Below are 72,089 nucleotides of genomic sequence, written 5' to 3' on the forward strand. Positions count from 1 at the left end.
ACTTGTAAGACTGTAAAAGTGTAGCCTATTAACCTCATATTAGCCCATAAATCTATCAAACATCAATGGAAATACTCAACATTACTCTCTAAATGGACGATTTCGCATTGTTCCCTTGCGTTTACATATTCTTATCCCATAGTCTATTTAACGCAAGACAACAGTAATCTGTCTTGGACATCCAAAAATCTATTGAATTTTACAATATTCCCAGATGGTTTTGTGTTTTCAATAATTAGAGCTGCGTTTACACCAAAGTCATTAACAAAATGTTAATAACTTAATTCTTATAGATTCCATTAGATTGAACAGAACTTGACAAACGCATCATGTGTATGTGTATGATAAGTTAAGTTCAATGTAACAGAATCTATAAGGATTAAGTTATTAACATTTTGTTGATAACAATTATAACATTTGTACTATAACATTAACAATAACAATTATTAACATTTTCTTAATAAGTTTGGTGTGAACGCAGCTTAAGTCTGCTAACTAAGCCTGAAATTTTCGTTCACTTATCTGAAACTATAAAGTATTGGAATGCAACTGATAATAATAGTTGAAACATAAAAAGGCGAGAGAAGTATACTTGCCGGCTTGTATGAGATTATCTTATTGTATGAATAAAGATAAATAAACGGCAGACTCTGGTATTATATTTACGCATCATTCATTGTAAGACAATTGACGGATATGCTACAAAGAATTGGAATGTAACTGATAATAATAGTTGAAACATAAAAAGGCGAGAGAAGTAAACATGCCGGCTTATATGAGATTATCTTATTGTACGAATAAAGATAAATAAACGGCAGACTCTGGTATTATATTTACGCATTATTTATTGTAAGGCAAATTGACGGTTGCCTTGTCAGAAATGATATGCTACAAACCTTTGGTAGTCTGATCTGGCACAGTCATTAGCTTGCACCTCCCCAAGCAGATATGATCATTTAGGCCTAGAGTTTGGACTATCATCATCATATCTCATGACATAACCATGTCAAATACGAAAATATTTCTGCTTTCATTTTGGCATGCCTATTGTTTTTCAATGGCAACCATTCAATAAATACAAAGATCCAGGATCTTGAAGAAGTAGGTGTGGAAGAAAGCTGAGCTCTCTGCTGCAGAAAACAGCACAGTTGGGGCGAGCGAGGTATTCAAATGTGCCAGTGCACTGGCTGCTTGCTTCTTTTCTCTGCTCTGCTCGACTCCTGTACTTCGACGACCCTTCCTCACCACCCTCCCGTCGTCGTGAGGTATTATTCTCACCTCACCTCTATTTCATTTCGCGCAGCCTTTTGTCCGGCCAGCTCGACCCTCCCCCTCCTCACACTCGCCTCCTCCAAAGCTAATCCTCTGAAGAACATGAATAGGACGGTCTTTTGTATAGCCACATATACTATTTATACGTATTCTATTGTGCTAGGTGTCGCTTTGAATGGGTTTCCTTATTTCAGGCTTAAATATTTCATTCGTCCCTTGCAAACGTCCCTCGCTACTCCCGCGCCCTTTCTGCTATTATCAAGGAGGGGAATCCACAGGATGCTTCATAAACGCGTGTCAAATTCGAGCCTCCCACCCTCTTCTCACCTCAGCTTTCTTCTTTCTCTACTTATCCTGTCCTCTGGGAAACAACTAGTCACCTGGCTTCGACGCACTCAGCACCCCTTCTATCGAATATTTCGTAACACTAAACAATACTCTCCTTCCTCTTCAATTATAATCTCCCGGCGAGGCGAGGAGCTTTTCTATAGAGCCAAAAGCAGGTTAATAACTATGTGGTAGGGAAAATACAGCTAGGAAAAAATACGCTCACAATGGAAGTACAACAAAAAGGGTATTGATTGAGGTACCTCAAGCGATTTATAACTGGAAGTAAGTGATATTTCAAAAACACTGAATATCTATGGAGCTTCAAAAGATCTTTGCTAGAACTTTATGAAAAATGATCGAGGTTTATGGGAATCGTTGAAGTTGTTGATATCGATTAGATAATAATGTAGCCTACTCTGCTTGATAAAAATATATAGATTATGGTGAGAAAGATTTGAGGATTATGAAGTAATGAAACTCAAGTTCTCAAGAAATGAAAGAGATGAGATGATCAAAAGTATGATTATATCCTCCGGGCCGAATACGAGCCAGGACCAGCTGCGGAGCTAAATATTCATTTTTTTCAGATCACTCAGCTGCTCTGGCTAGTTTAGCCAATCTCTTGTGGAAATTTGATACATGTGCACCATCGCAAAATTTGATGTTGATATTTGACATCCACTTTTACAATAACTGAATTCTCTCTTCAATTCATGATTTTTGTAGATTACAAAAAATGTAATTGTCATTGTTTCCAATTTTTTATTATCACATCGATAATTAGGGTAGCTTCGCTTGCCTTATCCGTCAAGAACTTTGTCAGACGGAATCAGCCAGTAATATGATACCAGTAGGCTTTCTTCGCTCGCCTGCACGGACTGCGTCAAACTGGGGTGGGGACAAAGTGGTTTTCCAACCCAGTTTGTCGTTGCATGCACCGCCAAACTTGCTCTCTAAGGAATGCAGCTCAGTTTGATGCCGTGCAACTTTGTCGCCTGGTGACAAAATCTGAGGAGTGCCAGTTTGTCGTTACATGCACCGCCAAACTTGCACTCTAAGGAATGCAGCTCACTTTGACGGCGTGCAACTTTGGCGGTAGCCCAGTTTGTCGTCAGCCCAAGCTGTCGTCAGCCCAGTTTGTCATCGTCCCCGCCTGCATACTTGAATTTTCGTCAATACTCACTTCAATCACCTTTTGATTTGAGAGTTCAAATGATTTATATTTAATAAAAAGACTAAATACAGAATCCGTTCAAAAGTGTCTGAACCAACATATTTTGGGTAACTAAGTACTGTGGATAACCAGATACTCTGGTAAACAAAACTGATAAACGGACTGAGCAATAATTGATCTGATTCATAATTAATCTGATATATTAATATATAACTAATCTGAGTTGGTTTGAATCTGTGATAATTTTGAATCTGTAAATTTTTGTGATCTTTATAAAAGTGTTTTCATAACCTCATTTAGACTATTTTTATCAAAATTAGGGAGAGGAACAGTTTTGGGTTTATCGTGTTGATTCTCTCCCAATCATTAATTTGATGTTGTGATTAAGGAATGTAATAAATGTAATAATGCAATAAATGTAATAATGTAATAAATGTAATTCTCGTATTTGTAAACATGCTCGTGAGAGCATAAGAGCATCAGTTTTGAATGAGCCTCCAAGTCTGACAAATCTGCAATGGGTGTCAGAATGAAATCATTTTTCTCCATTCAAGTACAGTAGCTAATTCACAATTCATATAATTAACAATTTTTAGACACTGATTATGAATTGTGCTCTGAACAAGAAAAACTTTGTACTTGGGTCGTTGAAAAAATGTAATAAATGTTGGGAGGGATGTTGGCGTCAAGACAGCAGCATCTGAAGCAAAAGTAGGAGAGTGAGAGTGACGTTGAGTGATAATGGCGGTTGCTGAGTAGACCGACGACCAGGCAATGCAACGCATCATGAGCAGCAAGCAAGGGCTCTACTTGACATCTTGTAATAATAATGGCATTGTAAGCGGCTTTCTACTCAGTCTCTGCGCTGCTGCTTACAAAGCGCACGTCCCTTCAGCTCGTTAGCGGCGGTAGAGGTCCCTCCTCTCGCTCGCTGGCTGATGTCACCAAAAACGTATGCTACATGATGCTAAGCGACGCGGGCAAATATTCGGTAATGGGAGCTTGCTTTCATTTGACATCAGCCACCCTCCTCCCCCACACACACACAACTTTTTAACCTCTTCTTGTCTTCTCTTCATCCAGACTCCCCTCACTCTTAGAAAAAGGACACTCGACTTCTTGCTCGACGCCAAAAAGGCGAAGATTATTCCATTCATTGGTTTCTGAGCTGCAAACACTCCTACACAGATCTCGGCTCTAATTGGTGTACCCAATTATTTTTATACTTCTGCAGCAGTCTTCGAGTCACCGATCTCAAGTTTGTTAGCTTTTGCATCTTGACAAAATGCTCGACTTGAAAAAATTGAGCCTTTTCAGCTGGCGCGTAGAAGAAATTACTTCCAGTCCTAATTACTTTTGAAAGTTTCAAAAAGATTCCTCCTTCTCCTTTCCTCGTCATAATTCAATAAGAGGTAAGCTGAAAGTTTCTCGTGCACGCCGTTTTGTCTCTATTAATTCAAAACGGATAAAGAGAAGATTAATGACAAATTTTCGTGCCCTACTTCAATTCGAAAACGTCTGACGTCACCCACTTCTCATCCATGCTCAGCTGCACTCAAGTTGCAATCAGCAATGACTTCAAAGTGATCGGATTCATTTCTGTCTGCGAAAGAATAGATCAAGGGAGCTGAAGATGAAAGATTAGAAGTCACTAAATAACTCTTTATTGAGTATCATTGATGGAATGAGAACTTACAGGTTCTCGAAAGAGCTTAGAATACGTATTTGTCAAAGTTGAAAATTAATTGAAATTATTAGATACTCTGTTCATCTGTATGGGATGTATAATCATTAGATTCAATCATTCAATGATCATATTTTGGGAAGACCATTTCATGTCTCATCAATAAGGGATCGAAGCCGTGCAGAATGAATCCTTCTGCACCCTAATTCTTGAACATTTATTAGTTTATGAGTTTTAAATGATAAAGAATAAGTAGACAAGCAATTCATTTATTTATATTAGCAATGGAAAATAACTATGTCAATATAATGAATTCCGGAGCAATCAATAATTTGATTCAGTTATCAAGGGTTCCCCCCTCATGCCAATGGACGCACCCCTCCCATGAAATTTTAATACGAAACTCCAGCTTCTAACCCCCTCCCCCCCCCACTATTGAAATGTTGGAACCCAGAATAATGTCATCAATAGTGATTCTAAGACTGCTGCACTGCTGCTGATATTTTTTGGAAACCTTCAAGATTTGATTTTGACACCCCCCCCCCAAGAATATCAAGGACGCAATCGTCCAAGCCCTCTTAGTGGGAACTCCTGGGTTATTTGTATAGATCCAAGTGATTAATTTCAGAAGAGATTCTCATCAATTAAGTTTCCTCTATTGTCGGATAATGTGTATTTTCTTCCAACTAATCTAACTAACTCATCAACTAAAATTACTTCAAAGTATGAGTGGTTTCCTGAAGTTTAAAACCAAGTACCAAAATATATAAAATCAACGATTCTCAGAAGGAACTGTGTGGGACTCTGGGATGTGGGACTATCCAGATCCAAGAATTAATCTCAGTGCACAATTTATTATATTGAGCATCAGAAAACTTTCTCCACAGCAGCCTGCATTATCCATGATATTTACAACAAACAGCAGATCACAGGCACTCGTTCTGTGCTGACAATGGAGCTACCGATGTCATCACCAGCAGAATCTCCAATTTCTATGAAACACAGCATTGAAAATAGGTGAAACAAACCTTGTTGGATTGTTCTATTATCCAGATAACAGCAGAGCGGGCGACAAGTGGGGTGGTGAGTTGAAATCAATTCACCGTCTATTTATCCGGCCGATGATTGGCTTACATCCTGTGTTGGTGGGGGAAGGGGGTTTCTGTGAGCCCTGTAATCACAGCGATGGAAAAATGATGTGCATCGCCCGAGAGCGTCCCTCTAGCAATTTCCTATGAATCGAAGCTGTCGCCCGGCGGCCGGCTGGCATTTTTCATAGCTTCCATTTGCAGGACGAGCGTGCATTTTCCTGTAGCTTTTCACGCGGCTTTTCAGCGTCGACCGGCCGATAGAAAGCGGCCTTTGTAGTCTGTAGTGCTTTGTTCGAGTTCACAGTTGCACTGTCCACTGTGAAGAATAGATGTTGACTGCTTGTAATAGGTCTCGCCTTCTGTTATGTGCCTGGCTATCACCAGTATAGGATGCATCCGTTTATCATGCAATAACTCACTTTTTTGAAAATTGAAACAAAACAGTTCTATTGTCCCAGTTATCTTGGGATTTCATCATGAATAGCAGCTTCTATATCTGAGAATCCTTGGTAATGCTCCTATCTTTGTCAATGATTTTTTTAAAGAAAAGAATATGTTTCAATTTCACAGAAAGACAAATTAAATACAACAATAATAAATAGTACTTATTCATAAAACTCAGCATATAATGAAATAAAGTTCAACTAATAGACTTCCTAGCCTCTTGTGCGATATTGGTATTGTAGGGTTGCATCATCAACTGTCTTGAATCAACCTAGTAAGCAATAAGTTTATCCCAGATTAAGATGGAACTCAATTATTATTGAATAGTAAAATGACAAAATAGTGGATTATTCAACTATAGCTACTATGTCCATGGTACAACTCAGCAGTAAAGCATTAAATTTCTTCACAAGAAGTGATTCAGCATCAATAATGAAAAATGGGCCTTATCATCAATATACATATTCATAACTCGAGCCTCGATAACAATTGGTTGTAAACATAATGCTTTATGCAAGGTTGTTAACATAATGCTAATGCAAGCATTAACATGATTTTTACTTGTCATCAAAAGAGAAGAAGTTCTCATATTACAATAAAATTAAATGAGGCCACTGATCATTTTGATTGCATTGACAGAAATGTTGAGAAGATGAAAACTATCCAATCTCGTGTGTAGCAGCAAAGACATTTTGGATGGATCTTGGTATGTTTTCCTAATTGGACTGTATTTCTAATTATCCTAGTTCTATTCATCCTAACTGTTCCTCCTGATCTCCCATCTTCTTATATCAATGACAATAGGCCCTCACGAAACTACTGTATCTCATTATTTTTTACGGGGCGTGAATGAATCCCATTTTCCCAAATACAAAATCATCTCTTTAGTAGCGTTTTCTTTATCAAGCACAGATGAGGAATGACAAAATAAATCATCCAAAAATGATGCAACAACCTTATAAGACTGATTGAATGATAAAACTTATCTAAACCATTCTGTAGGCTCATGTCCAATGTACCAATTACTGAAAATTTAATGAGATCCTAACAAGAAGATACTTTCTCTTCCATGGCCAAATATTCCAGAAGGACTGATCAATCAATAATACTCTTCACTCCTCAATTTTCTACGAATGATGATTGTGATCCGTTAAGCAATCTTCTCAACCAAATTCGTTCCTAATGATTAGACACACAAGGCGGCTATACCGGGAGTTCAACACGATATTATCTCGTCTGCTGTGAGGTGATGATGGCTCAATAAAGGAGCTAGCTCTGACAAAAGGTATAATTTATTTCTGTTAAACTTGCGGGCCTCGTTTCTTAGCGCAGCGCTTTCTTTCTTTCAATCCTATTATCGAAATTGAAATAAGGAACAAATTGTTACGCGCATAAAGGAGCCTTTCTGCGGGATTGTTAAGTAAATGACACCCTTTGCAAGTGGCTCGACAGTGGTTTGACGTCCAAATTACGGGTCCCACACACGTTTCGACAGTAAATTGCCGACGTACCTGCGCACAAGCACAATTCTGCCAACATAACAAGACAATGGGCCGCGCCACAGCCAACAAAGGGGCGGCGCTGCCCCATCGCGATATACAATTATCGCACCCCGTGGGGCGGCCCCACCCCCGGCCCCGACTCCCGCTCAACAATAACACTTTTTGCCGCTAGAAACTACTTGTCATCGGACTCCACTCACTACTGTTGCCAACCGACCGACTAAACACCGTCTCAAGCTCCAATCATCCCACTACATTTCAAAAGATTCTCTATCGGCATTGTTCTTTGAACAGGAAAAGGGTGGAAACTGGAGAGACTTTCTTATGGCATCAGGAGCTGGGTAATTGGCATGGTGTTTGATGAGGGTATGGAGATGTAATTGTTTCCTGTTTGTGAGTAAACTTCGTGATTCTCAGCCAGCAACTGGTGTGAATAAAGTACACCAAGATGATCAAATGGAGTTTCCTATGTTTGAAGAAATGAGAGGGTGTAACCGACCTCTGGATAGAATTAGTCAATGAAGACCTAAATAGGAGTAATCATCTCCCTCGTGATAAAAATATGAGTTGATTATTCCCATTTAAGTTGACTGAAATTTATTGAGAGTTAGAATGGAGCTAGCTCGCATATAAAATATCTTATTTGTAGAACAAATATGATAACCCTATTGAATTAATTGACAAACGAGCCAAAGCTGACTATTTTTTATTTATTTTCTTATTTTTTTCTATTGCAATTTAGTGAATAAAGACAAATGAACAATTTTTTCTAAAAAAATAATGTGTTGAATATTAATGAGATAGGTAGCCTAGTTCTCACCATGACTACTACTTCTAGCAACTAACTTGGAATTAACATATAATATTAAAAGATAGCAATAATAATATATAGATTAACAAGGTTAACTATTTGAATAGAAACTTTTCCATCACAGCCTTATAATCTGTAGGTGCAAGATAAGGAAGATTAAGTCTCAGCACTTTCCATTTCGGCTATTCAAGTGGAAATGAAAATAAAAAGAGACAAAAAAGTATTGAGAATATGTAGTAATGACAGTGATAAAATCATTGAATTTGAGAGTGATAAATAATAGAGTAGGTATCTAATTCAACCTCTTTCTCAGTTGCTTTCTCAGTTAATCATTGTTATGCAGACCAAACAAGAACATTATTTCTGTAACATGTGGAAAAACTTTGGTTACTGATTCCTTCCAAACAAGTTGAAAAAAAGGAGAAAAGAGGATTGTGAGTGATAGGAAGTAGGAGTGGGGGGTGGGGGATTAGAGGCATTGAAGCGAAAGGTGTACCGCTCCGCTCACCGCGCCGCGTCGCGCGTCTGAATGCGAGCAGATTTCCATATAGATTAGCATTGTGCACCAAGACGTGGGTAGAGGTCATTACAATACAGAAACTGGAGAATATCGTTGGATACAGAAGAATAAAATGCGCAAGCCAGAATGGAAGTTTGACGTCTGAATGGTTTCTGCAGGAAGTTACTGAATAGCAAAAGCAGCGCTAACAAGCTCCTTCCTTATTCTGCTTTGTGGAGATAAGGAATATGATTGGTTTCGGCATGTTGTTTAGACAACGTGTTTCACTTGTCAACAAACTGCTGCTTTTGTGATTCTTGCACCCTTTGCCAATACAATTCCAAAGGCTATTTCAAGTTTCCGATTCTGACAACTTATGTACCCTTCCAACAACTATAACACAACTCAATTCATCTACCGAACTGAACACCGGCTTGTTTGAACTCCTTGAAGATGCCTTTGTTTCAGTACGGTCGCTGCCGCTAAAACAGAGACGTGAATCTGGAAGAGATTGTTGAATTTCTCTCAGCATCCAAACTTAGTTGATACAGTCAAAGAGTGGAGCTTTGAAAGACGTACTCAACTGATAATACTGTACTATATACTGACTGCTTCTAAATGTATACACACTGCACAGCATTCACTTGCTCTGATTCAACATGCTCATTCTGATCCCAGTTTCCATGCATTGTGTTTGGCGTTAATACTGATCAATGGAAGCTACCATACAGTACAAACAACAAAAGCTTAACAAGGACTTAATCTTGAATTTTGCTATTTTCTCTGCAAAAGTTTGAATCGTGATGGAGGGAGTAGAGATAATAAATATAATGTTATTACACGATAAATGGTTGTCAACTTTTTCTTTTGAATCAATCAAAAATTGTATTTACCTGGCAAAGTATTATAATTTCTGATAAAAAATCAATCAATAAATCACTTATAGCTTATGCTCTATATAGAGGGAGTAGAGATAATAAAAATAATGTTATTATACGATAAATGGTTGTCAACTTTTTCTTTTGAATCAATCAAGAATACTGTATTTACCTGGCAATACATTGTCATTTGTGATAAAGAATCAATCATTAAATCACTTATAGCTTATGTTCTATATAGAGGGAGTAGAGATAATGAAAATAATGTTATTATACGATAAATGGTTGTCAACTTTTTCTTTTGAATCAATCGAAAATACTGTATTTACCTGGCAATGCATTGTCATTTGTGATAAAGAGTCAATCAATAAATCACTTATAGCTTGTTTTTTAGAACTTCTTCATAATCTACATCTACTCTACACGAGAAGGAATAGGACTGGGAAAGGATGGGAGATTCTAAAGGCTACTCTAGGAGATATCTAAAGGATAGGAGATTCTCTCATTGTTCGGCTCAATTTCAACAAGAGAATAAGTAATGGGAGCTTTTGTGTATAAAGGCTATGATCATTTAACATCATCCAGTGATGTATTTTGTTATACAGTGATCAAATATTGTGGCTCAGATACCTCAATTATTTATAATATTGTGAGAATTGAAAAAAAAACATGTGTGTCCACATCTTGAAAATCCTGAGGCTTCTGATGGTGATTAACTCTCCTAGGAGATCCTCATAGTGGAACAATGGTTTTATATATAGGAAATACTAAGATTCAATACGATCAATAATTTCTCCTGTAAATTCAGATAAATAACATAAATCTACTCCATTACTAAATAGCGATACACGACTATTTTTGTGTGAGGATGTATTACTTGTTGGAAGGCTAGTACCTTAGAGAAAAGTATACTAATATAACCTCTAGTAATACCTAGTAATTTAAATATACAACATAAATCTACTCCATTACTAAATGGCGATACACGACTATTTTTGTGTGAGGATGTATTACTTGTTGGAAGGCTAGTACCTTAGAGAAAAGTACACTAATATAACCTCTAGTAATACCTAGTAATATAATAATCTCTGCTAGTATTAGCTGAGATATTAAGAAGGTGCGTCATTGGTACTTGGGGAGGAGGCTGATCTCTCACGTCGACATGTGGACCTGAGATACTGATATAAAGATAAATGTGAGTTGTTTGAAGTTAAAGATTTAGTAGTACAAAAATTTAAGTTAATCACTTTTTGTGTAGTTGAGAAGTTGATGTTGTGCTAATTATTCATATTGAATGAAAAAGACTAAGAAATTGTCAAAAAAACACAGATTTATTGATACTTAGAAAGACCGGTTTCGGTTATCACACCATTGTCAATCTCTGATAAAACTATCTAGTTTCATCTAGTTTTATCAGAGATTGACAATGGTGTAATAACCGAAACCGGTCTTTCCAAGTATCAATAAATCTATGGTTTTTTTGACAATTTCTTAGTCTTTTTCATTTAATATTTAAGTTAATCATCAACGTCTGGCTAATAACAAGCAAATACCTGAATTTACTATATCCGTTAAGAAGAGGTTCTCACTACACTCTACAAAAAACTGTGAACCTAATATTGCTATTTAGCCTGCAAAATTGAGGATAGATGCTACCAAAAACTTCGATTCTAATACAGAAGTTATTCCAGTTTTTACATGGTAAATGAACTATCTGATCCTCAATGTGAGACTAACACTAATAGTTTTCTTGTTTACTTGGAAAATCATCAATATTAACTGAGAAAAAATGTGTAAAATTGAAGTATTTCTCATTATGATTTGACAAGACTTGAAAATAATCATCAACTTGTGTCAAATTACTAGCCTTGAGTTGTCTGTTCCAAACAGTTGACTTGAAGACAACGACAAACGTCAGCTAGAAGTCGAAATGTAGGCTAGCTTGCATTTTATCCATTTCTTATCTTTGTTACTAAATTGGTTGAGAATGGATGAAATAGTGTAGAATTTTTCTGTATAATAACACAGTTGTCACTGTGAAACAGCTCCTGTGTTAATTACTGTAAATAGCATTTTCCATCTCTATCAATAGGATATTGAATTCCATAGATAAATAGATTCATTATAGAATTCCTGTTTATAACAGAGGTTGAGAAAATTGAGTTTGAAAAAATGGATAATGATTCAATCTATAAAATCAAATAACTTAGACTTTCTTTAGTCTCCATTTCATAGAATGATAGTCTACAAAATGATAGGAAAATTATTATTTTGGGTGTAAACTCATGAATTGACTGAATAATTTTGCTATTCCATTGGTGCCTCTCAATCTATCTTCTCAAAAAATATGTTTTGATTAGGTAGCTACATCTTATCCTCTCAAAAAATATGTTTTGATTAGGTAGCTACATCTTATCCTCTTTCTTTAAAAAATTTTTCCTATTTAAAATCTTCTCATTTGCTATCTGATTTTCCCCACTTTTCTTTATTCTCTTTCCCAGGTATTGAATACTGTTAGGCCTACACAGGTTCTTTTTCCTCATATCCATATCCACTATTCATAAAATAAACAAATTTCATCTTTGATTCCAATTCTTACTGTATTAATTCTCTCCAGTAGCTTGTCTTTTATTTTTTTAAATTTATTTTTTGCTTTTTCTTTCAGCAGTGAAGTGATTGAGTTTATTGGAAAACACTTATTTTCTAAAATACTTTTATTATTCAATATTGATCTCTCATATTTATTACATTTTATTGTCATTTCTTGCTTCAATTTTTTTTTTGTTATCTCTGCATATTTTGTATTGTATTGTTTGCTAACGACGTGGTTAAGTGGTAGAGTGGACAATATTGTCCAAATTTCGCCACGTCAACATGAATAGAAAAGTCATTCTATTCTATTCTAATCTACGGTTGCTTAATATGTAGAACAGTTTGAAAACCTCCAAAATACAATCAAGAATCGGAAGTATCAATCCCTTGAGGATCAGATCACTGAATGCTTTTTACCACTTTCTCATCTTTTGTCAAAATATCAATGTTACTGTATCCTTATGAAGTGACTTTTGTCAAAGCAATTATTTTGTTTATGACAGTAAAACATTCTTGATTCTTGTCACTTGATTGGGAGAAATAATTTTGGAATCAACGAATTCGCACACCTGCTTCCAAGGGTAGTTGGAAATCCAGCAGCTATACTAGTAGATCCATCAATAATTTGCTTGAAATGTTTAAATCCATCAAAATGTTTATATAAATCCATTAAATGCTTATATATATTTTTGGAGGAAAATTGAACTTGAACGTTTTACAGTAGAAACATTACCTATTTTTTGGACATTTCATTCATTTATCAAAATTTGGGAATGGAATAGATTTGGGCCAAGCCTGCTGTTCCTTCCTAATCATATTTATATGATTTGTGATTCTGTCCACGAATAGATAAATAAATAAATATCCTCCGGCGTGGAAAAGAAAAATGTCCAATTAATAAATTTTCAAGGTGGTCGTAATTAAGGTTTATTCTGGTGCTGATGTGATACTTTTATGAATCATGATGTAGTTGCAGGTGTGTCTGTTAAATTTAACCGGGATTAAACGCTTATTAATGATGTCATCACAATGTCACCGGCTTCTTTCATCGGTTATCATAGCATTGGTCTTGTTAGACGACATCGTTACTCACTCACAGTTCGATGCCCACGGATCTGTTAGCTAATTTTTTAATTATTGATCTTCAGTTCTTCAACTTGTTGAAAAACATGTCTATAGTGATGTGTTGTGATAGCTATAGAGATGTGTTTACTCTTCTTGAAACCTTCTTGTTATATTTGACAACGGATAATATCCTTACTGCATTGAATAAGTACTCAATAAAACAGCATGAATAAGAAAACAAGTATTTCAGAATCTCAAAATTCCATGAGGAATAATTGTAGCATGAGGAATCATGTAATAGCAGCTCGTGATCATTTATTGATTTACTGTATTCTACAACTTCCCAACCTGTGCAAAGCACGAAGGATGATAATATAAGAGGAGAATATTGAATAATCAACCATTAAATTTCATATTATTTTTATTTATTATATTCCAGTAACTTGAATTATCGAAAAGGTACAGAAAAAGTAACGACCCAGTTGAGAAAAACAGCTTCCAAGACCAATATCAATGTGTACATCCTAGAGCAAAACAAATTTTTCAGTAATACATCAATTTTAGTGTGAATAAGTCATAAACTCTGACTTTACAGTAGTTCTGCATTAATTTGGGATGAACATAATATTACATGTTTGGAAGATTTTTCATCTTCAGTAAATTACAAGAGCAATGAACAAATCATTGGTAATTTATCCATTTGTGTTTTTTGTTACACCAGTCATGAAATTAGTAATACCTAATATCGATTCTAATGTGAATAAGTCATAAACTCTGACTTTACAGTAGTTCTGCATTAATTTGGGATGAACATGATATTACATGTTTTGAAGATTTTTCATCTTCAATTGCAATGGAAAACCATCCGTTTGTGTCTTTGTTACACCATTCATGAAAATCAATGACATTATCAACGAGGAATATAAGAACAAATTATCACATTTCATTCGTTATCAACCCAATATAATCACTAGTATTTATGTACATTTTCCATCCTCTCATAAAATCTTAGACGAATCGAGTTAATATACATCCAGCTTACATAGATAATATTCTAATCTAATAATATAGTATATATTATATTACACTTAGAAAATACTCCCTATCGTCTATTTGTGGCTATTATTCGAAATAACCGTTATTCAAAATGTACAGTATCATGGGATTCAGGAATCTTATTTTCAAAATTATTTGTAAGATAACCATTATACTCAACATAGTGATTATAGTGATTTTAAGTATCATACATATAAATTCTCATTCGAATTCAAAAATGGGAATTTCGAGTGCAGTACATAAAAATTCTGTATGCATTTATTACTGAGTAGATATTTCGAAAAAATTGGGAGTCATTCTAAGTCTGCCATGAGATACAGTTCAGACAATTTGAAGTTCTAAAAAAAGTAGAGACTTCTTTTGAAATTTCATCAAATAGTTCAGACCAAAAGATTTCCTATTCCAGCTTACTGGGTACATATCACAAAACAAGAACTAATTTTCTAATAAAGAAAAGAATGCTATTCTAATGATAGAGCTTAGGAATTGTAAATACAATTGAAAAATCGCTTAGAGAAGGCAACGTCCTGTCAAATGTAAACAATTAATTGTCAAAATTATAAATTAAAGCCTCAACGTGAATATATAGACCGTTTATTAACGTTAAAGCCGTTATAAACGTTTGATATAGACCTAGATATGGATAATTGAAAAATCGCTTAGAGAAGGCAACGTCCTGTCAAATGTAAACAATTAATTGTCAAAATTATAAAATTACAGCCTCAACGTGAATATATAGACCGTTTATTAACGTTAAAGCCGTTATAAACGTTTGATATAGACCTAGATGTGGATAGTCAATTACTTAGAACATTGAATAAAATTTTTGTGTTTGGAAATCATGATTTTCTGCATGTAACTAGTTCTCCACAATTCGCAATTCTAATACAGTAGACAACAATATGGTTGTCATGTTACCCAGTACATCAGTTCTATCATGATTTGAAAATGTTGAATGAAGTTGGTGATTTCTATACACATGCATCTAAAAAAATGAATGATTTGATAGATTACACAAAAAATCTCAAAGTAGTCCTCATAAAGTCTGTGTCATAAATTTATGTTTCTCTGTACAATATGTTGTAAGGTATCAATATACAGAGGAAAACGATGTAGCTAGTTGTAAATTGTTTTATTTCGTTTTCAGTTGAAACGGTTACGATAGTTCAGAGTGAGTTTGATAATATTAGCACGTTTTTCAGTTGAAACGATCACGGTAGTTGAGGGTGCTAACTGTAACTGGAGAATATCAGCACTTTTTCACTTGAATTAATCACGGTTACTTTAGTTAAGAGTCGTATGTAGTATGCCTTTGACGGCTATTGCACATTCAGATCACAACACTGCAATTGTCACTAATGTTCACTCGTCTTGCAGTGAATCGCTGTCGTCATTAGTGCAGGAGGAGCGGTGCTAGGCCTGCTTGTCTGGTCAGAAGATGACGGTGAGAGGCCGCCGGAACTCGGGGGCGACGGGAGCCGAAACGGGGCTCGGGGAGGTCTGGTGGTGGTATTGCTGATAGGCTTGATGATGGACGGCAGGGAGCAGACCGGAGGGACTCTGGTAGTAGCAGGGAAGAGGCGCGCCGGGAGAGGACGCCTGGGCCGTGGATGGAGTCGGTGAGGAGGCTGATGATGGCTCTACCTTGATGCCTTGCTCGGGAGACTGAGATGTCGCCCTGGCTGTGCCCTGGTCTCCCGCGTACAGCTTCCCCAGGTCCAGCGGCGAGTACCTATCGCCTCCCGCCGCGTACGCTTTGCTCGACTCCATGTACAGCTTGGAGCTCTCAAAGTAGGCCTTGGTGAATGCCGGGTCCAGGTAGCCGTAGTTCTTTGGCTGGGTGTCCAGGTATTTGGCATCCGGAGAGTACATGGGCATGGTGAGTGAGGTGGGGGGCATGTAGGGCCTGTACTTGTCTGCTGCCTCCATTGAGTACTTCATTGCGTCCATCGATGACACCACCTGTTTCAACAATAACAATACCGTCAACTAATTTGTCTATTTGCATTTGAAAGTTGATACTTTGAAAATAATTGATTCACACTATCAACATTAAAATGAAATATAAATAAATTATTATAGAACCGTTCGCAGAGACATGCATGCACTTACTCACTCTCTTATCAATTCTCAATTCAATATATTTATCGAAATAATTATTATATCATCACACAATAAGAATAAAAATAAAAAACAGGTTTGATTGTGGAGTTTGCTGGAAGAAGGAATAATAGTATCACCATTAGTATCTCTTGTATGAGAGTATTTATTGTCAAATGAATAAATTGTATATAATATTCATAATTTTATTATTATTCATTATTATTAGTTCAAGCACTAGATGATTGAGTACTATTTTGTAAGCATTGTTTTTTGGCAATATAGTTTATTATTATTATTAGTGGAAAAAATTGTCAGAAAAAAGCTTGTATTTCAAAAAAATCAATGAAAAGTACTCACTCACTCTTATCTCAATTAACCTTCTATTATTATGAGAGACATTTCATACTTCACTAGAAATAAAACCAAGAATATCAAGCAGAGAGAAAAGAATACCTCCTTTTCGAAGATATTCGTTTGTCTCTAGTTCAAGTAAGATAATACGAATACAACATGTAAAATCAGGTTACATGAAAATCAAATTTCTACACTTGGAAAATACAAAAAATGTGGAAATTTTTATAGAATTAGATATCAATATTGATTTTGAATAGAGCTCAACTAATCTAATATTAAACATTGATTGTAATTGACAACTTTTCTTTGGGATTGAAACGACGTTGAATAACATCTTTCCACAAGAGGCCTTAGTAAGTATGAATTAGATTCTTAGTGCCGATTGCCCAGAAGCCGGTTGAATCTTAATCGTGATCAATTTCACAAGAACCAATCAGAGAAGCCTTATTTTCGAAAAAGCCTTCTCTGATTGGTTCTAGTGACATTAATCACGATTAAAATTTAACCGGATTTTGTGCAACCGAACCTCAACAATATATGAGTCGTTGGCACTACTCATCAACGTATTTTTCCCTATTGCTCTACTAGACATGCTCTATTCATGCTTTATTTAACATTTCAGAGTTAATTCAGAGTTTTCAGAGTTGAAGAGCTGACAGGAACAAGAGGACATTTTAAAGAGGATGATCGTAATTGATGGATGTAAATATTCTTGAAACAGCTTAATCAAGAGAGTTGATAAAATAATGAATTCAGCTAAGTTGAGATATTATTAGAAAAGGATGAGTGTAGTCTCTCACCTGTGCCTGAGCTTGGATGCTGGTCTGAGCGGCAGCAGCGGCAGCCATACTGAGCGACCCGTAAGCGGCTGCCGGTCCGTAGTATGAACCCACCTGTCCAGCCACCATTCCTGTAGAACAAAAATTAGATCAATATAAATTTAAATTAATCAATATAAATACAACTCCTATAACCATTTGTCACCGTAAATAACCCCTACGTCATCCCACTCCTCTTGGCTACTGATCAATACCCATCCAACAAAAATAAGATCACGATGATCTTATATAATTACACATTACCCCGCTCATATATTAATAGATTAAACTATACTGAACTACCTACACGTACCAATCCACTTTCCCAGCCTACACTATGAGGGGCTCTAATTTATTGCAATGAAAGGCGTGAACTCATGACTTACACGTTTTCTTTCATGTTAGTTATACGTTTTATTTCAAGTTGTTTGATATAAGAAAAGTTATCGTTTCTAAATTACGATTGCGAACTGTCAACTAATAACAGCTGCAGTGAGCCAACTTAGACTACTGGAGCGCAAAACCTGTCTCCTCGATAAAAATGGGTTTCTAATGTATGTTAAACCTGTATGTTGTTCCATGTAAGCTTTCAACTAAGACCAGTGCAGTTTACAATTTCAATAAATGTCTTTTGTACCTCGACGATAATTCATCAACATAGGTTCTATAAATAGGATGTAGTAGCTCAATATTATAATATACTTCAGAAATTAGAAGAAGAAAGTATCACGTCAAAAGTCGACCGTAGCATTAGAAGAAAATATTGTAGACTTGTATATGAGCCTCGTATTTTACGTGAAAAATATATCTAAATTATTTTGAGTACCTATTCCTCTGTTTTCTTCCTTCCCCCCATTTCTCCCTTCCCCCCATTTCTCCCTTCCCTTTTTTCCTCATTACTTCTCTTCTCTTCTTTGCCTGCCTATTACATGGGAAACCATAGTTGGCTAGGTATCTTCCTCTATTTTTTTCTCTTCTCCAACACACCCAAACACAAAGCCCATGGTTTTTTATATTTGTAACATTTTATTGTGTTTTTATGTTCCGTAATTCTTTGTAATTTTGTTTCGTCTTGTTTTGTGTGTTTTTAATAAATTGAATAAATTATTGAAATTATTATAGTGGGATGCTACACGATTGTTTAAGGAAATCAATCCAAGTATGTAAAGGACTTTTTTCATATTGTAAATGTTTTTTTTTCATGTTTTAATGTTTCGCACTAATATTCTATATCGAAATATTGAACTTGGAGGTATAAAATATTGAACTAACTGAAATATTGAACAAATTGAACTTGACTATAAAGGTGTAACAAATCACAATTGAAATTAAGTTTGATTCCATGGTAACTCATGGATCTAGCCTACCTATTTAACAGACAAAGGAGTATTACTTGAGTCATTTGAGGTTGATCTATCACATAGACTACAGTACAAAGTATATGACAAAGTAACAAATTATACAAAGTTAAGATAATATCAAATCAAAGTTTATTCATCAAAAACAAATCTGAATACTATAACATTTGATACAAATAAAAAAAAGAAGTTTTATGCATTGAATAATTTATTGATAGGCATAAATAATTCAATGATTTGATTTGAATATGAAGTGTCTATTTTGTTTTCTGTAGAAGTGTATGAGTAAAAACCTATTATTATTTAAAACAGTACATACAATATATTTTTAAAATCAACTTGGCAGAATAATACCCTCAAATAATGTTGAAAGAATCTCGAATTTCCCCACACAATGCTGTAAATTCGAGTGTCATATTGATTTGAGTAAATTTTAAAGAAAGTATTTGGATTGAGATTCAAAGTAGAAGTTTCAGATTTTAGTTGAGGAGGCTTAGTTCTTTGCAGTTCATATTCCCCGATAAATGGATTCTCTTTTTTGTCTGAGATAGTTTCTTATAAGAAGAATTCATGAGTTCGTGTTCATGTTGTGTTCACTACAACTCTGCAAAAGCCACACAACCAACAAAAAACAATTCGAGAGTGGTGTCGTTGCGACAAAACTCGGAAACAGCAATGGCGGCGAATGAATGATGCAAAGGCAGCGGCGGAATTTCTGTAGAAGAGAGTCAGTCGAAGAAGTCCACTGTCCAGCTGCTGCTGCTGACTCTATGCACCCTACAATAGCCACCTCTAAATTGCTTTTCTCTTAAAATGTCCCTTTACAAACACGTTCCTGACTTGTTTATAAACCCATCTCTAATTTACACATTCTGGACATGCATGCGGCTAGTAAAACTGTTGGATTCCATTCGGCCGAGAGCGAGCACCCCTGCCGAGGCGGAGTGCAGATGGACACCTGGCTAACTCACTACTCTCACACGCGCACACACCGTTACGGCTTCATCAGGTAGCAGCACCAGCAACACTCTCTTCTCTCTCTCTCTCCAACCCGCACCCACCGTATCCGTGTTTCCCCAAAGCCGCGCAATGAATAAATTTGTAATTGGAGACTATTAGACTACAGAATAGGTGACGACCGGTCACGAATTGAACAGTAACTTCTTGCCACCTTCCAGAATGGCAGCCCAAACCTCAATTCACATCACTTTCCATCTGATTACCTGGTTGAACAACTTTTTAAAGCAGCGTTTTGTAATGGGATACCATCATAATACGGTATAACTAGGAAGTTAGTTTCGAATCCCCCCTATCTGAGAATGCATCAAATGCAACTGAGCAACTGAGCATTTCGGTGCAAGGGGGTTGAGAAACATATCCAAAATATTACAATTTGTCAAAAAATTACACAACCATGAAGAGTGAGGAAAATTGAATAGTATAAAGAATTGCAACCTCTACGTCTAAAATATAAGAATACAGAGAACATAAGAATACAGAGAAACAAGATGAATTGTTTTCGATACATCTATCAATTCACAATATTCACGATATTTCTGTCTTGAGCAACTACTGTACATTGTGAAATCATCCACTACAGTAGTAATCATTTGATAAAAGTGAACCCAAAAATCAATCCAGTTTAATCGATTTCCCTGTGTATTAACAATGAAATATATGTTGAACCAATTACATAAACACTATGTTCCATTGACTATTAGTGAAAATCATTTTCAAAATAGAACAGTTAGATTATCGAACAAAACACTCTCTTAGAATAAGTGAACAGGACGTAGGAATTGGTTCCTAGGTGAGATTTGAATGGATTGCTAAACTGATTACAACAATTGAATCCCAGTTACCTTATAAGAAAATGCTTCGAATCATTTTTAATGAGATGGTGAGTGAGATATTGAAAGAGAAGAGGAAGGTAGAGCATTAGACAGACGAAAGTATTCAAGCGTAAATAAGTGTATACCAAGGTGTTAGGCTGTTGAATTGTAGCCTAATTATCGAGAACACGAGAAAAGACGTGACTGATGAATAACTACTGTATTATGTGCACATATCTCTTATTCTTTTTTGACATTCTTTTGTCCCGCCAGCACGCGTGCGGGCAAATGAAATCCTGGGCATTGTAGTGCTGTATAATGATGCCTCATGATGTATTAAAGTATATAGAATGCACACAGTGTGTGAGAAAGGCAACAAAGAAATGATAAAAAGAGATGGAATAGAAGAACATTACGAGATTGTGTTTAAAGGGTTGCGGAGACGAGAGGGAGACGCCATTGTCCTCAGCATGGCAATTGATTGTCAGCAGGATTATAAATGGTACGAGTGTCATTTCATCAATACTCATTAGGAGTTCCATAGTCATTCAACAATTGTTGCCTAAATAAACAAATGAGAAATTGTCGAGAAGGTTTGGGGTCGTTTGGAAAGCACTAATGTTACACTAATCAATCAATAATCAGCAGTTTTTATTCGTGGATTGCAGCCTGTATAACGCATCAAATCGGAAAACCTTAATACTATAAAACCTATTTGGAAATAATTCAATGGCTGAGATGACAATAGGTTCACGCTATTGTCCAGTTTTAAAAGCCTACATTTAACAATCTTCTAAGATTAATGTATTTTAAGCTTGAACGATTCATTAATTTACTATCCTTTAGTGCAAGAGACTGTGCATTCACTTGTACTATTATTGTATTTGATGATAAAATATAAATAAATTTGTTCTATTATCATAAACCAACACTGGCACTTGTCAGAAATATTTTACATATATTCTACAATATTTTCAAAATATTGATTGATATCCTATTGGTTTAAAGGCGTTATTTCATTTGGATAATCTCCAGTTATAAGAGCTGGATGTAACATTTCAGCTATGATATATTTCATACAGTTGCATTACAGAAGTTAATTATGAACTGGATCGTAAGTTGATATCAGATGCAGGCTGCGTCAGGTGTAAATAACTTATTTACACAGCATGCTCTCGTTTTCATTAAATTGCAAACCTGTATAAATAGCCAATGATACATTGCATTTCAAGAGACGGGATGTTTCAATGCAGTCTTTGCACTAGTTCACGTGTTAATGAGTGCTCCAATAAGTAAGTAAAGAGTCTACCCTCATTTTCTAAAAGTTGATAAAAATACATCTGCACACAATTGAGACATGTGGAATCCTCGAGCAACATATCATGTATGATGAAGTCACAAACAAGTAATAAAAATACGTCGATGTCCGTACTGATAGAAGACATTCGGTTTTATAGAATCCGGGCAACTCGTTAATGTATTTGCGTACGTTACATTTTATCCACGCCAGAGGCATTTGCATATCGAATCGCCGCCTGACTGGCCCGCATCGTGCAACTTGCACAACAGGTTCAAATTATAACTAGAACGATCCGCGATGACATTATTCAAAGCCTGGATCGAGTTAATTAATCTCTCCAACTGATGAGAGAGATAATGGGCTCACAATGGGGTTCCTTCGCCTAGCTAAGACAATGTCAAGCGGGCAGTGGAAAGCATGTCTCGGATGTCAGCTGACTGACCTGAGCACTGTGTCTGCACGGGGAGCGTCCCAGCTTCATCAGGGAAGCAAGCAGCTCGACTCAGCAGTAGGCTACGTCTGTCTGTTCTTTTCACGGTAAACCAATTTTCTCACGTGATATTCGTTTCAACTTGCTCGACAGATTACAAGAGAAGTTCTCTCGGTCCCGGCTACCGCTTCTTGTTTTCCATCGGTTACTTTTCACTTCAGCAATAATCTGTCTTCTTTCCATGTGGCATGTCTTGTCCGTTCAGTCACATTGAATTGGAAGTTGTGAACCGGTATTTCTTGAACATTTCTCATGATTGATGAAAATTCTGATTCTGCAAAACTGTAGGTCGATTCTAAATTGGAAATTCCACCAGTCGTTGAGTTTCTGATCTTGAGCCTGCGATAGCGACTCAGGTCGAGAATTTTTTTTCGTACTGTACTCTTTGTTGATGGTGAGAAAATCATGAACTATGATACACCTGAAGTTTTATTGCGTATTTGGTTCAGTAAATAGAGCACACTATTATGAGTTGAAGAAGTTTTAGATAAATTCCACTTGTTCATTACTCAGCGTTCAATCAATTTGTTTTTACTGTCATCATCAGTATAAGTTTTCATCTTAGTTGTGCACATAAATTGTGTCAAATTGTTCTAACCTGTCTTTGTCTTCATCAGTCTTCTATAAAATCACACATCTTCCACAATACTATCCTCGAATCCTTGAACTATTAAAAATATTCTGACAATTGACAAAACGTGATGAAATTATATTCAACTAAAATATGGAAATCCGTGTCAACTAGGTAATAAACGAACTAGTTCCATATAATGCAGTTGCTGTGGACAATAAGACATCCTTCACCTGAACCTTACATTTGAGTGACAATAATATCCAAGAGAAATGTTGGAATCGGATAGAAGAAAATCTGTATTGTTGACTGTGTGAGTCTGATCACGAACAATCACGGAATCCAATTCATCCAATTTGCAGACAGGACAGTTTGTATTTGAAGCCTTTTTCAAACTTTTGTGGAATATTTTGTCACGATATTGTTGATGATCACGTACCTGAAAGTCACGCCAACTGTTCTACAAGTTTTTTGCTTGTTCGATCCCGTGCAATAGTTTTAGAACAGTATTGTCATGGTATATTGTAACGAAGAGCACATTGCAATGCAGCGAGGTATTGACGCCAGTTGAGACAATATGCAGAGGCAAGTTGCAAATCAGTTGGCGATGGGGGTCGGCACGCACCATGGTAACTGCTGGAGACATCACCTGAAACGCTGTGCTATGCTAAGCTGCACTCTATCGTCATGTCACTTCATTATTGCGCCACCCTTCCGCCAGATTAGACAGCCACTCGAATTAATTCGTATCGATTATGGTTGACGGCGGCAGCCTCTGCATGGCTTTCTTCCCCTACGATTTCATCCATCTACTCCATGAAATCAACTTTTAAATTATTCAGAGTAGAAGCTGTTCCTATTCTCATCACCCCACATTCAATCATTGTAGAAGGGACAGCTTTTCATGGAATGGAGTGGAAATGTGGCGCAAGGAGCCAGCCTTACAACCAATCTGTTTGAAAATGTTTAGCCGTCCTGAGCTAAATGGACTGAGTTATTGTTTCTCGCGTACAGAGGCTCCGTCTCAAACAAACACTTCTATCTCGCACCCTTGATGAGGGAGATGGAAAAACTAATAGAAATACGATATCACGTTGATAAGACTTGTCATATAAACTCAGTAATTAATTTTCAGGCGAATGGGAAAAGATGAATACCACATTTGGCACTTGAAACCAGCTAATACTCCTGATCAATGATTATAAATCATAGTGAGAATTAAGAAAACTCTACAACGCTGATGTTATCCACCCCAAAATGGAGAAGACTATTCTAATTCGGATGACATAGTATTTGATTTGTTGATAAGCAGTCACTGGGAAATTATTTAGTGATGGAGAAATGGTTCCCCTTTTTCGCATCAGATAGATGGTACAGTGATAAAAAGGATCATTTGTTATTTCTAGATGGAACAGCCAAGTAACATTAATACTTTTATTATTGAATGACGATGATAAGAAACAAAGGCTACTTATAAAAATCTTCAGGTAATTTATTGCAATGGAATATTGAAGAGATCAACAATTAGAATTACCGTACATCTTACCGGCTGTGCCAACAAATAATTTTTTTGTAGAAAACTTGTTTGATTCAATTGTATTGTTAATTTGAAATTATTGTAAGTTTTCTTGTGTAATGTTACATTTGGAAAATAAAGTAGTATTATTTTTATCTAATCAGATTTTATTGATATAGAATATTGCCGCACTATTGTGAGGGGAATGATCTCGAAGACATAATGATGTAGCCAACAATTGGAACCATATATCTGATAAGATTATAATATTATTGATAGTGATTCTGTATCAAAACTTGAGAATAGAATAGTTCTGGGGCAAGCCTGTTGTTCGTTCTCGATCATATTTATATAATTTGTAATAATTGTATTCACATATAAATAAAAAATGTACATTATGGATAGTGTATTATATTATTGAATGAAAAGGGTAACTGAGCTAGGATGGATAATATACTTTACTGAGAACCTTCTCATTCACAAAAGGTTTGTCTCGAAACCCTTCATCCAAATTTATTCTCATAATTTTTGTTCTATTCACATAAAGATGAATGAGACGAAACGAAGATGATATTGCTCTCGGTAGTGGGTATAAACGCGCTTCCACAGTATCTCCAAGCGGCGTGTATCAAAGTAAAGTCTCGATCTCACAGGTTTAATTCGGGAATACGTAACTAGTGAAGATTGATAGGGGGACTGCTGCCGCAGCAACGATTACATGTACAAAGGCAGGGCTGGAGATAAGTTGGGTTTTTAGTGGAGGAGCTGGGTGAATTTGGGAGGAGGTGGTAAGGGGGGTCCCAGCAGGAGGCCAGACATTCCTGACCGCTCGTTCCAGGTGCGAACCATCGCTTCGGCTTTATTTCTGAATTATGAACGTCAAATTATGGAAATGCCGAGTGCCGACCGTGAACCCAATAAAACAATGTAACAGCCGAAACTAACACCATCGCCTTGCACACACACACATACTCACACACAACTAACACTAATTGTTGGCGACAACTGCCTAATTGCTTTGATGCCTTTTCATTTCCAAAATCCTAGTCAACTGCTCCTTCCATGACCCGCGACATAAATTAAACACCCGTTGTATGGATGGGGGGAGGGGAAGGACACACAAACGACACTACTATTTCCCACCGAAAATTGGACACATGGTTTACCGGCTATTAACTTTCAAGCATCGTATATCACACGTACTAAGGTGAGATTTTCTACAACTTTGCCAACTTCCCGCAGTTTTGCCACTGATTGCTTCCTCACAGCATAAAGCGTTAGAAAAATTTGTAACTACAGTATTCGTATTGCATCTGGTTGTAGTTTCTCAGAGATGAATAAAATAGAGAACATTCACATTGCTCAGATTAAAATTTCTGATTTGTTCACTAGTGAATGGATATAGCTCTGTTATTCAGTACTTACAAAATAGTGCTGAATGATAGTCTATAAATGATAGTCTATATGTTGGTACATAAATAAATAAAATAGAGAACATTTACACTATTCAGATTGAATTTCTAGATTTGTTTACTAGTGTATGGTTCGGGTAGCGTTGGGGAGTGTCATTGGATGAATGTTGTGCCACAGAATAATCAATCTAATATGGAAGCTTACTCTGGTTGTGCGTAGCCTAAATGCATTCTGCCGTACTTTATAGAAAAAAGATCCAAATGTAGCCTATGTGAGAGGTATGAGAATTTTTAAAATGCTAAGATGACTAGAATTAATGAACAATCCATATTTTCCATATTCGTATACAAATATATTGTGTAGTTATTAAAACATTATACTAAACCGTGATCACGTTGGATGATCAATTTATTTTTGCAAAAAATGCAACTTGAACTATTGCAATCAATTAGATTACTTATCAAAATTTACAACATTAATAGCTATCATTTTATGTGGACAATCATTACGATGTGGAATCAAATAAATACTGTAAATAAAAATAAAACTTTGTATAAATACAAATAAATAAAATCACTTTATTATATTGCGTGGACCTAAAACTTGAAAGCTCATTCTAATTAAAAGTAGACTGCTATCATAGAATAGCCAATCTATAAAATAGCTTTCTTCTGCTACTATCTATCAGAAGATAGATCAACGACAACAAACACACGCTTCAATAGGTACCTCAAACTCAAAAAAAGTTATTCCAATTGCTTACTGAGTCATTGATAGGTTACTGCCTCTACTCTATCCATCACAGTATAAAAATAAAAGGAAATTGTGAAGATAGAGCAAAGAGGTGAGTAGATGGAGAAAATATTCTTACTTCGGAACTTTGAACGAGAAACATGATAAATGTAATTATGTATACAGTGCCATGCATTCAGGAATATATTGTCTCAACGGCCAGCAAAGCCAGGACAAGAATGCGGCCTTGTCTAGGGATTATGACCGAAGCGAATCTCCGTTTGACCTCCTCCATTGTACAGGCGGGAGAAGAAAACGAATTGGAACGGACAACGTGAAAAGTTTAAATTATTCAATCAAAATACGAGATAGAACTCATTTATCCTCATTACGATCTGGAGAGATAACTCTTATTTCGATTCAGATAACATTAAAGCCCTAATAATGCTGAAAACCGTGTCACTTGGTTGTACTTGCGCCTTAATTGTACCGACGAACAAAGTCCTGGACACAATATTCCACGTCAGAAAATAAAGCTGTGATTAGTGGAGCATTGTGTTTGAAGTCATAAAGTCTTTTGTCACCTAACTCACTTTTTTGACAAGTTTACTTCGGTTACAAACGGACCACAAGCGACGACAATCACTGGCCCCAAGTGTACTATTTTGATGCATGATACAGAATTATCGTTGCCGTAATACAACTAGTTCCCAGTTTAGAACTGACCCGGTGGATTGTTCTAGCTTAGTTGATTCTCAGCTTTCCCTCAAGCATTCATATCATTATTCGTTTTTTCAATAAAATAATATTATGAGAGTGTTTTAATATTTTGATATTATAAGAGTCTTTAGATATTTTGATATTAGAGGTGTTTTGATGTTTTTTTAAATGAATGATTGATAATAAAAATTATATGTAATGAATGATACGTAAATTTGAGTTATACGTGAACTAAATATTCCACAAGTTCTTTCTAGCTGCATTCATTAAAACAATGAATTACTCTTGTAACAAGCCAACAGTACATGCAGTGTTCCTTATTGATATTTTCTATACATAATGTTCCTGAAAGTTTACCGAAAAAACTTTCAATAATCTCAACAATCATTCAAGTTACATACTTCTAATTGGTTTCATCCAATTTCTCAGCTAATTTTACATGGGGAATCTATCACTCAAGTATCCTCATGAAGTTGCCACATGTTTATAAAATTAAAAATTTGGAGAAAATAGTGGAATCTTCCGTTATTATCATCTCGACAAGGAAGTATTTGAGGACCCATATTTATTGTAAATTTATTTCTCATTTTCATTTCAGGGAACCACTCACCTAGTTTATTCGTCTATTTTTTAAACAATCTGTATATTTCCTATGATGTTTTATTCTATATGTTTAATATATATATATTTTAGAAATCTATAAAAAATATAAATCTATGAAAAATATATAATTATAATGAATGTATATCAAAATTATTATCAAACCAATATTTTCTGTTCAATATTTGTAAGAATAGAATAAATTGTTTGATTGAAAAAGAAAATTAAGATCATCATGTCTGGAAACAAAAAACATTTTTTTGCATCAATCTAGATCTAGAATCTCCATCAATTTAACATTCTAGAGTATTATGAAAAGATATTTTAAGATAATAGGAAGATATAACATGAACTATTAAAAAATATATGTTTTTTGATAGAACAATATTTTATTAAACATTAAACATGTTCTATTATTTAACACAATTTATTTAAACATTAAACACATTAAATAATATAACAAACATTTTTTATAACAACTATGTTCCAAATAGGATGCTATTTCAGGATACTATTTGGAACAAGGATGCTATTTCAGGATACTATTTGGAACATAGGCTAACTTGAAAAACAGATGTTTGTACTCACCAGCACGTAGAGCGTCGATTGGCACAGACTGATAGGGCATGGTGTAGGGGTAACCCTCTTTGCGCAGCGTCTTGGGCTTCCTGCGAGGTCTGTACTTGTAGTCAGGATGCTCCTTCATGTGCATCGCTCGCAGTCGCTTGGCCTCGTCGATGAACGGCCTCTTCTCGTTCTCCGAAAGTAGTTTCCATTCAGCACCTGATCGAACAAACATTTCATCGATAAAATGTCAATCTACAATTAAGGAAGGGAAAGAGTCCTAACTAAGTACAATCTAATGACGGTAATGTAATACCCCAAGTTAAAAAAATGTTGGTACTATCAAGATATTAAAATCTAAGTAGGCTACACTTTTTTGAAAAAATTGTTAAATTACGAAATGTTTCGACATTTATGGCATTATCAAGTGAAAAATGAATATTGAAGTTCTATGAGATGCCTTTCACAATTTATTATTTGATAATCAACATACATAGTTAACATCAATATCATGAATATGATGTAATCAACAATATCCAACCAGTACGCACGATATTATCATTTTCTTTTTTTGATATCAAAGAGTAGCCCTAACAAAAAAAGGTAATGACGGTGGTAATATAAAACTAGTACAAAAAGTAAAAAACTATAAGTACAAAAACTAGTTTGCTTGCCTTTTCCTTTTTGACAGATTCAGACCAAATCATCTTTTATTTATTCATTTTTTTGTGATACAAATGACACTAATGTAATAACATTGGTAGATAAAATAATAAGGTGGTCCTTGTGCTATTTTTCTTTCAAATTTGTAGGTGATGACACAGTCCAAGATAAGGTTAGAATTTCACTTGTATACCATTTTAGTCCAAAATGAGCATACAAACTACAAATTTGGAATTTAGATGACTTAAATTAATGAATTATTTAGAAATATTCCACTCAATTATCATCTGTAAATTTCATGAATAAGTTTTAGATTTGTAGATTCTTGCTGAGAAGGTTGTAAATTCAATATAAACTTAAAAGCTAGAGTTCTATGAGTCGACATTCACAATCTAGTTGATAATCAACAAATACAGTCCACATAATATCAATATCATGAATATAATTTAATCAACAATAGTCAACCAGGACTCACGGTATTATCAGTTTTTATCATTTGACGATTGCAGTATTGAGTCTTGAAAGCAAGAGATTAGTCAACAAATACATTCGATTGAGCAAATAATACTACCACAAGATCATTTTGTTGTGCTGTTATTGCTATTATTGCTATATGCCATTTATTGTCATTTTATTTCTATGTTATTGACTGTTCTATGAGCAATCAACAACACAATCATCTGGTACATAAGTTTGCAGGTCGTAGTAGTGAAGAGATCAATATTGAATTTCAGAGAATTTGGTGAATTTCTAGCTTCAACAATTTTTTTAGATTTTTCCAAGAACAAAACTTATATATGCCTACGACTCTATTTTTACCCTTCAAGGGAGTATTTGCTTGATGAAATAGGCATATTTGATGATAGTGATTGAAATGAGTTATCATGAAATAAGGAGTGTTGCAAAAGAAGGAGGTAGTTGGAGGGGAAGGATTAATGCTTTCTCATGTAGAACAAAAAGGACTTGTCTCGTTCCACCCCGACTCGAGAAGGATTTTGTCTCTGGCAAAATTAAATGAAATTGCAAAGTAGAGAAGACGACACAATTGTAGTCATCACGGCTGAGAGGTTTGTATCTTAATTAATTCCAACTTATCACGCTTCAGTGGCAGCGAACGGAGAAATTGTATTCTCAGACAATCGGAAGAAAAGGTATTCATCGGAATGATGTCATTTTGGCATTGTATGCCCTCTCGAGAACTCGTCCCTTCATTTGTTACGCCTCCGACTTATTTTTCAAGCATTGTCTTCTCGTTCAATAATAATGGCCTGTTATTGAGAAAGGGCTTTAGAGTGTCTTTTCAGTTGCCGATCGATACTGTCAGTTCACTGTATCGAATGAATTGGGCTTCTGAATTGCTTATAATGTAGCTTGTTTTTTACAATATGAATTTGGAATTTTACGGTTTTACTGCAATAAATTTAAGCTATGTGGAACTTTTTCAAGTTCGATGAGTTACTATTGTGGATATAAGTGTCAATGTTCCCTTTCAATGAGGTGGGACGAAACCAAATGGAATTCATATTTATTTATTCATTGACAATAGATTAAATCCGGGTGAAAACAACAGGCATTCCCCCAAAACTGCTTTTAACCTTAATAATTTGAAATAGTCCAGAGGTGATGTAGAGTTGATTTGATTTACTCACAATTCAAAGTCCTAAAAACGTATGAACTGGAATTTTGAATTCATCTGATTTATTTACTTCTAAAACGAAATCAAAAAAGAAACTTCTATCCCATTTTAAGAAAATATTTGAAATTTCACTTGAAACTATCAATAATAGTCAATTACATTTCAGTATTATCTACTCTATTGAAAAATAATATTGTAGGGTTATAAAGGGAGTATATCAGTGATTCTCAAGTCAAGTATAGAAGGAATGAAGTTTAATGACAGTTTGACTGCTTTTGATCAGTAAGCAGATCAGATCTGCTTACGAGTCTAAAAATATATTTTTGTCAAGTCTATATTATGATTTATATCACTTATGTCTGATACACGGTGATAAAATAATGTATAACATATTTTCTATGATTTTGATCGGTTACTAATTACCCAATCTTTTGGAAATCTCCGAGTTGTGCATTTTGGGGTTGTCCTGAGCGATCTTGCGCCGCTGCAGGCGAGACCAGACCATGAAGGCGTTCATGGGCCGCTTGATGTGCTCCTCGGGGGACATCTTCTTGCCGACTCCACCGCCTCCCACTCCGCCGCCCCCGCCAGCCAGTCGGCACATGGCGGCTGCCGTGTCCGCCCCCGAGCCAACGAACGCACCGCCGTTTTCACACATTCCAGGTGGTGGCCTGAAAAACACAAACACCAAATTATGATTTACTATTTGAGTTTGATTCAACTCTTGAAATGGAAATGAATTTGAATGAAATTTAATGAAGCTGTGATATATTTTCAATGAAGTTTTATATTTTATGATAATTAAGTTTTCAAGTTGAAAGAATTTGAAATGAAGTTCAATTAGGCGAAGTAAGGAGCCCAAGTAAACTTATGCTTAGTAGAGGATCAAAATTTGGAGGAGATAAGAATAGAGGTTTATAAAAAAGAAATTAAATGAAATAAGAAGTGTCAATTCATAAAGACTATCTTGGACAGTTCTTCCTCATCCCCCATATTATTTTTTAAATCCAATATTGAACCGTACATAATTTCCTCTTATTTAATTTCTTATACCAATTTCCCATTAGCCTATCCAAATCGACGAGTTGATTTCTTGTTGGGCCTCATGAATAATATATTCCATTGACTAACGAATGTGATCTGTGAAAATATGGAGAGAAGTGTGCTTTTTGTAATTTGAAGCAGATCTTGGTTGGAGCGTTTATTAGTTATCGTTGACGAACATAAAGGGGAAAGGATAACAGCCTTGAAGTTGAACACTCTCGCTACTATTGTTCAATAAATGATTAATGCTTACAGCCCTATCAATTTTATTCCTTTCCATTTCATGACAAACTAGATAATAAATGGAATATGGAACATTGTTCATTATGAGGGAAAATGAGATTGAAAGAGTAGTACAAGAAATCAAGGGTTCAATGTGATGCTTCAGATAAAGATGAAAATAAATTGGAGAATTCAACTGTGGACTTCATCTATTTCTTATGAATAAAGTCATTATAATTAAAATACCATGATCCTATTATTTTCATGACATTCACTTGAATACAGGCATCTCTTCCAGATCTCTTCAAGATCCCTTCCAGAACAACACATACATCAACAGGCACACTATGAGGAATGCGGCCAGCTAGGGTGCATTCCTGTCGTGCCACAGCATCCATCCATTCAGCACACAAGGGCAACATCCTCGTCCATTGTTAACACGATATTATTTATTCTCATCTTTTGGTGAGCGGACGCAGAGGGACGCAGAAGAAAACAAATTGGGAATGCAGCAGAGAGCTGCCCTGCTGAAAGTGATTCCTTGTTTACTATTCTGCATCTGTTCTCAGACAAACAATCGATAAATCATCTGGTTTGGCGCAACCCACTTCGCGAATGTGATGGGAAAATATCCGATTGGGGAGAAGTGTATACAACTGAAATTATTAGAAAACAAGATTGATAGCTTTTCACAGTACAAGTCAATTTTTCTTTCTTATATGGATTATAGAGATGAATGAGAAAATACAAGTTCTGAGAAATGGACTCCATAATATTAATCAGTATTCTGTAATAAATAGATAGAAGTTTTAAGAAATGGACACCATAAAATTAATCAGTATTCTGTATTCTGTTTTTTAAAATTAATCAGCATTCTGTAAGTCCCACCCATAGAAACTTTCTGTCAATGACTTCAGGCTCTTACCATAGAATTAAACAATCGTATAAGTTTTCTCTGGGCACTACATAAATATTTCAATTTTCAGAATTAGTATTTCGTGTAGAAGTGATTTGTTTGTTATCAGCGATTGGGAAAGACGAACAAATTGAGAAGAAGAAGATTTGAAACGAAGTTATTGGTATGTAAAGTGTAGAAGAATGTTATAATTTATGTAACGTGCTATATTTTTGTAAACTTTTTTATTCTATTTATTTATTCCATGTATATTTCAATACCTGTTGACATGGCCAGTTGTGAAGTGTTTTGACTTGATAAAATTGAATTTGAGTTATAATTTGAATTTGAGGAATAAGGCAACTTGTCATTTGCGGTTATTGTTTTGTTATAGACGAATGATCAACTTCAGAAAAGTATAGAACTGACTATGGTATTAAGCTTTTATTAAAGATGCGAATGTGATTTGTGCAGTATCACATTTGCAGCAGTCAACTAAATGTATGAGGGTGAAACATTATCAACAAACCATAAATTTTGGCGAGACCAAGTGCGTTAGCTGAAGACAAATTGGTGGGAACAGTGTAGTAGTTGGGTGCTGGGAAAGTTCTGTGGAGTCGTAGACGTAATGTGTCACACAGGGAGGGTTGACACTGCAGCTACCAGTGAAAGTACCACTGCACTGGAGAAGATTATAGCAGTTTGGGTCTGGTCTGGGATAGATTGGAGGCAGATAAGCGTCTGGAGAGGGGAGCGACTAGGTGAGGAACACAACAGACAGTAGCAACAGCATCTGGTTTCACCTCAATTTGATCCCTTATTGTTTTAACCACGCCCCGACCACACGCATAACAACAAACACAAAGGGCTCTCCCGATCCCCTCTCCCTGCTCCACCCTTAACAGTTTCAATACGAGGACTACAATCCAGACGCAATCAAACCGGATACGTTGAGTCGACTGCTTGTTAGGGCGCTTACCCTCTCACCATCACCCACCTCCCCCAAACCCATCCGACAACTCTCCCCCAATCCACACCCCCGCGCAATCCGACTCACCCCTAATAAAAACAACGTCAACAAGCACTAAGCAACGGTCGGTGGATATTGCGCTAAAAACGATACTAAATAAAAATTATCCATCATCGGACGAAAACTCCGTCAATACAACCAACCACTCCAACTCGTTTCGCCTCATGAATTTCAATGCTCTCCCCCTACCCCTAGCAGAAGTGCAGGGGGAGTTGAAAAGCACATACAATTGATAACAAGGGTGATACGGTTTATCATAAATGGTCAATTGTGGCAACAGTTCTCTGCACTGCTGATGTAGTTTCCATTTCACATTCACTATGAAGCCGATAATGTCGCTACAATGATAGTCATATCATAACAACACACGACAACTGCACACCTATTGTTTCCAATGTCCTACACATTGCAAAATTTGAAACTACAACGTGAATGATCTAAATGTGGAATGGACTAGGAATTAGTAAAATGTGGAATAGTGTTGAACGTTGTGTCAGTATCATGTCATCCTCAATATTTATATTTAAATATCCTATTCTTATAAGTTACATTGAGGATTCATATTAATATAATTATTCATTATAAATAATAAAAGGATGAAATTAAAGTTTTGGAGTTATTATTGTGGATATTTGGAGATGATAGTTTGCAAAATTTTCTGGAGAGATTAAGTAATGGTTCGTAATTCACAATCAAACGTTAAAAAGTGCTATGAAACCTTGGACTAAACATTTCTCATTGTGACTATGGGGTATGGAGCTGATGCATGACTTCAGTCACATTCTTACTGCTCTATCTATTATTCTTGAAAATGAATAGTAATTTTAAAAAAGGTTCATTATCGTCTCGCAACTAGGACTGGATGCCTGTCTTCTGTACCCGTTTGAAATTATCTGAAATGATAATAATTGAGATTATCAAACTCATTCAGTCGAGTTTTATCTGGAAATACTTTTGTGTACATTTGAAATGTTATTATAGTCAATGATAATATGTCAATCTATTGTGATCTTCGTTGATTGGTTAGTGGAAGGATAATTCGAATAATTGAAAACATCTATAATACTGTACTATATTCACATACTCTTAGAAAAACGTGCATGTGCATACCAAATATCCAGAAAGCTTTCTCTCGTTTTTTTTTTTAAGAAGGAGACGAGCACCTAAGTAGCATTGCTGCCGCACAATATGACTTTGCTCTTGTCGCACCAACACCAAACTGCGCACAAAAACTGACGCACGCACAGGGGCCAACAGTCTGAAGGAAACATAATGTCACAATGGAACCAGCGATCGATCCAACTCTGCCACAACCGAGAAGGGGCTTACTGCTAGCACTGTAGCTACTTCCAAACAACAGATTATCAAGTCTTGTTGCATTCCAAATATTACTCAACAGGAATTTCATTATTCCAGAGCTCCAATTACATAGAAGAAAGTGCCAAAACACATGTATAATGTGTGAAGAAGGAATGAGAATCCAAAATCAAAGCCAAAATAAAGATATACGTGTTGACTGATTTCATCAGCATTATTAATAATTTAAATTTCCAGCAAGGAACTATGTGGCACAACTAAGGATATCATAGTCTATCAGTGACAAACAAGCACTTACGCTTATCTATTCTCTATGATCATATCTAATTATGATAAATATCGGGGCACCGAGCTTCGCTTGTTATGGAAGGTCTAACAGGCACAGCCCAAAACTGTTTCCTCCCCGAATTTTGATTTATACACTATAAATATTCCAAAAGTTAGGTCATGTTCCACACACTTGAACTCAGATCCAATTTTCAATCCAAACATTTGAAAACAGAAAAGTTCTAACTTGATTGTTTACAAACCAAATTGAATAACAAAATAACACTCACTAATCACTTAAAACTATAAAATACTGATTGACTTTGAAAATATTATGATATACTCTTATTTAGAATGATATACCATGTCATGTCCACAAATCAGATTACTTTGATCAAATCGCTTAAAATTTCTAGATTAATTATATTTCTCGTGAATAAGCTGATTGATTGCAAAAATAGTTGAACAGCTGAACATAATTCTGTCTCTCTTCCAAAATAGGCACTCACATCTTCTGTTATCGACAGACGACGAAATTATCATCGGTTTTTTCAAGGATGAATAATTATTATCCTTATCATGTCCTTCAGCGAGTTTTCCCAGGGATGAGACCTAGTGCAATGGAATTTTTATATCATAAACCTACTATGTTCCAAATTTCGTGAAAATCGTTAGAGCTGTTTTCGAAATCCGTTGGACATACATAACCAGATATCCAGATAACCATATACAGAAATTGCTCGCTTTATATAATAGGATAATAATGATATTAGTATGGCTTATTGTGGTGGGGAGTTCCTGAAGGAAGTTCCACCTTACCTGAATATATCATGTAAGCCATCAATGGGCCTTACGAATGTCATACTACAGCATAATTCAGCCGGGACCGACAATTTTAACGTGCCCATCCGATAACACTGGAGATTTATGTTCAAAAACTTCTGGTGATGAACGGATTATTCAATATCTGATCATAACATTGACAAATTATAGTTCAAAGCAAACAGCAACTCTTATCATAATTTAAAGCTTATCATTCTCAAAACTCAAAATTATCACGAACATCAATAATATTCAATTAATCGAATATGCTAGTCAACTACCGAAATTGAAATTGAGCATTATTCTTTGATTGGTCGCCAATCCCGGTTATGAATTCTCTTCAAGAATCCATTCATTCAATCCCTGAAAAACTCTTACTTCTAGATGCAAAGGTTTATTTGAAAGAAAGGTTTAGATTATATTCAAGATAAAGCTCAGGTTCTAGATATTAGTTCACTGTTTTCTTCTCTTTTCAATAGGCTACACCACTCCAGGATTAATTCAGTTATCTTATCAATTCTACTGAAACTGATAATAGGCCTAATAATATACGTTTTCTGTTCAATTTATTGTTGGATTCCAAGGAAAAGAAGAAATTCATTCAGTGATTGAATGAAAAATAACAGAGCTCAGAAAAAATCGTTATGATCTTCCACTTGCCACCTGCATTGTTTTAGCAGAAAGTCGTTCCTAAATAAATTGATGTATCTTGAAATTTCTGAAATCACTAGCACTAGCAACATTCTTTAGCCCGATACCTGATGTCTGAAATTCAACTAGGCTATGTCAGTGTGAAACATTTTTTCAACTTGATTTACTAAGTTCATTAAAATTCGTGATTAATCCTCAAATACTGTTGGTAATATCACGGTATTTGGAAGAAAAAATAAAAATTAGAAATCCGAGTACCCTTTTAAAATATACTGTTCAGACATGTTTCGGCTATATTATGTCATTGTACTGTCGTGATTATAAACAAAAGAGATACCATATTACCCACGGTATATAGAAGAAGGTACATCTAAATACTGTGTATTTTTTCTTTGGTGCTAAATAAAAATATAAATAAAAATTATTAACCCAAGTACGTAAGTACCCTTTTAAAATTGTTCAATCACGACATCATAATGGTATTATATAGCCGAAACATGTCGTGATTGAATAATTTTAAAAGGTTACTTAGGTTCATAATTTGTATTTATATTAAAAAGTAGCACTAAAGAAAAAAGAAGCGGTATTTAGATGTACCTCCTTTTATATACCGTGGGTAATATTGTATCTCTTTTGTTTGTAATCACGACAGTATATTATAATGGCATTATAAACTTATAGCCGAAACACGTCGTGATTGAAGAATCTTAAAAGGGTACTTGGATTTATAATTTTTATTTTTAATTAAGAGTAGCCCCAAAGAAAAAAGACACAGTATTTAGATATACCATCTTCTATATGCCGTGAGTAATATTATATATCTTTTGTTTTTGATAACAAGGTGAAAATAAGTTGATCCACTGGCTATGGCTACTAGCCTACTATGCTATGGGCATAAATTCACTATGAATATGCAACCAAAAAATCGTCCATAGTCTAGTAAATATCTAGTCATTCATCATAATACGACGCTTTTGACGGCAATCCAGGACAGCATTCGGTTATTATTTATGACTGCAATTTAAACTAGTTACATTTTAGCAGGCTATGTAGTGTGTAGTAAGGAAAGGTATTGTTGAAATATGAATAGTCAATAAAGCTTGAATAGGGCCTGCATACTAGAACGAGAGAAAATCGATTAATAATGGATCAATATTGTCACAGTTTATGAACGGCTAAACGAATATTGTGGATCGGCGGCGGGGTGCCTTTGTGCGCGAGCAACAGCTGTTGGACTGATGCTTGAGTACACCCTCCAAATGCTATTGGTGGCTCTCCGAGCGTGAATTTCAACATGATACAAACCGTCGCACAAAAGAGCACAAAACACTTACGATTGTGTAAAATGCGATTAAAGTGGGACGCTGGGATCATGTGTGTGCTCCTCTAAATCTCTTTTATTCATTGCCATATCAGAGAAAATGTGTTCAACGGTATTCACGCTGATTGGCAGGAAGCAATGCAGCAATGGATTGTCTGCTGGCAGGGCTTCCAATGCGCTTAGGTCCGCATCGCATTCCTCCACCAGTTTACCGCTGCATTGTGCCACACAAATCTCACTTGCCGAATTCAGTCAGGATTATACAGAAATATTTTTTACTCACTTGTTTTTTCCTTGAAACTCTGGTGATTTTGTAAACACTGAATTCATGAAAACAATATTTTATAATACAGTGAATCAAACTCATTTCACGGTAATATTCAAAAAATTAGATTATTTTATCCACATAAGAAGCGGGATTATCCATTGATAGGAGGTATTATTCCTTTCATAAATATAACGTTTATTAAAGGTATTGTCCACAGATTGACATCACCTCAGTGCAAAAATGAAGCGAGATGAATTAATCTGAGTTGGGATATAATGGAGATAATATATCATCTCGTAGTATCTCGATTATATATAATCGAGAACTATAATAAGCGAGGAATAATGATGACATTACATCAGCCAACTGGACAAGAAAGCAGTAAACAATATTACTTTATCAAAATTTCTTTTTCATAAAAAATATGCTCATGATCACTAATGTATTGGAAGTTTCCTTATTCAAATTTCATGAATTGATTTCAACATTTTCTCCCCAACTATCATCATCCATCAACGGTCTTGCTGACAAGAACTCGGTGAGTTATGGAATAACAATACACGGATAATCATCTATACACGGATATACAATACACACTGATAATTCAAAATTCCCTCTGTATTAACAGGCTTTGCCCATGTGAGGAACCTTCTTCAAGCTTTGTATTATGTATATTGTATATTGTTTGTACTTTCTAAGAAGAAGAATAAACATAATTTCAATTTCAATAAATGTGTTTGTATTTAAAAGAAACAAAAAGCCAAATTATCCCTGAATCCTCATAACAATAAGAGTGACATTGTGGAATCACGAACAATAATTATTGTCTCTGGGGAAATAATTTATTGTGTTTAATTGAAGCTGCAATAAGCGGTGATTATCAGATGAGGACGGAGAAGGTGAAGGAGAGATCCGTATTGGGACGGTGGATCAGCCTTGCGTGAGGAGTGTCCGATATATTGAATAAACCAATCACCGTTGACAATGATGGATTTTATTTTTGTGTGACCCACAATCGGCCTCAACAGTAACCGTCATTAATGCATTTTGTTATTCAAATAGGTTGGCATTCATCAGCGAATGATTCAAGGCGCTGCCATCGCACCGAGAACCGAGTATTGATATTCCAGTCAATAACTACAATGCACCAATACAACGCTCATAAATCACTCTTTTCGGCCGGCCTCGAGCATTCAAAGCCCTGAAAAGAATATCACAACGCCATCCATATACGTAAGTAGATTATTTTATGGACGTGCATTTGTTTCTCATTGTTTAGCCTCGTTTTGTGTTGTTACTTTTGACGTTCGATATCGGCTGTCTTCTCCTTCTCATTACCTCCTCATTCTTCCCCCTCCCTTCACATCCCACTGAAAACCAAATTCCTTCAGAGACCCTTGTTACACTGCCACCTACAAACTGCATTGTTCGCTTACAGCCGTATCGTTCTAATTATATTTCAACCATGTTGTCTGATAAATGATTCATTATCAACATTATTCTTGAATAATGGGGGATGAATAATGATGAAAAGAGTCAGGCGATTAATTATGTATTGTAGATTTGAAAGGAATTTCAAAAATGGGGAGCAGGAATTGATAAAGATGTGGAATAGTTGTGTTATCAACACTATTTCAGGTGTTATCAGAGAATCGTTTTTAATGGGAGGTGGATTAAAAAATTGGAAGTATTTCATGCTTTATCCAATCACATCCTAATTACTATTAGTTCATTTTCAAGAAAATGTTATTATATTACACATGATGCAGCGGTTTTATTCGGTGGAAATCCTGTGATCGATGACATCGATGAGATTTTGAATCTCCTTTGTACGAATAATATAGTATTAATATGCAGCTTTAGATGAAACATTTTTCAGCTCTATGTAGCTATGGGAAGCGTTTGACATTACAATATTAATTTCAAGTTGACACTGTTCAACCTTCTTAGTGGACGAGTTACATTATTTATAAACATCTCTTATTTGCAAGAACTTAATAGATTAATATTTTTTATGAGTCCAAATACGACATACAAACTTAAAATAATAATCTTCCGAAAATTTGGCTCTGTCAAAAGCAGGTGATTCGTGGCAAAGCTTGATCCGTGAGAAATAACTACTTATTGGTCCAAAAATTGGTAATATTTTCTGTTGGCGAATTACGACATTGTAGGTAAACATATAATGTGCCACGAATACTCGTTATTTTTAAATCACTTTTTGCTATTGGAAAATATTTTTTTTTGCTATTATTACTAAAATCGTTATTTTTATTACATTGTGTTGCTTTGATCAGTGACTGACCCAATAAGAGTTTATCATTATCGTATAATCAAAATTTATTACATGGGAACATGGTGGGCCTTCACTTTAATGGGCTGACAATAAGTGATGAGCTAGTCATACAACCTTTATCTGAGGCGGAGGCTTGAAGAAATGCAAGAGAGGTGTTGAGAACTAAATTTTAAATTTTCCAGCACAAGCTTCAACTGAAATCAATGTTTCCCATGGCTCTAGCCCTATTTTCGAATGAAAACGTTGATTTGTCATTTCCGGCAGCTTTAATATAGTTAATACAGTTATTAAGTCATGTTAGAGGCCCTAAACATCATAAAAACTCTGCCACGAGAGCCAGGTCACACGATATCATTGGTAGATTATTATCATCGTCTATTCCACATTGATAAAATTTCTTTCATCCATCCACCTTACAATAAACCTCAAACGCACAATCAGAATTTGGAATAAATATACTATCAATTGAAAAAATCCTCTGTTTATATTCAACACTTGTGCTCAACATGTAGGCCACCTAGCCTGAATATAAATTATACTACTTTTCACCCTTAACTGAGTAGATTCTGAACCGGTCTTGATATCACATAGTTTTTATCAATTACATTATATAATAGATTTTGTCAGCTACTCTACTCGTTGAGAAGTTTTTATTTGTCAGATTCATATATAATCTATAATCCATCGCAAATTATCGATAGCACTTAAATTTGTTGATTGAAAAATGCATTATGTAAAACAAAGCCTAATTAGTTATTTAGCTAGAAAAATTGAGAAAACTTGAAAACTCTGAAATTTATTGAAAAGCTGAATACTTATGTATATGTTCGAATATTATAATACTATAATACTAATACTATAATACTAAAATATAATAATACTATATGTTTGAATATGCGATATAATATTCAGGAACAACACAAATGTCATAGACATACAAACATTCTGGTACTGTACCGTATTAATGATCATAATAATCTGCTGTTAACTTAACAAGAATCACGTTGGTAATAACGGAAACGATATTAGGCAAATCAACAATAATAAAGTCATTGGACCAATTTGGCCTACTTGATAGAACAATAAAAGCATTCATTTAGAGCTATAACAGAAAAGCCTGCTCGTTTCTTATGAAAATGTGTTGACTTTTAAGCTGATATAGTATCGGAAAAATGAAGCTTGAACTGACGAAGCGTTTATAACGCTTGATCTAAGCGTTTATAACATGAATTAACTGACTTCCATTAACAGTTGGTTATTCCACAGTAGCTTACGGAATCGAAGCAAATTAATATGATTCTTATAGTTTTTATCATAAATGTTATAATATAAGTCCATCTAAGTTAACAACTTCTATAGACTTTTTACAGTACTTCACACATTGAAATGGATTCATCAAAACCACTCACAATATTTTATAAGATCACATATCGACACAAAGAATCCTAATTATTTATTATTTGTATTCGAAAAGTAATAATATTCCCTCTCATAGTAACTTCCATTTGACAGATGTAGTTTTAATGCGATAGCTAATCGATTCAGTCTCATACAAAATACCAGAACCACCTCTCTCACTTTTTTCATTATAAAATACGAATTAAATTTGATATATAAGAGAGAAATGGTCTATTAACGACAAACTATGCTTTGTGAGTTCTGAAACATTGCTTTTATGCACAAAGAGCGTTATATTGTTCATTCAATACAATGTTCATTCAATCAAGTTGGAAATCTTTTAGGAAAGGTTCACCGAAAACTACTTCTAACCGCAGGCTCGAAAAGTAGGAACTTCTACTATAGTGCTTACCCTATGCTACTTTTAATAATATTCAAGTCTTATTCAGCCTGAAATGGAGCTTGATGCTTCAAAAAACAAGTCAGTATGGTTGCTTTAAACCAAAGAAGACTTGTTTCAAGAAACTTCATTCTCAACTCCATTCTCATCTTTGAGTAATATTTCTAACCTATAAAACCAGACAAGTATCATTTACTATTGTTTGTACTTATGTACAATATGCCAATTCGATAATGAACTTACCCCGGCGCACAATAAGTATCAATGAAGGAATCCCACAATGAATCTTCAAAATTCTCCATAGAAAGCACTGTTCACCGTAAAGAAGTGGTGTTCTACACGAAAGAATTCACAGATAGAACTAGGTAAACTATCAATCACCACTCTACACCGCACAATTTTCTCATAAAATTATAGTTTATTATGAAGAAGAATTGCAATAATATTACTACAAAATAAACTTGAACTCAATGGTACTGTACCTCGTTTAGTTAAACTGACTAACAACGACTGCAGTAGTGATTGTTACAAAATTGAGCTGCTTCGGTGACGAATACTGATAAGATAATTGAATGATTGTGCAGGCCTACCTGATGAGAAAATCGGCGGCCCTTTGTTGGTGGGGCAGGTCCAGGTCGTGAGCCAGCTTGAAGCAAGTGCAGTGAAAAGAAGCAACGACAAGTGCACTGCGATGCAAGAACAAAGAATACAAGTCACTACAACGATCTGACACAAGCGGAAAGACGCATCTGAACGGCAGAGCTTGACTGTTCCGAGAGACCGGCAACCCCCTCCCCACCAAAACTCCCACCCCGCCAGGGGTAACCCGAGCGCCAATCACCTGCTCCCTACGCCCACCCACCCACCAATCCCATTGGCCCGATGGCCAACCAAATTCCAGCACACAAAACACACCGGCTATTCTTCCCCATTCTTTCTCCCATTCTTCTAATCGCCAACCCCTTCCAAGTAAAGACCACGACACAAAACTGAGAAACATACACAACAATACTGTCTTCCTCTTATGAAATCCCCCTTCCTTTTCCACTTCAAATCCAACGTCTCAGTTTTTCTTGGCTTTGGCTACTCTCAGCTCTGATAATCCATCACCTTCAGCTAGTTCTTATCTCTCAGGAGCGGTGTAGGGGTAGGACTGTCACAACCCTCCTTTGACCAACAGAGAATTGAGGAAATCAGGATAATTCTCTAGGTCAATGATTTATATCTATTTTGTTTTTAAATTCTACTTTAAATGAATCAACCCTTAAGAAAAAAAAGCTTTAATACACATGTACCAATGCCAACTATGAACACCATATAATTATACCTTATCATCAGCCATACCAGCCCGTATTGCTTAGCATAATAAATATCTGGGACCGAGCTTCGCTCTGGAGTACAAAAGCATGAAAAATTTATTACGAAAGAAGAATTATAATAATATTTATAGTTCATACAGAAATGTTCTATCGAATCACAATGAATTGAGATCAATTCCCAGAGGAATGCAAAATTTTCCTCACAAAGATCCGGTTGCACAAAAGCCGGTTAAATATTAATCCCGATTAATTTCACGTGAACCGAATCAAAGAAGAACATTTCAGAAAGATGGTTCTACTGGAATTAATCAGGATTGAAAATAACCCGGCTTTTTTGCAACCGGCACTAAGTACCTGATTGAATGATTACAAAAGTTCAACAGCTGGGTCATAATTTTGACACAGTCCCACACACGTGAACTCGCTCACTCACTTCCATCATCAACAGACGACGAGATAATTATTATCAGCTCTTTTTCCGAAGATGAGTAATAATTATCATTAAGGATTGATGATAATAATAATAATAAGAAGAAGAAGAATTAATTTTAATGTCATTCAGCGAGTTTTCCCGGGGATAAGACCTAGTGCAATTGAATTTTTATATTATAAACCTACTATGATCTGGATTTCGTGAGAATCGTTAAAGCCGTTTTCGAGCTCCGGTGAAATACAAACATATAAACATCTAAACATATAAACAGAAATGGCTAGTTTAATAGTATAGGATAATCATGAAAATTCATTAAAACAGTTTCTACAAATGACCTGTTTTTTTAATCGCAACTCTTCATATTAAATCGATCTGGTGTATCAAGTAAACTAGAAAAGATGGGGATGACTGGTTTTGGACAGACAGGCTTCTAAGTGGTCAGATAGGAGTCAACTTGATTGACAAACTGGTTGACTCAACACTCAACAGCTTGATCTGTCTAGATCTGGGCTGGGATTGAAGTTTGACAATGTTGATTTTTCCAAAGTCCTATTAGTATTTATCATGGATAATTATTCAAAAATCTTGAAACTTGCTCAGCATTAATTGTTCTATAATTAACAACAGTGTTGTTGTATAGGTTGTAGAAAAATACTGCTGAGAGGTGCTTGATAGATAGAAGGTATCTGAATGTAGCAACCACATTCAAATACCTTCTTATTATTCCATATACATAATCCCTTTTCATATATTTTATCAGAGTTCTTTAGAAATAAAACACTTATTAAAATGGGCTGCTTTTAAATAAATATATATAAATTTTGAAATATAAATTTAAATTAATAACTTTTACCAGAAATAATTAGTCATATGAATTTAAACATATGTTCGTTTAGTATAACATATAGTTCGTTTAGTATTAACATATGTTAGTTTTATATTAATTGGGAAACAGTTATTGAATTTTATTTTATTTTAGAACCTGAAGATGGTGTAAACCGAAACTAGTTGTTCAACTATTTTAAAGTTTTTTAAATAATGAAGGGTGCTATAAGATTTATTTTGTTTTATTATTTCTTTAGAATTATTATATGAAGCGATTTCTGTTGCCATTCATTCTTATTTTGTATTCTCATATCAGGCATATAATTCTCATATTGACTCTCAGCTTATGTCTCCACATTTGAGCTGACAATCTCAAACCTTGAAGAGTTATAAAATTTCCAGTCAACCCTATTCCACTCATGTTTTCTTAAAAACTGAAGATATTGATAGTTCATATTCAGTCTCTTCAGAACTGTTTTCTCTGTTTTATTCGCTCTGTAGCAGAAAATAACTTGAAAAGTCAATGAGAAGCTAGTTCCAACTCAGTTCAATCACAGACAAATTATACAAGCTATTAAACAGTATCTTCACTCTATAGTTCAATCAATTGCATGTAACTTGTAGCTCCTATCGTGGCTATAGAAAGTCAGTAAACAATGATAATAACTTTATTATTGATAAGATTTGTACTTTATACATGTACAACATGCTAATTCGTTAATGAACTTACCCCGGCGCACAATAAGTATCAACTAAGGAATCCCACAATGAATCTTCAAAATTCTCCATAGAAAGCACTGTTCGCCGTAAAGAAGTGGTGTTCTAAACGAAAGTATTCACTGATAGAACTAGTGAACTATCAATCACCACTCTACACCGCACAATTTAATCATAATATTGTAGTTTATTATGATAACTTGAGGTACTGTAAAAGTTTAATGAATGATGCAAACGATTAAATAATATAGCCTAATAAACTGGAAATCAACAACATTTAAAGCATATTTTTATTCCTCAATCTCCAGCAATCTTTAGAATCCTCCATATTCCACATCTAAGCCCTCCTCTAATTCAATCATTTCAACAAAATCACTACCAATCTCTCATGTATTGTTGTAATATTTCCATAAAGTAGTAGTAATGACGTTACATTGTGATGACATTCTCATGAAATGTTCATTGTATTGTTTTTGATAAATAAATTGTTCTATTGGAACAGTTTGAGAGATTTGAGATTATCACATGTCACAATTCAGGTATTCAGAAAGTCACTATCCATACTGCCCTGCAGATAAGACATACATATACTCAATTAGAAATACTCAACAGGCATGATGACTGTGGAAATCTATACAGATATACGAGAAACCATCCAGTAGCCTACACAACAGACTGTTTAAATAAACACAAAATATGATTGGAATGATGAAGCCAAAAATGAGTTGAGCGCGCGCTGTGGCGAAGCACTTGAACACAAAAAGGTGCTGCACTGTGCACTGTGCGCTGTAACACATGTTGATAGAGCGGCAGCCAATGAACGCTCAGCAGCTTGCAGCCTGATGGATGATAGCAGCCACATAGTAGTCGGAAAAGAAAATATTATGGCAGGATACAATGAGAATAAATAGAAAAGATCTTTGCTGTAACAATGAACAGCGAATGAGTGGAAGAACGGTCAGCAGTGGTTGGACGAGGAGAGTTGATGAGACTCTCATTAGACTTCCTGTCAGTTTTAAGCGAATTGCACTCAAGTACTCAACAGTTGCGGCGTCGACATGATTGGAAGGAATAGTGCATGCACCAAGTCGTCCACTCATCTCTCTTGTGTTGGAATAACTGAACAGAGGCCGGCATTAGCATGACAACTCGGCTGCCGGCTAGTATTCCAAATCATTCAGTCAACAGACGGACTGCTTGACTGTGACTGTCGGCTCATCTTTGTTGGCATTCCCTACAGTCACAATGAAACAAGTTCACGGTAGGCTCTATCTATACATTATTCTATAGAATCGATAATGCCATCGAATCGACTTCAGCAGTCATTGTCTGATTGTAACAGAGGATAAATAAACGGTTTATAAGACCTATTCAAATTATCGAGTGTGAACAAGGAATGCAGATGTAAAGTAAGGTGTAAAGATAACTCATGAAAAAATTGAATCGATTTGAGAATATATTAACTTTTTATATTCTGGAATTATATTTGGATTTTCCATGTTCTATAATATAATGGAGACTGAACAGTTTTTCTACCTCACCGCACGCTCGTTATTGTGAAAAATAACTCATAATTTCTGCTCATTATCTTCTTATCTTTGACGAGCCAATCAGAAGACCAGGATTGGAACTTCCCAAGGTCACGTGACGTATCTAGTATTTGCAACATGTAAAAAGCATTATTGTTAGATAGGCGTTTTATTGACAGTTTCCATTCTGTACCAATTCTGTGACCGAACTGACCAAGCATACAACAATGGAACAAACACGTGGCAAGCTACGCTTTCGATCCACGGAAAATTAAATTCGATCAGCTCATTGAAAAAATTATTTTAAGATTTCCAATGATTACAACATATGTTAGAATATCATGTGTCAATTATCTCAGTTCCATATGGCATTCACCTTACCATGTTCATAACCTTACTAAATAGGATCCTTTTTCATCCTTTGAAACCCTTAGAGGCAAAATATCTCAAAATCCTTTCTTAGTGCGCGTCTAGCATGTTTGAAGAATATTTGTGCAGAGTTTTAAGTCTGTAGGCCAATTAGTTTGAGCTGCAGTGTGATTTTACATGAAAATTTTCAAAAAATGCCCTCTCCTGGACCCCTTTCTGCTCCTGGTCAGGATTTTTCTGTATAGATCTAATTTTTTTCGTAGCTGAACAAAAAAGTCCCTCATGACTTTGCTGTGCAATAAGCGGTTGAAAAGTACAACATTTTTGGGAACCCCAGCTCCCTCAGGGGGGCAAATTTCTGAAAATCTTTTCTTAGTGGATTTTTTGAGGCTATCATAAACAATTGTGCAAAATTCAAGTTTGTAGGCTCAGTAGTTTGGGCTATGGTGTGATTTCAGTCTGTCGGGGCTTAGGTAGCCTTTTATAGATATAGAGATAATCATAAGACGTCTCACATCAATTCATTGTGATCACTTATTTCCACAAAGTAGAACAGAGCACATTTTGTTTCATCTTATGTTTTCATCCCTTCGTGTGCTTCAATGAGCTTTGCTAACTATATTTTGTTGTCTGATTGAATATGTTTGACCCAACTTTGTAACCATATGATCAAGAGATTTACAAAATGCACATTGAACATTATCGATCCCACACTGTCTAAATCAGGGCTCAGGTTGTATTTTGGAATCAATCAAATTTCATTCATTCAAGTAGTTGCATATTAAAGACAAGCTTCACAGCATTGAATCGTCACAATCAATAATAAACACAGGAAATACAATAGTGCAAGGAGGAGACGTCAATGAAAAAACACTGCCTCTTCGAGCACCCCCTGGAAGAAATTGTTTAATTCTAGTTGATTTAAAGGAAATTTTTATTTTTCAATAATTCTATGATTTTTAATTTTCTTCCCTCAAGACATCCACTGTGTATGGCGCTCTTTTCAACAGAACTTCCCTTATCCTTCCAGTCATCTCTGAAAAGTTGGAAAAATCTTTAAAATTATGGGGGAGTCTATTTATAATTTCCAGTCATCTTTGAAAAGTTGGATAGATCTTTAAAATTATGGGGGAGTCTATTTATAATTTTTATTGCGCAATAGTGTGAGCCTTCCTCCAGAAGGGTTAGTCTATGTGCCTGGTAACCGAGGATTGAGCTACCACTCATCGTATTCTAGGAATGATCAAGTACAATGTTTTACATGTTCCTCAAACATATACAAGAAGTTGAAGAGTATTGTGTTGAATAGATGAGTGAATTTCATTTTAATTTTACTTTCCTTATCAATCCACTTCAGCCTCAATAGTTCGTGAATAACTTGCAGGCAGTCATTCTTTTCTAACTTTCCCAAGCTATGAAAAATTGGATAATCTTCCCCTTAAAAAAAACTCTATTTTTATTCTATCGAGAAATCCACCAATCTCGATATCTTCGTTTTCTCTTTGATAAGTATTATAAAGGATTGTTACGGATTGGATTGTTGAATATATTTTTCGTGTTTGCATTATTACAGATAGTTGAAGGATAAGTGTGTGAGGATACTCCTGTATTCTACAATTCTACATCCTTCTTTCTTATAGAGGTTAAGTAGAAGTAGTACATTTTCAGTTGGATCAGGACCTTCTTTATACTTTTCTCCTCTGCAAGATGTATTTTCTAAACAGTTTACTGGTTCCGTAGAGAAGCACCTGTAATCTGCTACTATAGTATAAGATAGTTTATTTCTTGGGAGCTATAGCTATGGATAGAGAAAATATAGCATACACTATATTTCTCTATGCTTACATATGAGCTACAAAATCTTCATAATAGGTTCAGAATATATGTGACAGAATATTGGATGATACAGAATTTGATTACCCAGGGCCTGCTGCAAACAAGAAAATTCAGTAGCAAGTATTCAAAAATTGTAAAACCCTTAATAGAATTTCAGAGAAAGCAGTATATAAATCAGAGTAACAACATTTAATGTCAGAATGAAAAGCGATTTTGTGTGAATTGTTGTTGAAGCTGCTTCCTGAGGGAGAAGCATGTTACGAATTAATCTGTCTTTTACACGTGAGTGTATCTTTCCGAGCAGACTGGACCGAGTAATGTTTATTCGGTGAGTGGAGATGAAATATCATCAGAGTTGAAATCATAGCGAGTATTGCAAGTCACCCGCATGAAAGCGATATTGAACAAGTGAGACCCTTTTCTCACTCTGTTACTCACTCTTTCTCTACGACTTCTATCCTTTTCCCATCTGACGCACTCTTCTTCCAACACCTGTTAGTTCCCAGACCAGTCACGTCGTCTGGTGTCTGTGATGTGACGCAGCAATTCACTAATTGAGCCCTCCTAGTCCAACATGACCTGTCCGATTTTTCACTAGTCCACACTTCTTTGGTCAATAATGATCGTACAGTGGACTGTAATTACTTGGTAGAGATTGATGGGTCTCATAGACCGCTTGAAAAATATCTTGTATGCTCTTAATCTTTGAATGAGGAATGCAGTTTCTTGAGTTTGGAACCACAAAAAGAATCACCAAATAGATTGAGTTCCCATCACATCATCCACGGAAAATCAAACAATGCTAATCATAATTTTTGAAGTTTGTATGAAAGATAAAAAAATTATCATTCTTGTCAAGTTCAGATACAAATGGAAACTTGATAATTAGAAATGTTCCTTAACGATAGATTTCGTTTACGATAACAATTGATTCAATGTACAAGTTTGTGTAAGGATAAGAATACAGTTCTGACATCCTTCAATTACATACTTTACATTGAGTTTTTTTTTTGTCCCTGACAATGAAATATTTTTAATGTTCCTGGTATGAATAAGTACAGCAATCATGTGAGGAAAGTGAAATATAGTTCAATATATGTATTCTTCAATAAGATGTGTTGTATATTTTGATAGTCAGTTGTCAACATTTCAACCATGAAATGGTATCACTCTCAATCATGATTAGGCCTATGTGTCCGAATAGTTCTAGGCTCAATGTTTAACACTATTATTTTCATTATTCAATTAGATGAACTACCTATATATTAGTAGTATTACCTATTACCTAATAGTTCTAGGCCCAATGTATAACACTATTATTTTCATTATTCAATTAGTTAGATGAACTACCTATATCATCCATGTGCATTCCTTAAATTTCTAAATTTCTATCAAGGGGTTCCATTACCACCAGGTAATTCATGTTAAAATTTCGTAGCATTGGATTTGAGCTGTTACCTTGTAAGGCTGGTGAAAAAAATATCATTTGACCCAATGTATAACACTATTATTTATATTATTCAATTAGTTATATAAACTACCTATATCATCCATGTACATTCCTTAAATTTCTCACTATTTTTCAATTTCTATCAAGGGGTTCCATCACCACCAGGTAATTCATGTTAAAATTTCTTATCATTGGATTTAGGCTGTTCTCTTGTACGACTGTTGGAAAAATATCATTGAATAGTAGCAGAAGGGTCGTCGTGAGAAAATTGAACTCTTGTCATTCAAGCACCTTGACAAGAGGCCGCGCCGCCACTATGGTAAAACAGAAAAAGAGGTGTCATACCATTCTAGTCGCGTATCTTCAAACTTTTCAGACACGGTATATGAATGATATTGGTCTTGAATAACAAAACCGGGTTTGGGGGTATATTGGCAGGTTCTTTTGTCAGCTCTAATCATGATTGGCACCCGACACCGTCTTTAATATTTTCATTGTGCAATACTCTCCCGATGGCAAGTCTTTCACGCGAACAAAGCAATACAGACTATGAAGGGATAGAACTTTTTATGGGAGAATTTACATCGTATTAGAGGGCCTTGCACATCTATTGTGGCTGCACACAGGGCCTGCAATTGACGTCTAGCGGGCCAATCAAGGTCACTCACTCCTCACTTCTCATCCTTTGTCAATCAATAATAAAAAACAGCTACAGCTGCCTGAAAAAAATACAATAATTTACTATATTTCTACTACTGAGTCCAACTGTTACACCTGAAAACAGCAGACCTTATACAATTTGATAGACGGGGGTAGTAGCTGTTGAAATTCACACTATCTATAACCACAGACTGACCATAGATTCTTGTCTCAACCAGGTTGTAGCAATGTCAGCATAGCTTCAAAAAATAATATTAATATCAGACTTCAGATTCTGTTGTTGGTACATCTCACCAATATCTATCCAGTGATATCCATCCATAATGAAAACACTGGGATTTTGTCAGAAAGAACACTAATTTATTGTAAAATTACATAAATGTTTCAACACCAATGGAGTCATCTTCTGTGCTCAATATTGATATTATTTGTAAGAAACGCTGACTTCACTTTAATTCGCCCTAGCAATAGTTTTGGCAAAACAAACCTTCCACGAAGTCAGAGTAGTGAACAGTCAGCCTGATTTAGGGTTGAGGATGTTCAGACGTCTATAATACATCATTGCATGACTATTTTGATAAGCATTTTTCAATAACGTACAGTATCTCATCAGCCATGAAAAGAGCAGAAATCTCGAAAAATAATAAGTTCGCTAATAGAAACAATATAATTTGAAGCAAGAAAGAGGAAAATCATTGATGAAATGTTAAATTTGGTAGATTCTAATGCAGTCGCATCCATCTTCGAATATTGATTTGAATTCGAATTATCCAATTTCAAATTTGTTTGTCTCATGCGATGACATTCTTCCAGCTCGATTCTACGTTGAGCATTGAACTGTCTTCATAGCTCCTCTTAATAAAATTTATTCTAAACTCATCCTGTGTGGGATTATACGATTCAGAATATACTCACTGTCATTTTAAATAGAGCCTGGATAAGATTCCCCTATTGAATTAAACTTTCTAAATTATTCAATTTCGAATTTATTTGTCTCATGCGATGACATTCTTCCAGCTCGATTCTACGTTGAGCATTGAACTGTCTTCATAGCTCCTCTAATAAAATTTATTCTAAACTCATCCTGTGTGGGATTATACGATTCAGAATATACTCACTGTCATTTTAAAACGATCCTGGATAAGATTTCCCTATTGAATTGAAATTTTGACATGGTTATTGATATGGTCGCATCATCCATCATTCAATCATTCATTGAATTTGGATTTTTTGAGCTTATGAAGTTATTTAGTCATTCTTGAAGCTCTTATTTCATGCCGTGATACATTGTGCACTCCCACTAGCAGGATCAATTGAAATTCTATTTGAATGAATGATTGCAGTTGACATGAGTGTGGATACTACTCCTTTCATGTTTGGAGTCGGCTCTGATGCAATGTGATGATGACGATTTATTAATGTGTGGCCCGCTTTCAGCAAACACAAAACTCTTTTATAGTGCATCTCGTTCTTTGTGTGTCAACCCCTGAATGTTTTATGATCGCTCATAACACATCACTAAACTCTCACTGCCTAGAACAGGGATCACCGTGCCCATAGTAAATCCTCCCTGAATACACAAAATCATCCATTATCATGCAGATTACACCCGGCTTCAATTAGAAATGGATGCTTTCAAAACGAAAATGCAGGACAACTGAAATGTGGAGCTTTGTTCCAATATGGTCGAGTATTGTCATTTTTCTAAAAGATGGCAGGCATCAATAGGCATATTACTTATACGAGAATCAATGGAATATTGATTTGGACGTTTACATACCACCCAACTACATTCAATTGTTCTATATTCATGACTCCAGGGAAGTAGAAGGGGAAATAGAAGAGCGAATTTGAAAAGTTGAAAACATGGTCTAAAATGATGATTCTGACTAGAATCTGATTAAAATTAGTTATAATCACACATAATCGATGAATTTCAAGATTAGATAGCATTTAGTCAGAAGTAATGAATTTTTTAAAATAATTATTATTATCAAACGAAAATCCCAATTAAATGCTGTAATTGAAGTCCCCGAAGACTTCCGCTGAACCGAAATATTCTTAGTACGAAATAATAGTCTTAGTATGCTACGGCATTTTGACGTCACCGGGCATGCGCAGAAGGCCGAAATAGAAATAGTAGTCATGCGCACTGGTCGAAATATTCTTAGTATAATGACGTCATCAATGACGTCATTGCGCATGCGCTGTACAGTTCTACACCATCACAGTAACAAGTTAATGCTCACGCACGCGAGTCCGCGTGATCAGTGTTACCAACAATAGAAACTCTAAACTATAATTTCCCTATGGATTCCTACAGCAAGATTTCTTCCCTAGCAATAGCTTGGCTCAACATCAGATCATTACTGTAGTAACTCAAAAAAGCTGTACTCAAAAAGCTCTTATGTTTCTACTCTAGGGGAATTATCTATTAGAAGTGAACTATAAACAATCAATATTCATTTGATGAATTAATAGATTACTATGGCATTTCTTCCCACCTTACCATTCATCAAATCGATTTTTAAGGCTAATTAATTTTTTTTAAGGAAAATATCAACTTATTTCGAGTTGATACAGTAATGCATAGGAAGTTGAGTTCAATTTTTCTACTTGATATCATCTGGTGAAATTTAAACAATATAACATTTCTATTTGGAGATTGATTAATTAGTTCATTGATCACATTAGCAATTATTAGTTTCATATTTCATTTCAAATTAAGGGTCATGTTGAGGGTCTCAACCAACGTATTTTTTAATTCCTCACACTAACCTTTCAAATCAATGTGAAGCGACTGTATTTGAATTCACACCATTCTTTTACAATGGATGATTATTATTTTCAAGGGTGCCCAGGGGATACATATTACATGGGGGGGGAGAGTTTCTTAATTCAGTGGGGGGAGGGTGCGTTCACCCGTGTTATCATAACAATAATTTCAATCTTTTAATTTGTTCCTTTCAATAGCTTCAATGCTTCACATTGAGTTGTTTGGCTATTGTAAATACCAACCAATATGTGGAATGCAAATAGATACTATAGATATTATAGACTAACATGATAGAACATAATTTCGACTTAGATTACATCATCATCAGTATTTTCAATGTCCCTTTGAATGATATTCTATTGATTTGGAATGTTTACTCAAAATCAAGAGGAAGAAGACTTTCAATGATATAGAATGAAACACATGTTGCAATCTATTATTATGACAATAATCCAAGGTTATGCTCCACGAAGTTCCATGATGATTCTGCAATTAAATATTCGCAATTTCATTTCTTTTGTTATTCCAAATTCTCCAATAACTCTTCAGTTGATAATTGATTAAAATATAATTATATGAGAGATTTTTAATATTATCATTAATAATTAGAGCTTACCCATAATATTAAAATTCATATTCATAATCATATTATGATGACTGCTGCAATAGATTAAAATATCAATATTTTGATAACTTTGTCTTTTCAAGTTTTCTTCAATTTTTAAATGAGAGAGTAAGACTTTTAAAGATACAGAAAAATGTTAAGACTTTCAATATACAGAGTATTGAATACAGACTTTTGAATACCGATTTCCATTCAAGATGATTCACTGAAGTTTATACTTTTGACCAAGCTTGTACTTGAAATCGTTTTGGATAGGGCCTATGAGATACTTAGGTTTCACTCCAATTGAAATTTCGTTGGGTTACTAACACCCCTCCCCCGTCTATGCGTTCTTGAAATTCTTGGGTTCTCTCTAAATCAATAAAATTCTTGTATGGGGGTCCCAAAAAAGCTAGTGATGTAGTATGACTGACGAAAATTTGTATAGATGGGGGGGAGTGTGTAGAGAAGCTAATTTTTTTTTTCTGAATTAATTGTTGTTGGGGGGTAAGGGGTCAACCGAGTAAAGCAAGTTTGATAATGATATTGATGTATTGTGAAAATCATTACTCCAATACTTCAGTATCTTATCATTTAGAACACTTTATAAAACTTTAATAGCCTACACTTGATAATACTCGATAATACTTTAATATACTTAGCAATACACAAAATTATGGTGGAGAGGCTACTGATCCATGACAGATGGCAATCATAAGTGTGGTGATTTAAATTTCGACAATGTATAGGATGTTTTGGGCCATCTATACATGGTCGAAGACTCAAGATAATACACTATAGCTCTCTGGAATCGACATCCACGAGAATGACATTCACAATTATTTAAAACTACCATAAACTATAACTTCGCTTTGCTCTTTGAATAGGAAATAGAATTAGTGTTAAGAAGCCAATCTAATAAATGAATTCTATATAATAAGAAGCCAATTAATTGTGATAGTGTGAAATTGAGTGGGTATTATTGCAGTTGTTTTTTGTGTATCAGGTCTAAACCTGAGTGTCTTTCTAAGCAAGAGTGTCTTTTGAACCTCATGTCTAAGAAGTAAGATAAGAAAGAAGTAAGGATAAGAAGTAAGAACTTTAGTTAGTTCTTAGTTCTTGAAGACCTGAACTTTATTTTAGTTCTTTGTAATTAATATTCCACATTGTGCCATGAAGATTAACTAAGTCATGGTATGAAGAAATTCTCGGCGACATAATCTGATATCCGGTGTGAGGTGAAGAGGTTTATAGAACACCTCCACCGGTTACAGATTGATATCTGGTGTGAGGTAAATTGGTTTATAAATACCTCCACCGGTTCATTACAAAAGACCATTCTAGTATTCAATGTATTGATATCACTGCGACTTTGATGTTGCCTCTTCTTACAAATAAATACTACCCTCTCAATGGAACAGTTGAAGAAAATGTTTGCAAATTGGCTAGGGAAACAATAGTCCCATCTGTCTACTCTCAAAATCCGAAGAAACTATACTATAGTGTGAGGGTCAGCTACACTTTCCTTCGAAACCTTCCAGATTGTAGACTGGACAGACAATAAGCCCTTGTGAGAAAAGCTCATGTTCCTTCCAAAAAGAGTTTCAGCTAGAAAAGGTTTTGTTATGGAATACGTTTGAACCTCCGATAACATCACCCTATGTTTTTGGCGACCCATTTCCCTCTTAGCAGGTCACTTTCGACTCATTTATGTAATTCGAACAAGAATGCAGCTTTCAAAGTCAAACAGCAATACACACATGGATACAAGGAACTTCTTTCCTTTTCAAAGAAGTTGAGTGAATATTTCAAGATGATAATACAATATTGTCCATATATGATTTGCTAATAATAAGGATGGAGAAGAGAATTACAATCATATTACTTCCTCTTATAATAATATTCATTCGCAAAGTTGAAATAGATCTTTCCTGTTAAATCTATATGTTAAAAAATGTTAATTATCTCGATTTCCGAGTTTCAAAAATGGCCATGAATAACTTTTTGTGGAATCTATCGATTGGAACTCAACAGTTATGTAATCAGGGTGATTCCCCCTACCTAAAACTGGGGTTCTCACCTCTCAAATATTCAAATTCAGTATTCTTTTGGTGAAAACGTGAATTATCTCGATTGACAAGTTTAATCAAGCCATAAATACTTCCGTATTCAATTTTTTCCATTAGAACTTACTGGTTCTGAATCTACGATGACCTCCTCTTCATGGAACTTTCATAATCGATGATCTATAAGCATATTTTTGTGCTCATCTGACCAAAATACACTTATCTTGTGAAGCTTGGAAGAGCATTATTTTTTTGAATTCTGTTATTCTGAATATTTTCATGGAACTAATGTCATAACTCATCAGGAACTGTAGAACTATTGATTCTACATCCAGAACAGTCAATTTTCGATGTACTTCTGGAAAATGCTCTTCCAACTTCAAACTGGCCTTGATGATTAATAGTAAAATCAAGCCCTGGCTTATCTTCGACCTCTATTATTCGTAGTTTTGTATGCATAAACTCTCAATAATTCGTATATTCTATATTTAATTCATACATCAAGAATCAAGGGAGAGAAAGATAATGATTACAGTGTGGGCTAATGGCTAACTAATTGAGTTGATTGAATATTTTTTTAATCAGCTTATAATTCTGAAATTTTTCATCTGCCATTTTAAAAATATGTCATTAGATATCTCATCTCCCAATTAACGGAGTAGCCTACGGTAGCTTGAAACTTGAAACTTAAGTTCCTTACACTATAATGATCCGACACGAACAATTTCGATGAAATGCAATACAAGATGGCGGCTAAAATGGCGAAAATGTTGTCAAAAACAGGGTTTTTCGCGATTTTCTCAAAAACGGCTCAAACGATTTTGATCAAATTGATACCTAATATATTCATTGATAAGCTCTATCAACTGCCATAAGTCCCATATCTGTAAAAATTTCAGGAGCTCCGCCCCATCTATGCAAAGTTCGATTTCAGATTCCCAATTATCAGGTTTCAGATACATTCTAAACAAAACATTTCTAGCGGAAAGATTGAGCATGAAGAACTGCACAATTAATGTTCAGTAACATATTCACCTAAAATTAAAAATAAGCTCGGAATTCGAGAATATGTTATTATTCAATTGCAAACTGTTGATTCTTTAAAAACATTGTAACATGTTTAAATTTGGGCAGATGAAAAGCCCTAACAGAAATAATAATAGGTCTAAAAATAAAGTAATTGGCTAATATCGCCAAGCAGATAATAATCAAGATAAGATAGCATCAGCTTGTTCTGGCTAAATGGTACAAGAACTTAAAAAGGATTTGAAGGAAGTTTATTACTCATAAATAGATTATTTATAAAATATTTGAAGATTGAGGTTAGGTAGATGTATTCACGGATCGGTGACCTAGGGATCGATCAAACCGAAGAACGTAGAATCTGACCAAAACCCCTTGGCAGAGCTTTATTGCATTCGGATGGTGTGCAATGTGAAAAAACACCCGTCCACGTGGCTAATTATTAGTTAGCATGGAATTAATATTAATACATATAATATTAACTAGCATGCAAAGAGCATAAATAAAAAACCAAATAAAAATAATTTAATGTATTCAGGAAATAAGAGTTACCAGGCGCATGAATACCTAATAAAATTTGCATGCACCAATAGTAAAACGGCAGTTAATAGGCGGCAACTGTAGGCCAATTCAAAAATATTTATATATATTTATATAATTGTAGTAGATTTTGTGTAAAAATTTGTGTAATCTATATTATCAATATGGCTCGAATGCAAAGAAATTATTAATCATACAATCTAAGCAATATTTTGGCATTTTTTGTAAGATCTATTTGAATTTAATGGCGGAAGATTGAGATATTTAAATTTTATGCTAATTTGAAAGTCGGAAAGAGGATCTGTAAAACTTGAGAAGGAAGAACCAGCACTCGCCAGCCAGATGCCACCATAAGAGGACCCCAAATATTTTAGAGCGAAGTACCTTATTAATGATTTTGTAAAAGTTAAAGTTAAAGTAAATTATTAAATTTCTTAAGAAGACTTCGTGATGCTATTGTGAAGCAGAAGTCATTTTTCATTTTAATTAAATTTATAACCCCTTGGAGGAGACGATTCCGGCTACCATATTCCCGGACCACATGGAGTTGGATCGACATCGGCGGCTTACAAGAAGATTTTCGACACGTGAGTGATTTAAATTTGAATTTAGTGATGGGCGCCCTAGTGCTTCGAAATAATCTGATGATCAAAGCTAGCTCGCCGAAAGGGTTATTATAAATTAAGAAATTAATAAGAGTAATACTTGCGCAAGTAAAAATTAGTATTAAAGGTATTTAATTGAAAGAAAAATATATAGATCAATATTTTAGAAATTTCTGTTTAATCAAAGAAGTACGAAATCTAGGCTATTAAAACATATGCATATAATATTTAATTTTTTGCAATACAATTTGCGATAATTTATCATAGTTCTAATTCACTAGATGAATGGCTCTATCTATTCCGTCAGGTGCCGAATCTTGCACCCTGAGATAAAAATATATATTCGATACAAATAAATCTACTAAATACTAGAGATTTTAATTATATATATATTTGGATTATTAGTGGCTAATTTATCAAGCTGATCTTAGAGCACATATTTATGATTGAATTATCCAAGCAGACAAGTATTAGCAAGTACATGTCACAGCTACATGCCAAAGAATGCATATGATTTCAAGATAAAGGCACATGGTAATGATTCGTGCCATAAATCTAGAATATAAAGTTAGCCTGTGATATTTTTATTGATTTCAAATATTGTTCTATTTTTATATTATATTTTTTATCGCTCTATATATATTTTTTGCCTCGACTGATCTTTGCATTATTTGTGTAATATATGTGTAAAATTTTCATGGTGTACAATTTATTTTATATTCCTCATCTCTATAGTATAAGTATCATTTATATATATATATTTATTATTATTGAATTACAAGAGTTATTGGAGAAGCCCATATCTAGGCCTATCAAGATTTTTTAAGACTGAATACTATTAGAAAACCACGCCCTAATTATATTAAATCTCATGCTTTACCGACTGATGCCAAGCAGGAGGCTAATCGTTATTTTAATATAAAGAATAACGTGACACAAAGACATGTCGTGCCAACGTGGGACCGATGATGAGAGCCAAGCTCATTGAATAATTATTTGAAATTAAGTCAATAACCGTATTGAAAATTATAGATAACTTATACGAGTTGTGAGGAAAACTGGCGAAGGGAAATTTGTATTACTTTTTGGGGAATCAATAGCTTTTAATAAAGAGAAATTATATGTTTTAAAGAAAATTTTATATTATTAGTACTGTGAAAAATTACATGTTTATAGAGAGAGATTATATTTTATAAGCCTAAACTGCTATTACTTTCTAGTCAAAAATATATTAGGTGTTTAAGCCAGTTGGAAAATAAGTCGCAGCTTGTAAACTAGCCAAAAATAAATCAACAAAACATTGAGGGCGCTAGAGCATTGTAAAAAACTTAAGTATAAATACCTGGTTGTAAGAGTATCCAAACACTTTACACATCACTGTTCACTGTAAGTCCCGGTTGTGTCTCTTTTTTAAGCATTTTCGCTTATCATTTTTATCACTGTTTAATTAGCATTCATCACATTTGACATAATGAATCACACTCCCGCAAACTCTGAAGTTTCATATATGTACGGCGGTTGCACAGATCCCATTTTGTCGACTCCGAGCACATCAAACCCCACCACGGTAGATGCCAATACGCCACGAGAAAGGGAACCAGGAAGCGTCGGGTCGATAATTTTCGATCCACCAGGTCTGCAACCTCTATCCTCCACTCGAATCGACGCCGCTGACACACCCTTGAATCAACGGATAGTAGAGATCAACTTTGAAGGGGGCGAAGAGCAGTCTGCAGAACCCGCATCGCCGGAGGCCGAGTCACACCTGGGCAAACAAAGTATGTTTTCAATCACAGAATTAGACCCGCTTCAAAAGGTAATAATGGAACAAACGAGTAGCACTTTCAACATTATGTTACAAAAAACAATGGATAGTATGATGCAGGAGATTAAAAAAGAGATTGCTACAGTAAAGGAGGAAAATAAACAAACAGTGGAACAGGGTATGAAAGAGACCACAGGCGCTATAAAATCAGTAGAACAACGGTTGGATAATATTGAAACTAAAGTAGAGAGTCATAGGGAAGAGTTAAAAGCAATGATAACCCTGCAAAAAGAAAGTCAGGATAAAGTTACGGCAGGATTATCGGAAAGGTTAGATACGGTTACATGTGAACTCAATGAAAGGATAGACAACTTAAATACACAAATCACTACACCTATTCAGGATATAACAAATAACATTAAGGCCGATTGCCACCAAGAAATCCACAAACAAATTACTGTTGCCAATCAAAACTTAACAACTACAGTTGACAAAAATATTAACAATATTAAAGAAATACAAAACAAACAGATTAATATGTCCACAAAAATGAACCAACTGCAAGGTAGCATCAATCAAAACACTGAAACCTGTAAAGCTTTAAATGGAACTCTACTAATTCAGAAATCCACTCTGACTCAACTAAATCAAGAAATAAACGCAAATAAAATTACACATAATAGTCAATGGCAGATAACACAGGAAAAAATAATAGCATTGGAAAATCATATTCAACAACAACCTCAAGGAATTCAAACAGACAACCTCAACGTACATAGTATATTACAAGGACTAGGAAAATTTGATAACACTGATCGCCATTTGCAACCTCAACCATTCATTGATCAGATAAAATTAGTACAAACTCTTGCACCTACCTCTTGGAATTTTTGGCGTCTCCGTTTGACTAATTTATTGATTGGCGAACCCCTGATGTTTTTTCGGAGTAGAGCCCATGAATTTACATCATTGGATGAGTTTGTCGCTGTCTTCCTGGAACAGTATTGGAGCAGAAGTAAACAGTTGGACGTGCTAGCGGACATCATATCATGCGATTTCAACCCTAACTTAGACGGTGCATGTACCACTTTCGTCACTGCCATACAGTTTAAAAATTCTCAACTGAGCGAGCCCATTAATGAATCGGCGTTAGCAAGCATTATTTTAAAGAAGCTACCGTATCAAGTTAGAATGGCACTCGCCACACAACCCATTACTGATTGTAAGCAGCTGATTAACCATTTATATGGCATACAGTCTGCAATGGCAATATCAACCCACCGCTCAGACCAGAGATACGCATCAAATCAGCATAATTCAAAATTTAATCCGCATAACAGCCAAAATTATGAACCGGTATCATATGATCGCTACCGATCTGCTCCCCAATTTGAACGCCGCTATGAGCACAGGCAAAATGGTAATTGGAATAATGGAAAATTTCAAAATCGTACAACCAACCACTATGCCCAGCAGAGCAATCGTAGGAATCACTATGATGGCCGTGATCGATTAAACTCACATAACAATAATACGCAAAACAGTTACAACAGAAATTATAAACCACCACCTCAACAAATAAGTACAAACTATACACTAGCACATGCAATAGGTTTGAATCAACAAAAAACCCGGAACCCAACACCCAACGACCCGCCACCAGACATACAGAAAACTACAGCTAATAAACCATGACTATATGATACCCCCGATACAGCAAGCACAAACTCAAGTGAAACAAACCAAGAAAAACAAGACATCTCAACATCATACACCACATTCAGAAATGATCTACGGAGACTTGTTAGAAGAAACGGAAAAAGAAAGCAGGCTACCGGATATACAAATGCAAGCGTATATCGATATAGAAATATATGGAATGAAGGTTCAAGCATTAGTAGATAGTGGTTCACAATGTAGCCTCATACAAACAGACTTATTCCAACGTCTGAAAGAAAAAACAAAAATTAGCTACTCTACCGTTAACCAACGTGTATGTATCAGGTATCAGTCCAGGACGGCGAATACATATAACTACTCAATGTTTACTGGAAATAAATCTTCAACAACAACGATTCGCATATACATTTCTTGTATTACCTGTTTCCGGTCCGCATATAATAATAGGTACAGATTTTCTACAACACTTCCAGGCCTGTTTAAATTTCCAAACCTCGAAATTTCATGCATTTACCGAAACCGAAGCATACGAAGTCATAGTACCCCTTGATCTGAAGAAACGTACTGAAGGAATCGCTGAGGTACATTTCGCTCACTACATGGAAGGCGTGCCGAGGGAGTGGGGTATCCACGGAATGGAAAATGCTATGGAGTGTATGGAGGTATTAAGCCTAGCAACGAAGGACCGAGCACCGTCAAGAGCCGACTTTCTATCCAGAGAAATAGACGCTACATATTGTCAAGATACCAATCTAAGATGTTTTGCCGTAAAAAGTGGAGAAAGCATACCGTATCCTCCCAATATCCAACCACGAATTCATACCGCCATGTTAACACCTGAAAGAATCCGTATCGCCAATATGAAGACCCAAGACTGTCCCGGATCCGTGAACTGATGGAAGAAGGAGCTGCCGAACCGCCCGACTACCTGCGACAGTATACCCGCTACAAAGGATTTATGTTCCACCGACCGGCTAAAAATACTTACGACTGGCGCCTAATTATCCCCGCTAATATGGAAACAGATTTGATAAAAGAAGCTCACGAACGCATTGGACATTTTGGAACTACGAAGACCCTCCACCTACTAAAAGAAAGCTGTTATTTTAAAAGCATGCATAAAAAAGTGGCCAAAATAGTGAAAGCCTGCGATATATGCCAGAAAGCCAAATACCCGCGATACCATATCAGAGGTGAAATGAATCCCATTCTCCCCAGCGCACCATTGGAATTGATATCAGCGGATATATATGGTCCATTGCCCATGGCGCAATACGGAAAAAAATACATATTCGTCCTTACATGTGTTTTTTCAAAATATACCATGCTATTTCCCATAGGCAAATTGACCGGAGAAGTTTTGGCCCGATGCATAACGGAAAGATGGACAAGTGAAGTAGGAAAGCCTAAACGAGTACTATCAGACAACGCAACTTATTTTTGTAGCAAGCAGTGGAAAGAAATACTTCACCTGGCTAATATTAAATGGTCGAGGACATCTCTTTACAGCCCCAGCGCTAACCCAGTGGAGCGACGTATGGCAGAAATCTCTCGTTTTATGCGGACGTACTGTAATGAAAAACACCAACAATGGGTTAGGTATATACCATTTTTAGAAGAATGCTATAATAATAGCCTAAATGAAAGCACCGGTCGTACGCCTTACGAGATCATATTCGGTAAAAGGAATAATACATTTATCGAAAAATTAATTGATTTTCCAAGATCAGAAGTGAGTAAGTTAACAAACCCCAATATCCATCATCTGGTAAGGTTAAAGCTAGAGCAGAAGGCAGATAGCAGAAAGAGATTCCACGACCGAGCCTATAAAATATTTTCATATAACATTGGAGATGAAGTTTTAGTAAAGAGCCACAGGTTATCAAATGCTTTAGAGAAAGTAACTCGCAAATTCTTTTTAATTTATTCAGGGCCATTCACTATAGTAGCCATATCGCAGCATAACACAGTTCAGTTACAAGAGAGTGAGAACAAGCACATTGTTTGGTGGGAAAATGTAGCCAATATTAAGCCATATCACAGAATTTGAAATAAATATGATAAGAAGTCAAAGGAAAACAACACTATCAAGCCAATTACTAACCTTCCTTAATAAATTTAATATTGGTATAGGACCTCGTGGCAACAATCCAATGTTTTAATTCCTTCCAGCCGTTAGAAGCCTGCAATAAGGAAAAGAACAATTTTTAAATATGTAATTAAATTATATACATCAGATAAAAAAGGACACAAGCGGGGATAATAAAATTAAAATTTGTTAATTACCTTTTTAAGAGAAAAAATTGAGCAACTAGGTTAGTTATGAAAGTCGATAGCAAATTCTGATGTAACATGAAACACTATGAATTGTAGAACAGCGAACAGCTGACCAAAGCCACCCAAATCAAATGAATGTAATGTCTGTTGAACATATGTTTATAAAAAGAAGTACTGTACCCAAAGAGTTATTTATTATTGTTATTTATTATATTTATTAATGTCGATATATTTATTTATATGTTTTTATATTTATTACTTTTAATTATGCCACGTTTGTTACCTGAAAGATTTAAAGTGAATACCAGTTACCAAAACCAAAGAGCCATTAGCAAAAGAAAGTATTGTACCTGATGTATAGAAAATTATTTATATTAAGACCTAAGAATACTATAAGATATAAGCCCAGAAGTTTATGAATCGAAATTATTGTCTAAAAGGAATCATTTATGAGAATTATGAAATGTGTGTAGTTAAGTTGGCAGCCCTGCAAGCGGCGAATTCAAAAATTACTGTGTTGTAAATGGTGTCAGGAGGAGTACGTTTAGAAGTTTATATTTATGATATTTTTATGTGTGTTGAGGAGGAGAATTTGTTATTGTTTTTGATAAAGGTATAAAGGAGATGCAGCAAATATGACTGCGAAATGTGATAGAAGTAGGAGAGTATAATTTATAAATAAAGTATAGTGTATATCAATGTATTTGAAGGGTGGGTTTTCATTAAAAACATTGTGATTCTCAAATATTTTGAATTCAAACCCAGGGGCGCGTGTAACATGTTTAAATTTGGGCAGATGAAAAGCCCTAACAGAAATAATAATAGGTCTAAAAATAAAGTAATTGGCTAATATCGCCAAGCAGATAATAATCAAGATAAGATAGCATCAGCTTGTTCTGGCTAAATGGTACAAGAACTTAAAAAGGATTTGAAGGAAGTTTATTACTCATAAATAGATTATTTATAAAATATTTGAAGATTGAGGTTAGGTAGATGTATTCACGGATCGGTGACCTAGGGATCGATCAAACCGAAGAACGTAGAATCTGACCAAAACCCCTTGGCAGAGCTTTATTGCATTCGGATGGTGTGCAATGTGAAAAAACACCCGTCCACGTGGCTAATTATTAGTTAGCATGGAATTAATATTAATACATATAATATTAACTAGCATGCAAAGAGCATAAATAAAAAACCAAATAAAAATAATTTAATGTATTCAGGAAATAAGAGTTACCAGGCGCATGAATACCTAATAAAATTTGCATGCACCAATAGTAAAACGGCAGTTAATAGGCGGCAACTGTAGGCCAATTCAAAAATATTTATATATATTTATATAATTGTAGTAGATTTTGTGTAAAAATTTGTGTAATCTATATTATCAATATGGCTCGAATGCAAAGAAATTATTAATCATACAATCTAAGCAATATTTTGGCATTTTTTGTAAGATCTATTTGAATTTAATGGCGGAAGATTGAGATATTTAAATTTTATGCTAATTTGAAAGTCGGAAAGAGGATCTGTAAAACTTGAGAAGGAAGAACCAGCACTCGCCAGCCAGATGCCACCATAAGAGGACCCCAAATATTTTAGAGCGAAGTACCTTATTAATGATTTTGTAAAAGTTAAAGTTAAAGTAAATTATTAAATTTCTTAAGAAGACTTCGTGATGCTATTGTGAAGCAGAAGTCATTTTTCATTTTAATTAAATTTATAACCCCTTGGAGGAGACGATTCCGGCTACCATATTCCCGGACCACATGGAGTTGGATCGACATCGGCGGCTTACAAGAAGATTTTCGACACGTGAGTGATTTAAATTTGAATTTAGTGATGGGCGCCCTAGTGCTTCGAAATAATCTGATGATCAAAGCTAGCTCGCCGAAAGGGTTATTATAAATTAAGAAATTAATAAGAGTAATACTTGCGCAAGTAAAAATTAGTATTAAAGGTATTTAATTGAAAGAAAAATATATAGATCAATATTTTAGAAATTTCTGTTTAATCAAAGAAGTACGAAATCTAGGCTATTAAAACATATGCATATAATATTTAATTTTTTGCAATACAATTTGCGATAATTTATCATAGTTCTAATTCACTAGATGAATGGCTCTATCTATTCCGTCAGGTGCCGAATCTTGCACCCTGAGATAAAAATATATATTCGATACAAATAAATCTACTAAATACTAGAGATTTTAATTATATATATATTTGGATTATTAGTGGCTAATTTATCAAGCTGATCTTAGAGCACATATTTATGATTGAATTATCCAAGCAGACAAGTATTAGCAAGTACATGTCACAGCTACATGCCAAAGAATGCATATGATTTCAAGATAAAGGCACATGGTAATGATTCGTGCCATAAATCTAGAATATAAAGTTAGCCTGTGATATTTTTATTGATTTCAAATATTGTTCTATTTTTATATTATATTTTTTATCGCTCTATATATATTTTTTGCCTCGACTGATCTTTGCATTATTTGTGTAATATATGTGTAAAATTTTCATGGTGTACAATTTATTTTATATTCCTCATCTCTATAGTATAAGTATCATTTATATATATATATTTATTATTATTGAATTACAAGAGTTATTGGAGAAGCCCATATCTAGGCCTATCAAGATTTTTTAAGACTGAATACTATTAGAAAACCACGCCCTAATTATATTAAATCTCATGCTTTACCGACTGATGCCAAGCAGGAGGCTAATCGTTATTTTAATATAAAGAATAACGTGACAACATTCACTATAAAGAAATAGCAGACTTCGTGTGTCTCCAGCGTTATTGTCCTGTCACCAGCTGGCTCAGATCTTGAAATAGTAGACTTGAGATGCGCGTAAACACTAGCGTCAGTTGATCAATTTTCATAACGGCAAGGAAAGTTGTGTGAGTGCGCCACACCAGATTTTTTAAAACTTTTAATAGCTTGGCTGGTGTCTTTCCAAGAATTAGTTTTTTCTTGATGCAACACTGACATGAGTATAAATATGTTTATAAAGAAGCAGATACATAATAATATATAGATTCAGCATTATATACATATACATTTTTTCTCTTTTCGATAATTAGAATCGTGAATACCACATGTGAGAGATATAAAGTTGAGTAGTAATGGTTTTTAAAACATTCATATAAAAAATAATAATGATAGCCTACATTTTTTGAATATTCCAGATAAATTGTATTGGTTGTATATTTTTGTTCACATTGGTTTGCAGACGTCACGGAGTGCAAGAGATTTTTAATTAATTCTGGACTCAAAAATCAATGGATTTTATTTTGTATAATTTAAAATCAAGTTATAACCATTTATGTAATTTTTTTAGTAATGATGATTATTTTATTTTTTCTGTAAGTTTACCACGAATACTGGTTAGAGTGATCAACTTAGTTCCTATTTTTAAACAGTAATTTGCTATGCTTTTGTGAAAAGGAATCTATAAATTTCATTTAATTTTTTTCATTTTAAACGTAATTAATTTCACGAGAACCTATCAGAGAAGCCTTCTTTTATAAGAGGCTTTCTCTGATTGGTTCTCGTAAAGTTAATCACGGTTAAAATTTAATCGGCTTCTGTGCAACAAGGTCTAGCTTTTCAAATTCATCTGATTTTGAAGCTTCTCTTCAATTAGATTGATAATTAAGTTTTAACTGTGTTATAACTCTCAATATAATGTCATAACTCTCATAACACTGTTAAAACATAATAATCACTTGATATGATGTATTGAGCAATGCCTTTGGTTTTATTAGGGAAATTGATTTGGAGCTTTTATTTGCATACATTGATATACTTCATAGGTAGCGAATAGCAAGATGGACCCTGTTGTCATCATATTTTCAAATGGCTGCAAGGGATCATTCCGTTATGCACTACCATTCTGGGTAAAAGAGGATCTTCGAGCAATAAACGTTCCCTTTTAGGTTATCTTACTGTTGGTTATGGATACTCGGCATTCTGTGCGACGTCATAGTTCCTAAGAATATTCTGGTGACGTCATAGTGACTAAGAATATCACTGCATGTGTATGCGCGTGCGTACGTTGCCCTGTGACGTAACGTACTAAGACTATTTCGTACTAAGAATATTTCGGTACACCGCTACTGCAAATATTGACAACAGGAACAGCAAGATGGAAATTCGATGAGCGCTACTATACAAAAATTATTTGGGTTATTTTATTTAATTGGGATTTTAGTTTAATAATAATTATTCATTAATTAGCATTTGACCAAATGCAACTTCCAATTTACTTCCATCTGTAGATTTTTTTAAAGCTCGCTTCTTGTCCTACTTACTCCTATTAATGATATCCTGCAAACAGCTTATGTAGATTACAAATTACAATTCGTAACATCTTTGGTCTGGATATTGTTCATAATCAATTTGATATCGGAGCAAATTTGAACTATTTAGTTTGAAAGAGAAGTGGAATATGGTTAGCATTCTCAACGTTCTATAAGTCATCCTGATGAAATGAAAAATCATTATGAAGATATTCAAGTCATAGTAGTGAAATATATCATTTTTACATAGTAATAGATTTTTTGTGTATCTACTCTTTTACTTCTCAATTAATTATTCTTTGATATAGTTAAATATATAAATTATTGATATGATTCTTTTACTTCTCGGGCCGACATTGATTCGTCTCTTTTCCAGTACTCGTGCCTTACTCGGACAACTCACTCGCACAAAAAATTTAAATAAAAAAGCAAGATTTCTTTATGGCTACTTGTAAAGCTGTGCAGAACGCTAGAAAAACATTCTACCGATGATATTTTTCAAGAATTCTTGAAATTCTGAGGATATTCTACACGGTATTGTTGATTAGATATAGAAAAATCCCCAAGAAAAAGTCATTTCTTGTGAAAGTTATTCCATTTCCATTAAATTACCAAGAATAACACAACTCAAGTTATACTTTGTAAATTTTATAACTCCTTCAGAAATTGACATTTAAAAAAAGTCAAAAAACACAACACACGAGTTATCATTTGTAGATTGTATAACTTCTTCAAAAATTGGCATTAGAAAAAAAAACAAATTTTACCTTCCTGGCCCTTTTTTCCCGCATACCATGTTGAGTTTGAATACTACAGTATTTGTTGGACATTATTTGTTGTCCAGTCATAGGTCATGTCATAGCCTAGGTATTTGAAATTTCACACCTACTCCAAAATATTGTTCCCAAACTCTAATTTTGACCATGCAGAAATGCAATAAATCAGCCCCAATATAGATATTATTGGAATAATTGAAATCACGATACACATGGACAGATTTAGATGAAGGAATTTGGAAACAATATAGGTATACAAGAAAATCTATTTGAAGAGAGGTGGTACGTAATCGTAAAAGAGATAGGTGAGTGCAGTGTTTTGAGGAGAGCCAATCCTTATGAAATTAGCAGGAGCTGCGCTGCCAGGTGAGAGAAGCACAAAGCTCTGCTCCCCCATGCATCACTTTGCGCACAAAAGAATCGGTTTATCTTGCATATGATGTCGATGTGAAGCAGAGGGGCCAAGCTAGCAGAGATTTGTGTTTGAACGCCAAACGACGGACTCGTTCAGGCCTGTGCCTCTCCAGGGAAACGGACAATCAAGATAAGACAAGTGCTAATAGTACAACGGGTTCCCATCACAATGGGAACAGGTTTATCTCCTTGGCGTACTCTGTTTGACAGTTTTCTCACTTGGATTTAGCAACTGTTACTTCCTGCGCCGGATTAAAATGTTCGCTCCGTCGATGAGATGTCCTCCAGGAAGGGTACTTAGAGTGCCCTCACAGCTCGCCTCAAGGGAACATCGCATCGATAGTAATGGGAATAGTGAAAGACAGTACTCACCTCAGAGGGTTCATCTCTGAACATTGTTCTTGAGACTTATCCAGAAGAATTAGAGCGGAAAATACATAGAAAAAGTTACCACGTTGAAGGAGCTCTGTCATATTGGACGCTCCAATTTTTAAACTGAGCCCTTTCCATTTTATCTTAACAGATTCTTAGAGCTTCTACGGGTCTCCAATAAAAATGTTCTACCTCTGAAGAATTAAAGACTGCCAGTAATAAATTATAAAAATTGAAAAAATACTGTGACAGAAATACACATAAAAATGAAGCAACACTCAATGATTAACATTATCAATCTTATGTCTATGTAAACGTTTGCATTTATCGTAGCTTGGAACATGGATATATAGTCTATGTTGAAGGTGAAATGTAGTTCAATTATTTTATAAAATCACTCAACTTGTACGTGCTACTTTATTAAAGTTAATAAAACATGAAGTACCCTATTATTCAAAACATTAAAATTTTTATTTTTTCCAATGACTTTATTTGTTAGGTTATGTGGATGTAAGTGAATGTTATGTTGGCCTACATCATTGGAGTAAATTATTACTTTTTGTCTGTCTGAGAAATTATCTCTATTTTCCTCAGGAATACCAAAAATGAATTCATTGACCCAGAAAGCATAACGATTCGAATGAAATTGAACTTTCACTTTTGTTCCTAGCTGCACAAATAAATTTCTTTATTTGGAAGTAGAATCAAAAACCGCTAACAAAAAATGGAGATAATATTT

The 72,089-nt window shown here is 35.0% G+C and overlaps 1 protein-coding gene across 3 annotated transcripts; it reads right to left on the reverse strand.

The window, feature by feature from the left end:
* Nucleotides 1–13,745: 13,745 nt before the first annotated feature.
* LOC111051578 (transcription factor Sox-14-like) lies at nt 13,746–46,451 on the reverse strand. 3 transcript variants are annotated; one of them, XM_039425445.1, is made up of 5 exons: nt 46,307–46,451; nt 31,492–31,739; nt 28,794–28,988; nt 17,656–17,765; nt 13,746–16,360 (listed from the first exon to the last, which is right to left on the reverse strand). In XM_039425445.1, the coding sequence occupies exons 1-5, from the start codon at nt 46,363–46,365 to the stop codon at nt 15,830–15,832; spliced, it is 1,143 nt and encodes a 380-aa protein (XP_039281379.1). In that variant the 5' UTR covers nt 46,366–46,451; the 3' UTR covers nt 13,746–15,829. The 3 variants fall into 3 exon arrangements, with proteins under 3 accessions (XP_039281379.1, XP_039281380.1, XP_039281378.1); XM_039425446.1 differs by lacking the exon at nt 46,307–46,451 and adding an exon at nt 43,590–43,746; XM_039425444.1 differs by lacking the exon at nt 46,307–46,451 and adding an exon at nt 43,243–43,522.
* Nucleotides 46,452–72,089: the final 25,638 nt, after the last annotated feature.

The sequence above is a fragment of the Nilaparvata lugens genome, chromosome 3, assembly GCF_014356525.2.
Source record: "Nilaparvata lugens isolate BPH chromosome 3, ASM1435652v1, whole genome shotgun sequence".
Taxonomy (NCBI): Eukaryota; Metazoa; Arthropoda; class Insecta; order Hemiptera; family Delphacidae; genus Nilaparvata; species Nilaparvata lugens.

Coding starts and splice junctions, on each gene's coding strand:
- LOC111051578 (XM_039425445.1), bottom strand. CDS start 46,365: ATGGAGAATTTTGAAGATTCATTGTGGGATTCCTTAGTTGATACTTAT. Junction 31,740..46,306: donor GATACTTATTGTGCGCCGGG/GTAAGTTCATTA, acceptor TGTGTTTTTCAG/GCCACCACCTGGAATGTGTG. Junction 17,766..28,793: donor AATCGACGCTCTACGTGCTG/GTGAGTACAAAC, acceptor TTTGTTCTACAG/GAATGGTGGCTGGACAGGTG.